Source organism: Lactuca virosa, chromosome 3 (genome assembly GCF_052849685.1).
Source record: "Lactuca virosa cultivar CGN04683 chromosome 3, Lactuca_virosa_CGN04683_v6, whole genome shotgun sequence".
In the NCBI taxonomy this organism is placed as follows: Eukaryota; Viridiplantae; Streptophyta; class Magnoliopsida; order Asterales; family Asteraceae; genus Lactuca; species Lactuca virosa.
Window position 1 is genome coordinate 208344910 of NC_136428.1, and position 72089 is coordinate 208416998.

A 72089-nucleotide genomic window follows, 5' to 3' on the forward strand; every position below is an offset into this window, starting at 1 on the left:
ACTCGTCAAGTAGGTGACTGAAATCCTGCATCCAAGACTAACTTCTACTCGACGAGTCTGGGGCTTCCAACTCGTCGAGTAGCTTTTTAAACATGAATAATTTGTAAATAAATACGCACGAGAGTCTGTGCATTATAATTCTCCCCCACTTGTCTTAGACTTCATCCTCGAAGTCTGCTGTGTCTGAAAACAAATCCAGGTAGTGCTCCCCCATCTCCTCCTCGGGCTCCCATGTCCACTCTGAACCCTTGTGGTGCTGCCAATGCACCTTCCCTAACTGAACAACCTTATTCGTCAAGGTTTTCGTCTTGTGATCCAGAATCGCCACCGACCTCTCGATGTAGTTCAGGATGTCGTCAACCTGAATATCCTCCAAGGGAAAAATCGCTAAATCATCCACTAAGCACTTCCGTAACTAGGAAACATGGAAAGTGATGTGGATCTGACTGAGCTCTACCGGTAGATCTAACCGATAAGCCACCCTGCCCACCCGGGCTATAACCCTGAAAGGACCAATGTACCTGGGGCCCAGTTTGCCCCGTTTCCGGAACCGGATGACACCTCTCCAAGGTGAAACCTTCAGGAGGACCATATCGCCCACCTGAAACTCTAAATCTGAACGCCGCTTGTCGGCGTAGCTTTTGTGCCGACTCTGAGCAGTCTGGAGCCTGCTCCGACCTGTTGGATCCTCTCTGTAGTCTTGAGTACTACCTCAGTACTCCCCATGACTCTCTGACCGACCTCGCCCCAACAGATTGGGGTCCTACACTTCCTCACGTAGAGCATCTCAAAGGGAGGTCGGTCTGATGGCGTGTTAACTGTTGTTATATGAAAATTCCGCTAACGGAAGATACGTATCCCAACTGCCACCGGAATCCAAAACACATGCGCGTAGCATGTCCTCAAGAGTTTGTATCGTCCTCTCGCTTTGTCCGTCTGTCTGAGGGTGGAAAGCGGTGTTGAAGTGGAGACGAGTACCCATCTCCTCGTGGAACCGCTTCCAAAATCTGGAAGTGAAACGGACATCCCAGTCTGACATCACCGAGACAGGTACTCCATGTCGTGCCACTATCTCACGTACGTATATCTCGGCCAGCTTCTCGGCCGATATGCTCTCCTGGATCGGGATAAAATGAGCGCTTTTGGTCAACCAATCCACGATGACCGATACCGAATCTACTCCACGTGCGGTCCTAGGAAGCTTGGTAATAAAATCCATGGTGATATCCTCCCATTTCCACATAGGAATGTCTAGCAGTTGCATCTTTCCGTGTGGTCTCTGGTGCTCAGCCTTGACCTTCCTGCAGGTCAAGCACCGCTCCACGTACCAAGCAACATCCCGCTTCATGCAGGGCCGCCAGTAGTCAGGGCGAAGATCCCGTTACATCTCCGTCGCCCCAGGATGGATGGAGAACCTCGACTTATGGTCCTCATCCATCAGAATCTGCCACACTCCACCCCAGTACGTAACCCAGACCCTCCCATATAGGGTCAACAACCCTCGGCTGTCATAATGAAACGAGGCCACCCGGCCTACAATCCGCTCGTACTTCTGGCGCTCTTCCTTCAGGCCCTCAACCTGTGCCTCTCTAATCTGCTCTAGCAGTGGAGTAATCACTGTCATCCTCAAACATATATCTCTAATCGGAGCCACCACCGCCTTGCGGCTCAGGGCGTCGGCCACCAAATTGGCCTTGCCCGAGTGGTAAAGGATCTCACAGTCATAATCCTTCACCACATCTAACCACCGACGCTGCCTCATGTTCAGATTCAGCTGATCCATGAGGTACCTCAAACTCTTGTGGTCCGTGTAAATGGTACAACGGACTCCGTAGAGGTAATGCCGTCAAATCTTGAGGGCGAAAACCACAGCCCCCATCTCTAAATCATGCGTCAGATAGTTAGCCTTGTGAGGCTTCAGCTGCCTCGACGCGTAAGCTATCACATGACCCCTCTGCATCAAAACTGCAGCCATGCCCGTAATCGATGCTTCATAATAAACTACGAAGTTATCAACTCCCTGGGGCAGAGTCAAAATCGGTGCCTCGCATAACTACTGTCTAAGAGTCTCGAAGGCTGCCTACTGCTCAGGCCCCCAGCGAAATGTCACCGACTTCTTGGTCAGTCGGGTCAAAGGAACAGCAATATTGGAGAAATACTGAATGAATCTCCGATAATAACCCGCTAGACCAATAAAACTCCGAATCTCAGTTGGAGACCTCGGAACCTCCCACTGCATCACAACTTCTATCTTGGTCGGATCAACCAGAATACCCTTCTGGTTGACGAGATGCCCAAGAAACTATACCTCGCGCAACCAAAACTCACACTTGGAGAACTTCGCAAAAAGTCTCTCCCTCCTCAGTGTCTCCAGCACCTCCCTCAGGTGCTCCTCATGCTGCTCCTAAGTCTTGGAATAAACCAAGATGTCATCGATGAAAACTATCACAGAACGATCCAGCATCAATCTGCACACGCGGTTCATGAGGTCCATGAATGTGGCTGGAGCATTGGTGAGCCCAAACGACATCACCACGAACTCATAGTGACCATAGCGAGTCCTAAAAGTTGTCTTCTACACATCCTCATCCCTGACTCACATCTGGTGATTCCCCGATCGCAGATCAATCTTGGAGAACCAAGATGCACCTTGTAGTTGGTCAAACAAATCATCGACCCTCGGGAGGGGATAACGGTTCTTTACTGTTACCTTATTTAGCTCCCGGTAGTCTATCCACATCCGATGCGAACCATCCTTATTATTCACAAAAAGGATCGGTGCTCCCCATGGAGAACTAATCGGCCTGATAAACCCCTTGTCTAGTAGCTCTTGCAGCTGCGTAGACAACTCCTGCATCTCCGGAGGAGCCAACCGATATGGTGCCTTGGCTATCGGATCCGCATCAGGGACTAAGTCGATCCTGAACTCAACCTGTCTCTCCGAAGCTATCCCAGGAAAATCCTCTGGGAGTACATCCGAGTACTCTCGCACGGCCGACACATCATCCACTGTCGCCTTACCCTTATACCGGGTATCCATCACATAAGCGACATAACCTGCGCAACCCTGCTGAAGGTAACGCCTCGCCCCCGCTGCTGAACATAAAACCAGTACGCGTTGTTGCCTCTCGCCCTAAATCACTAGCTCTCCCCCACTAGGAGTCCGAACCCTCACTAGCTGCTGCTCGCAGTTGATCACTGCCCCATTGGGGCTCAACCAATCCATACCCACTATAACCTTATTCCCTCGTAGGGGAATAGGAACCAGATCCACTAAAAACTGCTCATCAAATAACTGTAGTTTACAACCTCTGTGAACCCTCTCAACCCAAACGGTCCTGTCATCTCCTATCTCCACATCAATTGGGCAATCCAGCTCTCATGGGGCTCATACAAATTGCTTACTGAGCGCGAGCGACACAAAAGATTGGGTGGCACCTGAATCAAACAGTACCAATGCTGATATACCGTTCACTAAGAACGATCCTATAACAAACACAAAACATAAGAAATAATCAATACAAATAAAGATATAAGGAGAAGGTACATACCCGTAACGAAATCAGGAGCTGAACATGCCTCCTATGCTATCAACTGGAAGGCTCTGCTCTTCGCCACTGGTGCCTCTGCCCGGCCCTGACGATCGTCTGTGATCCTCAATGTAGTAGGGTCGGGTGCCACCACCTTCCCTGCTCCTGCCAAACATGGACACTGGGACCTCTTGTGGCCCCTCTGATTACACTAAAAGCAAATCAAATCAGATAATGTGGTGGTAGTGGTGGTAGAAGCAGCGGTACAATCCCTGCTCACATGTCCAGTTCGGCCGCACTTAAAGCAGCCCGAACTACCCGCCCTACAATTCCCCTCGTGCGACCTACCGCATTTGTCGCAGTGGCCTCAGCCCTGCTGGCCCTTCCCTTGGGAATCTCTCTTGGGCTTCTTGCCCGAACCCTCCACGCTAGACACAGACTCTGGCTTCCTCTTTCTCTCCATCTCTAAATCAATCTCTCTCACGAGCCCTAGCAATCATGTCCTCCAGCGTCTTGCAGCTGAAGCGGCTCACAAACTGGCCGATATCACTCCGCAACATCTCATGATATCAGGTCTTCTTCATCTCCTCGTCTGCCACATACTGCGGAACAAGAAGGGCCCTCTCCCTAAACTTGGCGGTGATCTCCACCACAGTCTCTGTCGTCTTCTCCAAATCCTGGAACTCCCTCGCTAACTGTTGCACCTCAATCACAGGTACAAATTCGGCCCTGAACCTAGCCGAAAAATCACTCCAGTTCATAGCATCTAGAACTGTATCATTCCCAATGGCTCGTCTGACCTCCTCCCACCAATCTCGTGCCCTGTCCTTCAGAAGACAGGATGAAAGTCGGACCTTGTCCCCCTCGGACATCTGCTGGTGCGGAATGCGTTGGCGACATCCGCCAACCATCTGATGGTTGCAATGGGGTCCCGAGCCCCATGGTAGTCCGGAGCTCCACAAGCCCTGAACTCACTGTAAGTCAGTGTGCGCGACCCCATCATGGTCGCCACCTCGGTGCGGAAAGCGCTCAGCGTCTCATCCAGAAGCTCCAAAATACCCTCCTTGACCGAACCAAAGATCACAGGAGTCTGGTCTAGAATGGTACGTGTAATCTCAAACGAGATGAACTCCCTCGTCTGCTCGTCAAGCTGCCCGGCTCCAGTGCCCGAGCCTGATCCTTCACCGGTGCCTGAAGTGCCAACTGGCCTAGTGCGTAGCGTCACCATACTGAAAATACACCATAACAAACATCAGTATATTCATCATATCTCGATGGATCTAACACACTACAAGTTTCCTGGATTCATCTCAGCCTTCCTTAATTCGAGTACGGATCCTCTGCTTTTAGTAGTACGGTCCCATACTACCTTCCACATCTATCCGTACTTTCCTCAAGAACTGCCTTGACTTCACCAAGTCCCTTCTACTACTACTGCTCTCTACTAATCTCATCCTAGGCTTGCCCTAGGGTAATCACCAACCCACTCTCCTCTATTAGCTGCGTAAGAAGTCACTTTTATCTTCCCATAACTAGCTCATGAATACTATTACATATCACTAAGACTAGATAATTATTTGAATGAGAGATCCTACCCTACAACGGTTGGACTCAAACAAGAGTTGTGCAATAGAGTAGACCTAACCCTCTGAAATTATTTAGTCCTCGCAATATGTAACTTAGCATATTCATTTACTAGTTAGTAAAAGATAACTAGAACTCCTAAAATCACAAAGCAAGCAACATTCGAGCATCAAGTAAACATAATCAAGCATATCTCTCTCAGGATATCACTGACTAATCTGTACTAGCATGCAGTTCATAAAGCTGAGATACACATAACAGGCACATAAGGCATCCATCCTAGATCCTTAGTCCTACACTAGCATGCAATTCTCATAAAATTGATACACATATATAGGCACATAAGGCATCCTTCTTATATCCTTAGTCCTAATCTAGCATGAAGTTCTCATAATCATATCATAACATAAACTCGTATGGGTAATTCGGAGTACTTACTTGAGCTCGGCTGATTGCATGCACCACACCCTTTTCTCTTTTCAAAAATCCTTTTTCTTCTTTTCAAAGTTCTTTTTATAAAATGATTTTCTTTTAAAAAATTTCATACCAAATCCTTATTTTGAGTTCAGACACACCCGAGAGTATGCCCGAATCCCTCAAACCAAGGCTCTGATACCAACTTGAAACATCCCAAAAATACAGACCAAAAATTTTGTTTTTAATTATTAATAAAACCATAGTTATCCAAAACACATGCTATAATATCTCAAACATCATATCAATGTATATCAAAATATCATAATATAAACATCCCAGGCTGAACAAATGGTGTGTGCACTGTAATCATCTCGAGCCCTTCCCCTTGCTACTGGAAGTACCTGAAACCAAAACTAAAAACTGTAAGCACGAAGCTTAGTGAGTCTCCCAAACTACCACATGCCATATACATAACATGAAACTAGGAGATACGGGCCCCGCCCACACTCATGGAGATACGGGTCCCACCCACACTCTGCTAACTGGGAGATACGGCCCTCACCCACACTCCGCTGACTCTGAGATACAGGCCCCGCCCACTCTGAGATATGGGCCCCACCCATACTCAGCTACTACGAGATACGAACCCCGCCCACACTCGGCTACTATGAGATATGGGCCCCACCCACACTCATCTGCTATGAGATACAGGTCCCACCCACACTCAGCTACTAAACATACATACAAGTATCACACAGACAACAAGTACAACTAATTCTATCAATCAGGTACATATCCATAATCAAACTAAGCTATGAGATACGAGCCCACCCACACTCAGCTAACCGGGAGATTCGGGCCTCTCCCACACTCAACTACCAACATAATCATAATGCGGGTTGGCCTTGGTGCCGTAGACCCGTTCCTACTAAAGGAAACTCACGTCGCAAGGCTGACTGCTGAAAACTCGAGTGAGGAATCTCTGAATGCTGCTCCGGTGACTCCCAAGCTATTAATTTCATAATAACACTTAATCAAAATCTTATAATCCTTCCTATGGTAAAATGACCATTTTACCCCTGTTCAAAGTCAACGCTTGGGTCAAAGTCAACCTTCTGGTTGACCTAACTTGTCGAGTTGCTCCATCAACTCGTCGACTCCTAGAACCTGAAATCACGATCTAACTCGTCGAGTCTCCCCCCCCCCCCGACTCATCGAGTTTCCAGGCTACTCACAATCGCGATCTACCGCTTTAACTCATCGAGTTCTACCTTAATCTAAAATGGGACCAACCAAATCAACTCGTTGAGTCCCTCTATGGACTCGCCGAGTTCCTCTGTCTGATTGAGCCATCTCAATGGATTAAGCTCCTACTCTTCAGATCTAAGCTCCAAACTTCACCTACCCATTGGGAATACACTTTTAAGGGTAAAGTTTCTAACTTTACCCGTTCTTAGTCCTTCTTAATGGGTTTAGCTCAAACCCTAACTCTCTAGAACATAGATCTTAGTCCACAAGCCATAATACCCTAAACCAAGGCACACTATACTAGATCTAGGCTTTGAACATCAGTTAGATATGTAAAGTTCCTAGCTTTCCTTCCAAGCATAGTCTCTTAGGGCTAAAAAGGTCATATAAATGCTTATAAGCTTGCATGGGGCTTCCATGGTCATAAAGTTTGTACCTTTATGCCATGGAACCCCTCCTAGATCCCAGATCTGAGTTATAAGTCACTTGGGACGTCCAAATCCCAAATACCAAGGTTTTTGCACCAAAACCCTCAAAAAATGGAAGTAAATAGATCTAAGGAACTAATAGCCAAGGTGGAAACTTGATTACTAGAAAATGTAGCAAATGGAGTGTAGCTTCTGGATCTACTCCTTCCCTCTTTAGCCCTCTATCTTCTTCCTCTTCCACAAGCTTCAAAGCACACCAAGATCACTCAAAATGACTCACACACTTAAAGAAAGCTCTAGGGTTTCGTGGATTAGGGTTTGGGACTAGGAGGTTGTAAATGAGGCCAAGGGTTGGGGATTAAGATGTTTAAATAGGGTGCAAAACCACGAAATTAGGGTTTCACTCTGACAGGCCTACTCGTCGAGTCGAGGGCTCTTGACTCGTCCAGTAGGTGGCTGAAATCCCGCGTCCAAGACTAACTTCTACTCGACGAGTCTGGGGCTTCCAACTCGCCGAGTAGCTTTTTAAACGTAAATGTTTGTTAATAAATGTGTACTAGAGTCCGGGCATTACACTAGGTTCTTTAATTAATAAAGTAAATTAGTGACAGATTATTTATATAATTAAATAATTATGGGTTAATCATATCATTAATTGATATGAAGTTTAGAAAGATAAAATTGGGAAATAGTAACATTTTAAAAGTTAAAGGACGAAAAGTGTCAAGTTGTCATAGTGAGTTGACCAAAGGGTTGACTCATTTGTTGTAAGGGACTAGAAAATTTATATAATTGATTAAGGAGGACTTATTATGTCAAAACATAAGTTAAAATCACAAATGTTGATGTTTGGGGAGTTTTGGTCAAAATGGGCAAACTTGAGGGACCAAATGTGAAAAAGTGAGAAATAAGATGCACCCATTCTTCCCTTATGGTGGAGGAACTATTTTGAGCTCCATAAACCCTCTCCAATGGTGATTTTCATCTTTCTTTGCTCCTAGGATTCGATCTCAAGTTTTCTTGGCTCAATTGATGTAAGTTGTGAAGAAATCAAGTTTTGCAATGTATAATTTGTCTCCCTTTCAACCTAGAAATCGAGTTTGTGAAATGGATAAAACTCCAATGTCAAAATTGATGAGATACAATGATTAGGTTTTGGTTTTCTAACCTCCCTTGAGTGGCTTCCATGGTTTTAATCTCAATCCAATCATCTTATTGATGAATTCGATGATTTTGGTAAAAAGCTCCATGAACCCTAGAAATCTAATTTGGGGATATTGCAATTGATGGTGAAATGGAATTTTATTCTATTACCTAGATGATATTTGATAGCAACAAATCCAATTGGAATGCTCGAATTCATCCATGATGGGAGAATCATGTATAAGCTTGAATGTAAATGGATTTGGGGACAAAATGATGAAAACAATGGAATCCTTTGTAGTTGAATAATTGATGAGTTAAGGAAGTTCATAATCATGAATTGATACTCTTAGGGTGATTTGAATTTAGAACTTAAAATGTTGTTTGATTCCTAGATTAAAATATGGAGTTATTAGCCATAAGGGCAAAATGGGAAAGTTGGAATGGAATTAGACATTCCATAACTCCATTATGGAATTAATAAGAGATTTGTGTGATGCTAAGAATTTAACAACACGCAACGATGTATTAGATGATTTGGTAATAAGTCATATTGGTTAAAGAATGTTCTTAATCAACTTGAGCTCTTAACCCTTTCATTTGAGTGTTTGTAAGCATTATGAACTTAGCATTTTGATAAAGGTCGTAATAATTAATTCATCATGAGGATATGGGTTAATTGAGTATTTGAGAAGTTTATAACATTTATTTAGTCCTTAATAGCTACTTGGTAAAGTTTGGTGGCCATTGGAAGTCTAGGGAACAAGTTACAAAGCTTTTAGCAAAATTCTGCACAAAATGATGACCTGTAGTTTTGACACAGGGCGTGTTATTTTGACGTGGGGGCATGTCATTCATGACACGTGGGTGTGTCCCTTTGATACGTGTTGTGTTAAAGGTTTTATTTAGTGTATTTTTTCATGGAAAACCTAGTAAACGGCCCCCAATTGCCCTCAAACTTTATATATAAGCTAATATGAAGTAAATAAGCTTATGGGGAATATTTGAATGTTAAAAATCTATGAGGGGAATTTTGGTCATTTTTAATGACTTATTTCCATCCATGTTACATAGGTGGTGATTAAGAGTGTTGCTCTAAGGAAATGAGCTAGAAGAGGACTAGCTAATCTACATTGGAGAGCTAGGTGAGTACGTGTTGGCATTTTCCCAATTTGGGGTACATGGCAAAATGATTTTATGATAAAGAAACAGTAATGTTTGATATATTAAATGCTTTGAAATGAAAGTGTCAAATGTTTTTGGAAATGATATTTTGAAAGAATGCCTTGAAGGCAAGAATGTTTTTGAAAGCAAAGAACATTTTGGAAGATCGAATGTTTAGAAAATGTGTTTGAAATGTTTAGAAATATATATGATTTACTTTTGAAATGAATTTTTGATACTAATGTATGAAATGTGTAAAGCATGGAAAGAAATGACAAGAAATGGAAAGTAAAGAAAAGAAATGGAAAGTAATGAAGAGAATTTGAAAGAATCAAAAAGTAATGAAATGAATATATTGCTCGAGCCATGATGTCCCTGTAACGGAATATAGAGGAATCGATTGGGGTGGCCCCTCCCCTTCACGAGATATATGTGCTAACGGAAATGATGCCTTGGTGGATTGATCTGTTCTTTCCACCTTTGTACATACTTGGGGGTATTGCTAGTCCATATGTATAAAAAAGGCAATGGTTCACTTCGGAATTAGCCCTTAATGAAAGAAGGAATGGAATGTGAAAAGAAATGACTTTTGAATTATGTTATGACTAATGAAATGTTTTTATATGGAATGGAGTGTGGAAAAATGTCTATTTGAAATATGTTTTACAAAGATGAAATGTTTTTGATATGGAACAGAATGTGAAAATGCCTACTTGAAATATGTTTTGCAAGTATGAAATGTTTTTGATGAAAATGTGATAAATGCTTTGGGTCACAAACCTGTATAGCTCATGAGACATTATTGTCTTACATATCTCTTTTTAATGCTATGTATCCGAGGTTGTACTTAAGGGTAAATGATGATAGACAGAAGTTAGAAGTTCAGAGATAGAGAATAGAGTGGAGCTTGTCAAGCTCCTTATTCATATTATTGATGTAATTCGTATTTGCTTGCTATGGTTGTATGATGCTTAATGGTAGCACCCAAATTTTTAACTGTAAATGTTTTTGTAGGACCGGTTTTATTAAATGTGGGTTAATACCCGAAATGATTTTATTACCATAGCTTTGAAAAACTTGAAGAAAAATTTGGTGTGTTACATGCTATGTAATGCACAGTTTCGAGTTCAGTTTTATGACAAACACAATTACATTCTCACAAAGAACCGATATAAATGTCTAATAACTTCAGGGGGAAATAGCAACATGTATCCACTGGACATTAATCTCATGATTGGAAAACTACAAGTATGGTTTCTATTAAAAGCTGTATCATAAGTAAGTTGGTTGTGGCGTCCTTATCTCGCCCATCTGAACTTCAAATCCGTCAACAATCTGTTACAGGGCAATCAGTTTGAGGAATGCCATTTCTAAAGTTCAACAACAAGACTCTCTATACTACATATGAGTATAGGAAGTTAAGTAAGAAGTTACATACATTCATCATCGAGACTACCATAAGAGAACCTCTTTAATTGCTACACATTAATCTTTGTGGCCCCTCTATCATGAGAATATATTTAGGAAAATATACATCTTAGTCATCATGGATGACCATACTCGCGTCACGTGGGTATTACTTTTTTGATAGAAATCTAACACTCCTCATGAGCTAATCAATTTCATTAAGGAAATTGAACTTCGGCTAAAACTGCCAATTCAAAGTATTCAGTGATAATGGGATTATGTTCACCAACACTTTTATTATGGCACTGCCTATATCGGTGCATTAAAATTTATTAAAAAGTATGTAACAATTCATTTTCTAGTATGTGGTGGAAAAGCTTGTGTATTTACTACCTTTCAAGTCTATCCATGTAGTGCTAGTTTGCATTTTTGTAACATATTTGTCTGTTTTGTTGGAATTTAATGTAACATTTATAACATAACACTTCGTTCTTTAGTTTTAAGAAAATGTTTGTTGATTGTCTATTCGTTATCTATCACAACAATAATTATTTATGAAGATAATAAATTTTCCAGTAATCAATTGATTAGGGAAAAACCAGCACATGTATTTTCACAAACAAAACAAATATTACAATGTAACTGAAACATTCTATAAATTCATAAGTAAAAATTTAATTTTCAAGTCAACCAAAATTATTCAATATTCATATCAAACCATCAAAAGTAAGACAATGTGAAAATAGTTATCAGAGTATAATCTCAAAATCATATAAATGTTGGACATGGGTGGATGTGTTGCGATCAGGCCGGACCCTTCCCTTTCGAACCGGAAGTACCTGAAACATAAACTTAAACCGTAAGCATAAAGCTTAGTGAGTTTCCCTAAATACCACATACCATACATCATACATACATATCATGCAAAAGCATGTAACATCCCAAAATTTAGAACCAAAAATTTTGTTTTTAATTTAGTAATTTAATAAACGATATTATGAAAACATCGACAATATCATCCCATATCATAATCAAACCAAAGTGTCAAAACCACAACGTTTCATAAGAAAATAATATCAGAGTACAAATCCCCAAGAATCTCTTAATATGGAAAAATCATAGTGTGATGCGCCGCGATCATGGCGACTCCTTTCCTATCGAAGAAGAAGTACCTGAAACCAAAATTGTAAACCGTAAGCACGAAGCTTAGTGAGTTCCCCTATCATACCACATACCATACAACCAATACATTGCCAAGCGTATCTGTCACACCCCAAAACCGAAACGGCGGAAACGTTATGGGGTGGAGGACGTCATGTTTAGTATCACAAGTCATGCATCATAGTAAGCAAAGTAATAAACAACCATTTCATTAGAAAGAGAGTGTTTACAAAGTATGTGATTCACATAACATAGAATACATAGCAAATAACAAAAAGACATGAAGCTATACTGATCCATCTTCTGAATCCCAGTGCGCGTACATGTCTACTAGTCTCCTGAGAATGCAAGTTATTTTGAAAGCGTAGTTCAGCATTTAAGCTGGTGAGTTCATAAGTTTTAGTGATGTAAGTGAGTAGTAAGAAAGTTTTAGAAAGTTGTAGAAAGTTGTAGTAAGTTCTATTTAGAAAAGTTTGCATGTTCCTCCAGGAAATCCTATATTTCCTGCTTTGATGAAAGATAAGTAAAAATAACTCTACAGTCCTTTCTATGAGTATTAATGAATACAAGTTATATAAAACTCAGAGTAAACAAACAATCGGTTGTGTGTATCTTCCCCAAGCCCACAACCAGACAAGGAACAGGAAATGAGGCGGAAGACACACATCCCATTGTTTATTAGATCATCGTTGTATATAACCCCGACATATTTGCTTGGTACTCACGGAGTTAACTGTAATAGTTCCTTTATATTTGATGAAAAGATTTCTTAAGAAAACCCTTATTTCTTTTAGTAAAAATGGTAACCACAGTAGTTCCTTCAATAATTACTTAGTTTATACTAGCTATATATAATCTAATATCGAATAGATAGTTAATTGTGTGAATCTGCCCTAAGCCCACAACCAAACAATGAACAGGGAATGAGGCGGAAAACACACATCCAACTACCTATCGGATATTAATTATATATAACCCTGATGTATAAACTAAGGTATTATAGAATTAACCACCTAAGGTCTTTTAAGTTATACTAGTTTAATAAAATGGATTAAACCCTTTACTGGTAAGTTTCTAGTTTTGTATACCAAAAGTTCTTATTCGAAAAGTATGATTTATACTAGAAAACGGTGCATTGAATTAGTGTCCTATGACCTGGCCCATACCTGGTACCCCTTATGATTACTTGGTGTATATGGAAACATATATATATCTAAAGATCGGATAGATAGTAGGCTGGGTGTATCTGCTCTAAGCCCACAACCAAACAAGGAACAGGAAATGAAGCGGAAAGCACACATCCTACTACCTGTCGGATCCGATTAATATATATCCCTGAATGCATACACTAAGGAATCATAAAGTTAGCATTATAATCCCCCTTCTACTGAATGTACTAGACTCGACTGTTCTGTGTGTCGATTGTAAAATGTAAGTTTTTCCTAGTTTATAACTATCTTGACTCGAAAAATAGTTTACATTAACTTTCAAGTGGAACTGTCACAAAATGAAAGTAATGGGAAATTATAAGTACACAGTTGTCTTTGAATTGACATCCTGCAGTACTGATTACCTTAAAATATGTTTATTTTATTAAGGTCATAACGTGATGAATAGAACCCATACTATACGCTCTCACTGTAAGAGATTTTGGGAACCAAACGCGACTTCCGCAAACCAGTTGCTAGGCCGTGTAAATTCACATTAAAGTTATTTGATCATGTATACCCAATATAACTATCACTCATTGCCTAGAACAATGAGTTAGTGATTCATTGGTATTATTAGATCTAGTAATGTTCCTATGCTATAGCATCTTAGTAAGTTCGTTCTGTTATAGTATCTTAGTATCTTCTCGTTATAGTATCTTAGTATTCTCTTGTTATAGTATCTTAGTATCTTCTAGTTATAGTATCTTGGTATCCTCTAGTATCTAGTATGAACTGAACCCCTAAACTATATCCCTTATAGTTTACTAGTATTTTACTTGAACTGCTACTGAAAAGACTCATTTTTCTACTAAGTTATGCTTGTACTTTAAAAACGGAGTTTTGTTAAACTATAAAGTAACATAACTTTAAAAGAGTTTTTGAAATGTTTTGATCACTTATAAATGACATAAGCAATCCTTTGAAAATGTTTATAATAAACAATTACACAATTATCATTGTGTTCAACTTGTATCCCCCCCCCCCCCTTAAAGGCATTTAAAACAGTTTAAAAGATTGATTACAGGGGTATGAACTCACCTTATGTGGGTGATTCAAACGAATATGTGCGTAAGGATGAGAAGTTCCACGTATGAAGTCCCGAGACTCAACGAGTCCTAAATGACATATAATGGCATAAATATAGTGCTTAGAAGCAACCAAATGCAAGGAAACACCTTAAGGGACTAGGAAACACTTTGACCAAGTGTTGGAATCACATGTGATTCATCTAAGGGGAGTGTACGGCCACTTAGAGGAGTGTGCATCCATGGGTGTGCGGCTAGGGAGTGTGCGGCCGCACCCTCATCAAGTGTTGAAGCTGGAAATGCACTTTGAAGGCCCTTTAGGGGTGTTTTGAGGGGTGTACGGCCACACCTGGGTGTGCAGCCGCACAAAACTTGTGTTCTTGAGTTCTGAGCACTTTTAAGGTGTTAAACTAGTGTTCTTAACAAGATCTAAGCATAGGGAAAGAGTACTTACGATCCGGAGGCTCAAAAAGGCTCAAAATCACCAAGAACAAGTGTGTTTTCTTGGTGTTCTTGGTGAAATGGATGAAGATTTGAAGATCTAGCCAAAAGATGATTTCCAATGGATGAAATCAAAGGATGTAACCAGGTTAAGAATATTAACAACAAATCAAGGGAAGAACACTTACAATCTTGAAGATCTAGGATGAAAATCGGATGATAGTTGAGCGAGAAATCGAGTTCTTGACTTAGGAGTGTGAAAAGAGATAAAGGAAAGCTAAGTCCTACCTATATACACGAGAGTGTGCTGCCAGGAGAGGGGTGTGTGGCCATACACCCAAGTGTACGGCCGTACACTCCTCATGTTGGAGTGTAAGGCCTGATTTCGGTGTTAGAAGTGTACACGACCCAATCCTATACTCAATGCTTGAATGTACTGAGCTTTGAACCTTTAAACGGACTCTAAACAAGGCTAAATGATAGCAGAAACGAGTCTGACACTCAGTTGAGTTGAATGGCTGAACTGATAAGGCAAAAATTTCCGGGTTGTCACAGTATCTGGGTGGTGGCCTCCCCTTCGGTCTGTTTCAACCGGATATTGTCGAGAATATCTGGGTGTTGGCCTCCCTTTCGGTCTATTTCAACCGGATACTGATGAGCATATAAGGGTGTTGGCCTCCCCTTATGTCTATTTTAACTGGATACTGCCGAGCATATATGGGTGATGGCCTCCCCTTCGGTTTATTTCAACCGAATATTGGGTTTATCTCACCCCCTCCCACTACCACATAATAACATAGCAAATAAGCACATAAATCATAACAGATTGTGGCATACCAGACAATTATCACAAAGACAATCATCTCTACTATAAACAACTACTAGTGGACCGGCATTGGTGCCCTCGACCCACTCATACAGGGAAGGTAACTCACCTCGATCCGCTGCAATCTGATAACACTCGGCTGCCGAACCGGAAATCCCACACTGACAACAAATAAATCCCAATTAATAGTTATACCATAACCCATTAACTGCAACCTCAACTCATAAGTCCCGACTCCTAGGTTCAAAGACCATTTTACCCTTTCCTTAATGGGTCCAACCCAAACTTGGCCCAAGGCCCACTATTGGCCCAACAACACAACTCGAGGCCCAAAACTTAAGTCCCTAGGGTTGGCCTCTTTACCAACCTCCATTGCCCTAAAACCCTAAATTTCGACCCTTAGCCTCCATTGTTGTGTCTTTGAGCTCTTGAGAAGAAGTTGGTGCTAATTTTTCTCATTTTGAAGAGATTGAAGAAGATTGAAGGTGCATTGCTTAGTGTGAATCTTAGAGATCCATAATCATCACTCATTTTGCAAGTCTTTTGAGGTATCAATTTCATACATTGACTTCTCCTTGCTTAGATATCTTCATGTTCTGGTTTTATGCTTCATTGTCCCCTTTTGGTTGGTCTTGATGGGTTAAGGTCGTTTTAGAAGCTAAATCTTATAGATCTGGATGTTTGGAGGGTTCATTATGCTTAAAGGTGAAAACTTTATGGGTTTTATGGTCTCATGCATGCATTAAGTCATCTATTAAGTCCTTTTGAGCTTTAAGAGCTTCATTAAGCAATGCATGCACGTAAAATTAGCAACTTTACGTGATAAATCAACCCAAGGAAGTCAGATCTAAGTTTTGGAGTAAAGTCTTTATGGATTAAGAGCTGGAAATGAAAGTTGGCTGAATGAGGAAGTACGTGTTGGGTTTTGAGCATTCTAACACTCCTAAGTGTACATGCAATCCTAAATACCTTGGATCTATGTTTTCTCTATTATACATGCAAATATGAACATTCCAAGGTATTACCCTAACTAGCATACAATCTTTTGATACTTTGGTAATAAACTAGATAGAAATACATACCTTGTTGATGTAGCTTGACTCCATGAAGCTCGAGAGCCTAGTGCCCCAAGTGTGACACCTCAAATGGTTCACACAACATCACCAACACATGGAATAACCATGAGAAGAAGACACTTCATGCTCAAATCGGCTAGCCCTCATATATGTATCACAAGTGCCAATTTCTTGAGCTAAAGGGGTCCTTATATAGTGTGCACATTACGTTTACACCATGTAACCCATGACTTTACCAATTCCTTATGCTCCATGGGTTTTAATCTCCATGGAGTATCCATGGATCACCACATGGCTTAAACCCAACATAAGGAATCATGGATCATAAGCCCACATATATAAGAATGAATGATTTACACAATCAATCCCCATATATTTAATTAGTCTCTTTTGATCACTAAATTAAGTCCAAATTAATTCTTGATCAATACTAATTAAATAACATGATTTCATATTAATATATTAGAACTTATAATATATTAATATGTCACAAATGTCCCCTTCTCACAAACGGTATATCCAAATGTTCCGATGCCATGCAACCCAAATGGACCATGCCGAATCGGGTCAAGTACATACCAAATATAGTTATGGACTTAGACACTAATCCAACAGTACGTTGGGTGTATAAGTGGGTACGCTTGGCGTACAATCCCTAAGGCGAGTACGCTGCACGTACGAGCTGAGGTTGGGCCTTGGAATCTTGGGTTTTCGGTTTGGGTCATATTTTGGGCTTAGATGATTAGGGCTTTGTTAGGCCATCAAAATTCAAGTGTTTTGGGCTAAGAATATTTTTTGGACCTTGGATTAAGGTCCATGAAAGGGATTTGGGCCCGTTTTGGAAAATTGGGACGTGATTGGGCCTTGTATGATTATTTTGGTAATTGAGCCTTTTGGATTGTATATTGGGCTTTAGTCTTAGACCAAACTAGGTAAGGGGTAAAATGGTCTTATTACCCTAATTTTGGACTGATGGTTATGGATTGGAATCCAACTATTAATTGGATGTTATTTGGTATTGATAGCTCGGGGATTTGTCGGACCAGTAGCCAGATATGTATTCGTGTGATTCAACAGTTCGAGGTGAGTTTCCTCACCATGTTTAGCGGGTCGAAGACACCAATGTCGGCCCATGATCTGTTATATTAGAATACACGATGTCTGTGTGACACTTGTATGTGTATGTGCTTGTATGCTTACCGGGCGGGGCCTGATGGTTATTCTGTATGCTATTACATGTTATGCTTATATGAATTGTATGTGGGTGGGGCTCGTTATGCGAGTTTGGACGGAGCCTGTTATACTCATTGGGTGGGGCCCGTTATGCGAGTTTGGGCGGGGCATGTTTCAAAAATAACATTTTTAATGCTAGTTTTTATACCAGTAATAAAAAATCAGATATTTAATAGATAATCGAACGTTTAACGTATAAGTCTAACTAATTTTTATTTGAACATGTTTCAAAAATAACATTTAAGGATCTAAATTATAATTTATTAACCAAAATAGATTATCATCTATCTAAAAAAGGTTGTAACGTATTATTAGTAGTAAATGAATTTATAAATTCAAATTCCCACAAATTAATAGACAATCTTTTCCATTTATTATCATATTTATTATATTTAATATTTTTTTATATATAAATATTAGTAATATGTGGCAAATTAATTTATGAAAATTGAAAAAAAAAACCATAAATTAACATATAGATATTATTTGTTTAGAAAATACCATAAAATGATATGCTTCAAAACTATATGTGGAAAAAAAAAGTCTTTATTTATTAGAGTTGATTGTTATTTTGAAAAAAATGCTCTAAATTTGATTTTTTTTTTCTAGACCTTAGATTACTAGTTGACTTAACAGGAAAGAGGAAAGACATAACAAGGAGAGGAAGATGTGGAGGAGATAGGTACAGTGTAATGTTGATAATTCAATATTAATTTAAACTACAAATAAGTAAAAAAATAAGTTATTAAATATATTAAATATAATAATAAAAAAGTAGCTTATATGGGTTTGAGACAAACTACGCAAAAATTAAAACTATCAAAAATGTTTGAAAACGCACATGTGATTTTTTGTAAAACATATAGACCATGTAGATAATTTAATATAACAATAATGTTAATAACTTACATGCACTTATTTGGAAAAATTCTCTTGTAATACTATTTGCATCATTTCTCGTATAATTAAACAAAATATTAATCATATCCTTAAATATTCATTCTTCTATAATAATAAAATCAGTTAAAACATATTTGATACAAATGAGTAAACTGGTCGTGAAAATATCTATCCAAGTATCCATACATAATTCTCAAACAAGTTAGCCGTGACTAGAAAAATCAATTTATAAACATTGAAGACAATTCTAAAACGTTTAAAGACTAATAATAACTAAGTCAATATCACAATAATCGTAGAATAGTTATAAACACATTTAATTATTAACTAGAAAAAGATCATGGTCTTCGCCTCGGGTTAGATAAATTGTGAAGCACGTAGACATTTTCTGTAAACTATGGAGACAATTTTTTTTAATTAGTTTTGTACATAGGGGTCAAACCTGCCAAAATACAAAAACGGTATACATATGGTATGTTTTTGAAAAAAAAAATCACATGAACCTTTTCTATAAATTAAAAAATTGCAGGGAGTAAATCTACCAAATTTTACAACTTTGTTGTAGGGACTAAATCTATAATAATGTGTAACCTTTGTTGCAGGGACTAAATATGTCAAAAGGTTATTGTAGTGACTAAATCTGTTAAAATGGAAAACCTTTGTTGTAGGGACCAAAATTGCCAACGTTTAAAACTTATGTGACCAAAGTTGTGTAGGGACTGAATATGCCAAAAGGTTGTTGTAGGGACTAAATCTATTAAAATGGAAAACCTTTGTTGTAGGGACCAAAATTGCCAACCTTTAAAACTTGCGTGTCTATAGTTGTGTAGGGACTAAATCTGTTAAAAAAGAAACCTGTTGTAGGGACCAAAATTGCCAATCTTTAAAACTTGTGTGGCCAAAGTTAAGATTTACAAAGTTTACTATTGTTAAACTCAACGAACTTTAATATATCTATATGGACAAAACTGCACGAATGGTCCCTGTGGTTAGCTGAAAATTGTCACTTTGGTCCAAAAATGTTTGTACTAGCACCAGAGGTCCAAACTTTTTATTTTGTTGCGAGTTTGGTCTGATTTTGTTTGAACTTTTTTATAAAGACGATTTTGCCCCTGATTATTTAATATTTTAATTTTCTTTTTTTACAACAATTAAAAAGAATTAAAAATAAAAGAAAAAAGAAAATACTCTCTCTCTCTCTCTCTCCCATAAACCAATACAATCAACACATATCCTTGTTCTTCCATTCTGCATTCGTTCCCAGCCAAGAACACAAGAGAAATACAACCACTCTTTGTTATTGTTTCATCTTCTTTACATATCCTTGTTCTTCCCTTCTGCATTCGTTCCCAACAAATGAGAAATACAACCACTCTTTCTTATTGTTTCATCTTCTTTCCATGGCAATTTCAAGCAACCAAAACACAAACCTAAACCTAGTGATTTACACCCCATCAATTCTGTCAAGCAAAACAAACATACAGCCATCGATTTCCTGTAAAAGATTAACCTCACTCATCCATTCCATTTATCCATTTCAGTCAAGAATCAATCAACAAACACTCATCTTAACCTAAATCTATTGACTAAACCCCATGGATTTACAGTCGAAGTAAAAAAGAAGAGTGATGAAAGGAAACCTGTGATTGTCGAGGAAACAACAACGCCGAACACCCCCCTCCCCTATCGCACTTGCCCTTCTTCCCGTCGAGCTCCACTACCAAACACACCACCTGCGCTGATGCTGCTGCTCTCCTACCCATCCCGTTCCCTCACCTGTTTCATGGTCTTCGGCCCCATCGATCTCCGGAAACAAAGCTTTCGCAGGAAATCGACCCTCACTACTGCCCTACCCATCCCGTTCCCTCATCTGTTTCATGGCCGACGATCTCCCTCGTCACTATTAATCGACCCAGGAGCATCGGGATTAGCCGCCTGCGAGCCTTCTTCCCTTCCCCTCACGAATCGCCATCCACCGTCGAACCACACCCCTCAATCGAAATGTTACTTAAGATTTCTTACGATTCTTCATTTTCTCCGGTCCCGTCATGCGCCGGAGGCGCTTCATCTTCTTCACGATCGGTCATCAATCGGAGGCTAATGTTTTATTTCATTCACAATCGGTCATCACGATCGCTTCATCTTCTTCACCACCGCCATTGAGGAAAACTTGATTCTCATATCTGCAACGAGTGGAACTTCGGTTCCTGGAGCAGTAAGCTTGAAGATCGAATGATCGATCGTTCTTTCCTACTTTTCTTGGGTTTCTTAAATTTGGGGTTGGGGGTATTAGGAGCTCACAGGGACATTAACGTGTTTGTACAGATCTATGGTGCTTTCCTACGAGAGAGAGAGAGAGAGAGAGAGAGAGAGAGAGTATTTTCTTTTTTCTTTTATTTTTAATACTTTTTAATTGTTGTAATAAAAGAAAATTAAAATAATAAATAATCATGGGCAAAATCGTCTTTATAAAAAAGTTCAAATAAAATCGGACCAAACTTGCAACAAAATGAAAATGTTGGACCTCTGGTGCTAGTCCAAATATTTTTGGACCAAAGTGGTAAATTTCAGCTAACCACAAAACCATTCGTGCAGTTTTGTCATCTATATATCTATATATAATATGTCACCTTGCATAGGATTAGCCGACGTGACTCGTGGGTAAGTAAAACATGGCTATATAGGCCCAGTAATGAAACAGCCCAACGGCAATCAACGTGAGGTCTAACGCTCTAAGGCCTAAGCGAGGACAAGTGGCGAAGTGGTGATGATAAGAGTTATTTGTTCTGTAATTTAATTATTTATGTAAAACTAATAATAATATAAGAAGATAATAAAATAAAATTAAAGATAAAACGATGAGTATATTAATTATATTACATGGTTTTTATGGAGGTTTTTTTAATATAGTTAGACGAAAGGATTCAAGGGTTCAAGTCCCGTGGTGGACATAGGTGGAATTAGGTGTTAATTTAGGAGTAGATTATAATATTTGTATTTGCCGGTTAAAAAAAAAAAAAGTTAGACGAAAGGATCATCAGTGTTGTTTGCCAATTTCTTTTGAAACTTTAATTGTAAGTGTGAATTCGAGCATGCAATGCCTAAGGGACCGTTCTAAACAAAATGCTTAAGATGATTAGAGAAAACAGTAAATTTGGTCTTGTTGTTTGTGAATTTCTTTGGTTATTGTCTATTTGGTTTAATAATTACAAATTTTATCTTTTTCAATAGATTTCTGTGGTTTAGTCCCTCCCAAAAATAAAATGACTAACTTGTCTGATATTATTTTATACTTTTTTCTATTTAATTTGATTTTGTATCAAATAAAAAATGATAGGACTCAAGAAACTGTAGAAAATGGTCGCACAATTGACTCACCTAGTTGTTATGATTGTTGCTTCTTTCTTCCTCAAAACAATATAAAAACACCATTGCTACACCTAGAAACGAGCACCCCTCAAGATGACGATTACCAATGTTTGACCTTTTGGTAACCGAAGTTCTTAATGCCTGCACATATGACATAACCTATTGTTTCCATCAATGACGATTGTATTTGAATTCTTGGTTGTGGCAAGACTTTCAGATCATCGATTTATTTTTCTTTGAACAACAAATCATCGATTTCTTATGATTTGATAATGCGTGGTTGTAATGGAAACAATGAACTTTGGTCGTTCTTTCCAACAATTTGCATTTTGATTTTCATCCTCCAATTCATTATTATTGTCCTCAAAATCTACAGAAACCTATGCTAACCAATGTTACAAAACAAGTTCATGCCATTTTTTTCTAGATAGACGAAGGATTGAGTTGGATTATTGTCCTAGATTGATGGATTTCTTTATAATCGTATGAGAGAGAGAGAGAGAGAGAGAGAGATATTTTTAGTTTTTAGTAAAAAGAAAAAAATAAATAAGAACAAGTTAATTCTTGATCAATACTAATTAAATAACATGATTTCATATTAATATATTAGAACTTATAATATATTAATATGTCACAAATGTCCCCTTCTCACAAACGGTATATCCAAATGTTCCGATGCCATGCAACCCAAATGGACCATGCCGAATCGGGTCAAGTACATACCAAATATAGTTATGGACTTAGACACTAATCCAACAGTACGTTGGGTGTATAAGTGGGTACGCTTGGCGTACAATCCCTAAGGCGAGTACGCTGCACGTACGAGCTGAGGTTGGGCCTTGGAATCTTGGGTTTTCGGTTTGGGTCATATTTTGGGCTTAGATGATTAGGGCTTTGTTAGGCCATCAAAATTCAAGTGTTTTGGGCTAAGAATATTTTTTGGACCTTGGATTAAGGTCCATGAAAGGGATTTGGGCCCGTTTTGGAAAATTGGGACGTGATTGGGCCTTGTATGATTATTTTGGTAATTGAGCCTTTTGGATTGTATATTGGGCTTTAGTCTTAGACCAAACTAGGTAAGGGGTAAAATGGTCTTATTACCCTAATTTTGGACTGATGGTTATGGATTGGAATCCAACTATTAATTGGATGTTATTTGGTATTGATAGCTCGGGGATTTGTCGGACCAGTAGCCAGATATGTATTCGTGTGATTCAACAGTTCGAGGTGAGTTTCCTCACCATGTTTAGCGGGTCGAAGACACCAATGTCGGCCCATGATCTGTTATATTAGAATACACGATGTCTGTGTGACACTTGTATGTGTATGTGCTTGTATGCTTACCGGGCGGGGCCTGATGGTTATTCTGTATGCTATTACATGTTATGCTTATATGAATTGTATGTGGGTGGGGCTCGTTATGCGAGTTTGGACGGAGCCTGTTATACTCATTGGGTGGGGCCCGTTATGCGAGTTTGGGCGGGGCATGTTTCAAAAATAACATTTTTAATGCTAGTTTTTATACCAGTAATAAAAAATCAGATATTTAATAGATAATCGAACGTTTAACGTATAAGTCTAACTAATTTTTATTTGAACATGTTTCAAAAATAACATTTAAGGATCTAAATTATAATTTATTAACCAAAATAGATTATCATCTATCTAAAAAAGGTTGTAACATATTATTAGTAGTAAATGAATTTATAAATTCAAATTCCCACAAATTAATAGACAATCTTTTCCATTTATTATCATATTTATTATATTTAATATTTTTTTATATATAAATATTAGTAATATGTGGCAAATTAATTTATGAAAATTGAAAAAAAAAACCATAAATTAACATATAGATATTATTTGTTTAGAAAATACCATAAAATGATATGCTTCAAAACTATATGTGGAAAAAAAAAGTCTTTATTTATTAGAGTTGATTGTTATTTTGAAAAAAATGCTCTAAATTTGATTTTTTTTTTCTAGACCTTAGATTACTAGTTGACTTAACAGGAAAGAGGAAAGACATAACAAGGAGAGGAAGATGTGGAGGAGATAGGTACAGTGTAATGTTGATAATTCAATATTAATTTAAACTACAAATAAGTAAAAAAATAAGTTATTAAATATATTAAATATAATAATAAAAAAGTAGCTTATATGGGTTTGAGACAAACTACGCAAAAATTAAAACTATCAAAAATGTTTGAAAACGCACATGTGATTTTTTGTAAAACATATAGACCATGTAGATAATTTAATATAACAATAATGTTAATAACTTACATGCACTTATTTGGAAAAATTCTCTTGTAATACTATTTGCATCATTTCTCGTATAATTAAACAAAATATTAATCATATCCTTAAATATTCATTCTTCTATAATAATAAAATCAGTTAAAACATATTTGATACAAATGAGTAAACTGGTCGTGAAAATATCTATCCAAGTATCCATACATAATTCTCAAACAAGTTAGCCGTGACTAGAAAAATCAATTTATAAACATTGAAGACAATTCTAAAACGTTTAAAGACTAATAATAACTAAGTCAATATCACAATAATCGTAGAATAGTTATAAACACATTTAATTATTAACTAGAAAAAGATCATGGTCTTCGCCTCGGGTTAGATAAATTGTGAAGCACGTAGACATTTTCTGTAAACTATGGAGACAATTTTTTTTAATTAGTTTTGTACATAGGGGTCAAACCTGCCAAAATACAAAAACGGTATACATATGGTATGTTTTTGAAAAAAAAAATCACATGAACCTTTTCTATAAATTAAAAAATTGCAGGGAGTAAATCTACCAAATTTTACAACTTTGTTGTAGGGACTAAATCTATAATAATGTGTAACCTTTGTTGCAGGGACTAAATATGTCAAAAGGTTATTGTAGTGACTAAATCTGTTAAAATGGAAAACCTTTGTTGTAGGGACCAAAATTGCCAACGTTTAAAACTTATGTGACCAAAGTTGTGTAGGGACTGAATATGCCAAAAGGTTGTTGTAGGGACTAAATCTATTAAAATGGAAAACCTTTGTTGTAGGGACCAAAATTGCCAACCTTTAAAACTTACGTGTCTATAGTTGTGTAGGGACTAAATCTGTTAAAAAAGAAACCTGTTGTAGGGACCAAAATTGCCAATCTTTAAAACTTGTGTGGCCAAAGTTAAGATTTACAAAGGTTACTATTGTTAAACTCAACGAACTTTAATATATCTATATGGACAAAACTGCACGAATGGTCCCTGTAGTTAGCTGAAAATTGTCACTTTGGTCCAAAAATGTTTGTACTAGCACCAGAGGTCCAAACTTTTTATTTTGTTGCGAGTTTGGTCTGATTTTGTTTGAACTTTTTTATAAAGACGATTTTGCCCCTGATTATTTAATATTTTAATTTTCTTTTTTTACAACAATTAAAAAGAATTAAAAATAAAAGAAAAAAGAAAATACTCTCTCTCTCTCTCTCTCCCATAAACCAATACAATCAACACATATCCTTGTTCTTCCATTCTGCATTCGTTCCCAGCCAAGAACACAAGAGAAATACAACCACTCTTTGTTATTGTTTCATCTTCTTTACATATCCTTGTTCTTCCCTTCTGCATTCGTTCCCAACAAATGAGAAATACAACCACTCTTTCTTATTGTTTCATCTTCTTTCCATGGCAATTTCAAGCAACCAAAACACAAACCTAAACCTAGTGATTTACACCCCATCAATTCTGTCAAGCAAAACAAACATACAGCCATCGATTTCCTGTAAAAGATTAACCTCACTCATCCATTCCATTTATCCATTTCAGTCAAGAATCAATCAACAAACACTCATCTTAACCTAAATCTATTGACTAAACCCCATGGATTTACAGTCGAAGTAAAAAAGAAGAGTGATGAAAGGAAACCTGTGATTGTCGAGGAAACAACAACGCCGAACACCCCCCTCCCCTATCGCACTTGCCCTTCTTCCCGTCGAGCTCCACTACCAAACACACCACCTGCGCTGATGCTGCTGCTCTCCTACCCATCCCGTTCCCTCACCTGTTTCATGGTCTTCGGCCCCATCGATCTCCGGAAACAAAGCTTTCGCAGGAAATCGACCCTCACTACTGCCCTACCCATCCCGTTCCCTCATCTGTTTCATGGTCGACGACCACGTTATACCCACCGACGATCTCCCTCGTCACTATTAATCGACCCAGGAGCATCGGGATTAGCCGCCTGCGAGCCTTCTTCCCTTCCCCTCACGAATCGCCATCCACCGTCGAACCACACCCCTCAATCGAAATGTTACTTAAGATTTCTTACAATTCTTCATTTTCTCCGGTCCCGTCATGCGCCGGAGGCGCTTCATCTTCTTCACGATCGGTCATCAATCGGAGGCTAATGTTTTATTTCATTCACAATCGGTCATCACGATCGCTTCATCTTCTTCACCACCGCCATTGAGGAAAACTTGATTCTCATATCTGCAACGAATGGAACTTCGGTTCCTGGAGCAGTAAGCTTGAAGATCGAATGATCGATCGTTCTTTCCTACTTTTCTTGGGTTTCTTAAATTTGGGGTTGGGGGTATTAGGAGCTCACAGGGACATTAACGTGTTTGTACAGATCTATGGTGCTTTCCTACGAGAGAGAGAGAGAGAGAGAGAGAGAGTATTTTCTTTTTTCTTTTATTTTTAATACTTTTTAATTGTTGTAATAAAAGAAAAATAAAATAATAAATAATCATGGGCAAAATCGTCTTTATAAAAAAGTTCAAATAAAATCGGACCAAACTTGCAACAAAATGAAAATGTTGGACCTCTGGTGCTAGTCCAAATATTTTTGGACCAAAGTGGCAAATTTCAGCTAACCACAAAACCATTCGTGCAGTTTTGTCATCTATATATCTATATAACTATATAATATGTCACCTTGCATAGGATTAGCCGACGTGACTCGTGGGTAAGTAAAACATGGCTATATAGGCCCAGTAATGAAACAGCCCAACGGCAATCAACGTGAGGTCTAACGCTCTAAGGCCTAAGCGAGGACAAGTGGCGAAGTGGTGATGATAAGAGTTATTTGTTCTGTAATTTAATTATTTATGTAAAACTAATAATAATATAAGAAGATAATAAAATAAAATTAAAGATAAAACGATGAGTATATTAATTATATTACATGGTTTTTATGGAGGTTTTTTTAATATAGTTAGACGAAAGGATTCAAGGGTTCAAGTCCCGTGGTGGACATAGGTGGAATTAGGTGTTAATTTAGGAGTAGATTATAATATTTGTATTTGCCGGTTAAAAAAAAAAAAAAGTTAGACGAAAGGATCATCAGTGTTGTTTGCCAATTTCTTTTGAAACTTTAATTGTAAGTGTGAATTCGAGCATGCAATGCCTAAGGGACCGTTCTAAACAAAATGCTTAAGATGATTAGAGAAAACAGTAAATTTGGTCTTGTTGTTTGTGAATTTCTTTGGTTATTGTCTATTTGGTTTAATAATTACAAATTTTATCTTTTTCAATAGATTTCCTTGTGGTTTAGTCCCTCCCAAAAATAAAATGACTAACTTGTCTGATATTATTTTATACTTTTTTCTATTTAATTTGATTTTGTATCAAATAAAAAATGATAGGACTCAAGAAACTGTAGAAAATGGTCGCACAATTGACTCACCTAGTTGTTATGATTGTTGCTTCTTTCTTCCTCAAAACAATATAAAAACACCATTGCTACACCTAGAAACGAGCACCCCTCAAGATGACGATTACCAATGTTTGATCTTTTGGTAACCGAAGTTCTTAATGCCTCCACATATGACATAACCTATTGTTTCCATCAATGACGATTGTATTTGAATTCTTGGTTGTGGCAAGACTTTCAGATCATCGATTTATTTTTCTTTGAACAACAAATCATCGATTTCTTATGATTTGATAATGCGTGGTTGTAATGGAAACAATGAACTTTGCTCGTTCTTTCCAACAATTTGCATTTTGATTTTCATCCTCCAATTCATTATTATTGTCCTCAAAATCTACAGAAACCTATGCTAACCAATGTTACAAAACAAGTTCATGCCATTTTTTTTCTAGATAGACGAAGGATTGAGTTGGACTATTGTCCTAGATTGATGGATTTCTTTATAATCGTATGAGAGAGAGAGAGAGAGAGAGAGAGAGAGAGAGATATATATTTTTAGTTTTTAGTAAAAAGAAAAAATAAATAAGAACAAGTTAATCATTTCAATTTAGAGATAGACCAAAACCATAAAGAAATTGATTAAAATGATGAAATTTGAAAATTCAAAAACACAAGGACTGGAAGCAAAATAATTGGCAAAGCATGGGGACCAAATTTACAGTTTTCTCAAATGATTAAATACGTCCATTTTGAATCCCGTAAAACCCCTACAAAATCCCGCCTCCCTCTCATCATTTTTAAAAAACAACATTCCGTTTTTTCTCTCCACAGGAGCGTTAATAACACCGATCCCCTTCATCGTCGTTCTCTAGAAACTTCAGTGTCAATTCAGAGTCATCAGCAATGGCGACAAACATCGGAATGATGGACGCTGCTTATTTCGTAGGCCGATCGGAGATCTTATCGTGGATCAACTCAACTCTCCGACTCAATCTCTCCAAAGTCGAGGAGGTACGTTTTCTTCAATGTTTAAACCCTAAATTGCATGTGTTTTTCAATTGTTGATTGTTCTGACGACGTAACGATCGAAATTGGATTTACTTGGATTAATTATGACTATAACAGTTACTGTTTGTATACAATTCGATTTTAGTGAACGATTTTAATGGATCTGATTCGATATAGGCATGTTCGGGTGCTGTTCATTGTCAGCTAATGGATGTCGCGCATCCTGGTACTGTTCCGATGCACAAAGTCAATTTCGATGCCAAAACTGAATACGACATGATTCAGAATTACAAGGTTCTTCAAGATGTTTTCAACAAACTCAAGATCACCAAGGTTATCTCAATATCTCCTACTTTAGTTATTGCATTCTGATTACAATCGGAGTTGTTACTTGACACTTTATAGTTTTTTTGCTCATTCAATTCGAATACGATCAGATTTCAATTTGTAGTCGATTGTACTTGCTAAATTTCAAAAACAGTACTCGATTATTTTGCCACAACAATCAATTTTAAGTGATTTTGATATTTTTCAACTGTTATTATCATATTGATGAACTTTAGCAAGTATAATCGCTGATTTTGAAAGAGAATACACATCCGATTGTTAGAATTACCCATTCATCTAATCTGATATGTGTAATACTATAATTTCAGCACATCGAAGTGAGCAAACTGGTGAAAGGAAGACCACTGGATAACCTCGAATTCATGCAATGGATGAAACGATACTGCGATTCAGTCAGCGGAGGCGCTAATCAAAAGTAAACCGATCTCCTCTCTCTTCTCTCTCCTTTCCATATCAATTTTTTCAACTTTTACACAAATCTCCTGTATTCAATTCATGACTTCACCTTTTTCTATATGATCTTCATCTACATTTACGTTTCAGTTACAATCCTGAAGAGAGAAGAGAAGCTTGCAAAGGCGGGAAAGACGTCAGCAAAAAACCTACTCGGAGTTCCACTTCCACCGGTGCACCACCTAAATCTCATAACTCTCGAAGAGTTGACACACCGACTCCCAACTCAACACTCCTTCCTCCTGTCAAGAACACAACCATCGACACATCCGCATACGAGAAACAGGTACACAAATCTTCAACACAAATCCCCAAAATGAAAAACAAACCCTAACTTCATCATCATCATCATCATCAATTCGTCATTACACAGATCACTGAACTGAAACTAACAATGGATAGCCTCGAGAAAGAGAGAGATTTCTACTTCGGGAAGCTCAGAGACATTGAAATCCTCTGCCGGATTTCGACCATGTCAAATATACCAGTGATTCTTCTTCTTCTTCTTCTACTTCTTCTTCTCCAGACTTATTTTATTTTTGAATTTTCAGAAGCAGATAATTTAGATTTGTTTTCTCACAGGGTATTGAAGCTATAAAGAGGATACTATATGCTGCTGAAGATGATGCTTCGATAGTTGAAGAAGCTCAAGCTATGCTTCTGAATAATGAAAATAAAGAACAAGAAGAAGAAGAGTCGAAGTCTGATTCACAGAAGAGGAAATCGATTGTGAACGCTGAAGTTGATGCGGCGGCGAACACGGCGTTGTCTCCCAGGCTAAAGGTTTCCGACGGTTCCGATGTGCATTCTAGTGGATCACCTCTCTTGATCTCCTGGTGAAGAGGTATATTTGAGTATTGTCAAATTTGGACGTAAAGAATTGGTATTTGCAAGTTTAGTCCTTTGGGTTTTTGATGGGGATATATATACATAATACGTATGGTACAAAAGATGTTTTTTTTCGTAAACATTTGAAATTTTATTTTTTGGTGAACGTTTCAAGTTCATCTATTCTAAATGTTACGTGTTCTTTCACCATTTTATGTGTTTTTTTGTTGTTGTTCTGGGTTTATTTTAGACTTTAGAGGTACACAAATATAAAAATGCTTTGCATAATTAGGTTTTTTATAACCACTTATAAACCTGGTCCAAATCGAACAAGCACTTTACGATGTAAGCGGCTATTAAACGGCTAAATACAAGAAAAATAGTTGATTAAGTTTATTCAATTATACACTTGTATTTATATTTGTTTTGTTATTAAGGTGTTGTAATTTGATAATATGTCAAATTAGTTGAAAAGTTAGTTTGTGCATGACATTATACTTTGAAAAAAAAAAGAACCCTATAAAATTATAATAGTCAGAATTGTTTAAAATTCGATAATGATACTATAATTAAATAGAATTTTCAAAGTGAAGTATTTGTAATAGAAAAAATTAAAAGTGACATTCGATAATGAGATTTACATTGTTAGTATCCATGGATTGCTGGAATTAGCATGGTGAGAAGAACGTCCAAATGTTTGTGGTTTCGGTTTCTCGAATGGTTGGTGTTTATGGTTTCATTTTGTTTCAAAATTGATTTGAAATTACTCTTTTACCCTTAATTTGATTTTTTATTAAGTTATATTTCTTTTTTTCTGATTTTAAAATAATCTAATCAATCTCATCTTAACCATAAAGCCCACCACCTTCTTCTTCTTTCTCTCTAAAGAATTAACCATTGTCGCCATCACCACTTTTAGCTCCACCATCATCTTCAGTCATTGCCTTCATGGATGATTCTCTGAGTTTTCTCCAAGTGAAAGAGAAAGCGGGGGGAGAAGAGAGATTTGAGATAAGAATGAGGTTAAGGAAGACGTTTTGATAATTGTCCTTACCATGTTAGTTCGGACAAATCGTAAGGACCAATCATGTAATTTTGTCTAGTATTTATTATACAAACAAATAAATAAAAATTAAAAACACATTACTATTCTTGCATCTAACAATTTATAGCAAATGTCAAACAAATTAAGATTACCTAAAAGTATATTATTAAAAAATATTGGATCTTAATGCATCACGATCACGCCAAATGAATTAGACTATGTTTGGCGTACTAGCTGAAAAGCTAGCTGTCAAATAAAAAGCTAGCTGATAGCTGAAAAACTAGTTGATAAAAAATAACGTTTGGTAAAACTAGCTGAAATATATAAAATTACATAAAAGGACATGTAAGAATATGTGTTTCTATAATTAATTAAGGGGTGTATTCGGAAAATTTTAAAAAAACTCTTAAAAAGCTAGTCTAAGTAGTTTTTCAAAAAGCTAGCTTATAAGCTACTTTTTGACTTACCAAACACGACAACATAAAAAACTCGAAAAATAAGCTAGCTGTGGCGCGCCAAACATAGCCTTAGTAAATAGTACTCACCCCCATACACTTTAAGACCAATTTGATCACACAAACCTATAACTAACCAATTACAAAAGGTTTCTATCTACGAATTACTTAGATTTTTTTGAAGGTTATGAAAATTTAAATCCCGAAAATAAGATCCAGGAAAATTAAATGTGGTTTAACTTTTCTCCAAATTTTCAAAAATTATTTATATTTTTAGTTAATTAATTTTGGGATTTGGATTATCAGAAACAAAATGAAAGAGTAGCACAAACAAATAGAAATGATCAAAGCGTGGCAGTAGAGAGGTTCAACACCAACTTCATAAGGAGGGTATTTCAAAAAATTAGCAAAATTCATCCATACCCAATTCCTTTTTTCAAGATTGTCATTTAGTGTCTTTTATTTGTATATAATTGGTTTATCTTGTTTAGTTTAGGATCAAATATAGGTATATTTATGCAATGAATATATTTTCAATGCTTCTTTATTTATATTACTATTAGTTTGAAATTTCAGAATTAGAGTTCATGTCAAGTTTCATCGTTCATGGTTTGTTTGGAAGAAACCGATTACTTTTTTATTAACAAAAGTCCAAAATAAGAATATTAAAAGACAACAGAATAATAGTTTTATGGGCTTCACATATCTTTTGTGTATGATTTCAAAAATAACCCTGGTAGTGAGTTTTGTCGATAATAAAAGTAATAGTTTATTTTTTGTTAATTATATTGAACAAAGAGGGAGATAATATGAATCTTATACGTATCATATGAGGGAAAAAAAAAAGGATAATTATAGCCATAGGCATCATCTATAAATAAACGAAAAGTGATATAAAATTGGATAATAGACTATGAAGAACTAAGACCATGGAATTGGAATTGTTTTTTTCCTTTGAAAAATGAAACTCAAAGTCTAAAAAACAATTGAAACAAAATTTATTCCATTTCCTTTTTGTTCACTCTTTCACCACATCTAATTCCCATTGGAATCATATTCTTACTTCTTTATTCTCTTGATAAGACCTTTAACCCTTTTACTCTCACATCACATTGATCGATTAAATATCAAGCATTCTAAACATACTTTAATCATTTGATTCGAAGAAAACCTAGTTATATATCTTACATTTGATCAAGATCTCTTAAAGTAAATGACAGCAAAAACTTGAACTTCCTTCGGGGTTATTACTCTTTTATATCTATTAGTTTCTTGGCTATACCCATTCAAAATGGGCATGGCGATATCACGATATATAAGGATGTTGTTTGCAAAGAAGGAAATGAGGATTCTTATGGTAGGACTCGATGCTGCAGGGAAAACCACCATTCTTTACAAACTTAAACTCGGAGAGATTGTTACTACCATTCCAACTATTGGTAGATCTACTTCATATGCTTTTAACTTAGTGTTATTTACTTGAACAAGAGCGTATGTTTATCTAGTGAAATGGAAATAGGTTTCAATGTGGAAACCGTGGAGTACAAGGATGTTAGCTTTACGGTATGGGATGTAGGTGGACAAGACAAGGTACTCAAAGCAGCAAATGTGTTTTAAATTATCAATACATAAATTAAGGTTGTGTTTGGCTCCCTAGCTGAAAAACTAGTTTTTAGCTTAACAATAAGCATGTCAAGTAGCTTATAAAAAAACAGTTTATAAACTACAATAAGCTATTAAGTGCAACAAATAATTATCTATCATTTTTTACAAGGCTTTTTGGAGCCAAAATGATAGTAAGGTCTTCTATGTTTTGTCAAATTCCATAAAAACAACTATAGTTTTGTTTTTTGTTTAACAAAAAAAAAATCTAGTTTAACCGTAAGAGTTTTTTTTTCAACGATAAGGTTGTCTTTATAGTGAATTACAAAAAATCAGTAGAAATTTTTTTTCTTGTTATAGTTGTTTTTCTTTTAAATAAAAGTTTTCAAAGTTAAATCATAAAAATAAAAAATAAAAACAAGTGGTTATAGAGGACAAATTCCAAACTATACTAATTTTTATAGAATTCAAAGTCTTAGTAGTTTACAAGAACAATTAAGTTGGTGGTTTCCAAACTACAATATCTAATGGAATTTGGGCTTATTTTTCTACATATTTGCAAAATTAACGTTAAGTCCACGGATTTTAAATGGAGAGAGGTGACCATTATAGAAGAATTCACTAACTAGTTGAATTCCTATATCTAGTCCATACTCTTAAAAATAGTACTATAGTGATTATCTTTTATATCATATAAAGATCCGACCCTTGTGGAGGCACTACTTTCAAAACACGCAAGGGCTTATATTTGTGGTCGATAGCAATGATCGAGATCGAGTTACAGAAGCTAGAGATGAGCTTCACCGCATGCTCAATGAGGTACTATATAATTATGTTGTGTTTGTTACATTTGATTCGACAGTAAATAACTATATTGTACAATCTTTCTGGCATTATTTTCGATGACAAAGATGAGGACGACAAGCATCTCCTTTGTACAAAATGAGCACTCAACAACGAGCTCTTTCTTTTTAACCTTTTTGGGTGAGATAAAAATTATAAATTTTGTCTCATGACATCAATCTGAGTTGGTCATCCAATACATGTCAAACACAGTTAAAAAAAATGTTTAGTCATAACCTGTCAAAGCCTATCGTGAAGGCTTTATCAACAATTATTTTTTTCATATTTAAAACATTTTTTTTGGAAAGGATGCTCTTCGTGAAGCTACAATACTTGTGTTTGCCAATAAACAAGATCTTCCGAATGCTATGAGGGTTTCTGAACTTACTGAAAAACTTGGTCTTCATTCACTACGCCATCGTCGTTGGTAAATTACAATTTTGTCCCTCTCTTCATCTTTATTTCAAACTTCTCTATTAGTTTTGAAAATGTTTACCCTTTAATGTTGATAAAACTTTGTTAATGAACGTTTTATAATAGGTATATGCAAAGTACATGTGCAACATCTGGTGAAGGACTCTATGAAGGCCTTGATTGGCTCTCTAGCAACATTTCTACTAAGGCAAGTTAATATGAAGACCTCTATCATTATAAATGGTTGACTTGGTCTAATAAAAACTTAGTTAAAAATGATTTCATCATACATCTCCACACATATCTTATAAACACATAACATATAACCTTTTTAGGTGTGAAATTTATTTTATAATATATATTTTAGATATTGCCCCAACACTTTCATCTTTCACAAAAGTTGCCATTTATCTCTTGTGGATAAATAGTAAGAACCATATATTAAACTTGGGCTATAAATGTTTTATAGTAATCAACTATAACTATCTAAAATGTTCAATTTGGTTGCTCATTTTTTATAAGTGTCCCTTAACTTTAGTTTTAGTTTTAATATTATAAAACTAATAAAACTAAAAAATTCCGATAAACCCAATTTTGGTCACCTGACATGAAATACATCAAAATGGAATTGACCTAAATTCGAAACATATAAATATATAAAACTAACATAAAATTGTCAGATTTGATGTTTTGTGTAGAGATAAAATGACAAGTTACCCAAACTAATAAATGTGATTTTGCTTGTAGGGGTAAGTCATCAATGCAATGCGAAACTCAACGAATCTCTCATCTGCCCCTTCCCATAAAGTTACTTACCTACTCATATTCTTCAATAATTATGTAATTTCATATATTTGTATTACGAGTGTACCCTTTGCATCAAAACTTGTACTTCATACCGTACTGGATTTTAAACTTTATAAATTCCAAAAAGAAAATATAATGATGAATAGTATTTGTACAAATAGTCAACAACACACATCAACAGTCTAATACAATTGTATTATCGTGCCCACACATAGGGAAAGTACAACTGTTGGAGAGTCAAACAACACCATAGTATAGAGTTCTCTTATGTTGTACCTACAACTGTATTATACTTGGACCTTTATTACTTGGATCGTATTCGTAATTTATTTGTATATTCGAATAAATAAAAAATTGTAGGGGGCAAGTTGTATTATGGGTTGTTTGATAGTCTATAACATAATCAAATTTGATTGAGTCAACGTTTGATTCAGTCGGTATGGGTTATGTCTAGATACGAGTCAGATACTATAAGATCAAATCAGAAATTTTTAATTATGGTATCAAACAATCCACGTCTAACTAATTTAGCAAATCCACTTACCAAACCCAAGTGAGAAATGTATTCACATAAAGCATCTCCAATAATGACTTATTTTATAACTTATTAGTTATTACTATTTTTTTTTTAATTAATTACTTATTGTCATTGGAACACATGTTTTTTTTATGGGTGCTATTATATGTACTCCCTCACTCACATAAATCGTCATATCTTAGAGGGTATACAAACACTATTACACTCACATGGAGGTACACAAAGCAATTGAGGGTACGTATAGAATTTCCATTTTTTTGTTGACTGTTCAATATATATTAAATGGTAAATATATTTATATGTTTCGTATATTTAATCTCTCATACTTAAGTCATATTTCATTTTACCCTCTCAAATATATTTTAATTTTAAGTATTTTTATTTATTTACTAATTAATTCTTTCTATTAAATATTTAATGACATTTCATTTATGAAATATAAAAACATTTCATATATAAATAAAATATAAATTTATAACGATTGTGTAACTTTTCCAATCTTTTTTTTATGACTTTGACGTAATAACTTTTTCGTATTAATATTTCCAAACAATTTGTTGTAATATATTTCTTTTAAAACAATATATTTTAATATTTCTAAACTTTTAAAATATATTGTGTTTGAAAAAGAACTAATCAAATAAAGGGTTTTTTATAAAACAATTTAGACAGATATAAACAAATTAGTTAATTTAAAAAGACATATTGAAAAAGGTGAAAAGAGGTTAACCTTACAAGAATTATTTAAATAGAGATTAAAATTAGAAATATTATGATAATTAATATGAGAAAAACTTAAAGTCATAATATATATATATATATATATATATATATATATATATATATATATATATATATATATATATATATTAAGATTAGAAATAAAGTTGTTGGATACCAATAATTTCCATAATCATGATTCAATGATCTTTAACTTTTTGATTTGAAATGTTACATTCACACTATCTCATTTTTTGTTCTTATTTTTTAAAACTTTCTATAATATACATCCCATGTAAAAATATCTTTAAAATTATTGATAATTATTGTTATTAGTACAAGAGACATTATTATTGCCACTATATTTAATGACAAACCAACCATGAAAGGTAACAACACAAGCAACCAACCCCACAAAATCAAGAAAGCATCCTCTTATACTCGAGATCCATTTATACATATCCGAAACTATAATTTATGATCACATGATTAATGCAATTTAATTGATATACAATAAATTATGTAAGGTGATATCTTGATTATCTTTACATATTTTTTATTTATCCATACCTTCATTTTAATTAGATATAAAAACATAACGAAAAGTATAAAATCAAAATCATAAATGGAAAAGATCACCTCCCATAAACTATTCCTAAAATTCAAGAAAGCTTCCTCTTAAAAATATATAATTAGCATTTATAAACAAATAATAATTAATAAAAAGTAAAAATAATATTAATAATTACATAAAAGTAAACAAGTAATCATAACTTAATTATTAATATTGTTTTTTAAATAAAAAGTAACCATTAGGGTTGTCTATTTAATCAATCTCATCCAAAAAGCCCAACATAGTATGTGTAAAAAAATAAAACTTAATGCAAAAATACTTATTTTTTTCTAACGTTTTCTATTGAATTGTTCTTTATGTATTAAGTAATAAATAAACAAATAACGTTATATGTTTATAGCTTATTGGGTTAAGTCATATTTCAACAAGTTCATTGAGTCAACAACAAACAATTTGATCAAGAAAACAACAATCCAAAAATCTTGATAAATTAAATTTTTTTTAGATCTACTTCAACAAAGTCAAATCTAGCAAGAAAAAAGTCAACATAACAAGAATGAAGGTCCTATCAGCAAAACTTATTGATTAGTGTTGCAGAGTTACACCTTAAACAACATACTTCGGCAAATAAATATTCAAAACAAGGGTTTGTGAAATTACCATAATACCCTCAAAGTTCAATGAGCTTCACACGACATGCTGGCGCCAGTCTCATTTGTTGTTCCTGAACTCGATTCTTCTTGAAAACAGGTTCTGGTGAAGATGAAACAGATGATGAAATTGCCCATGAATCATTAGAGCTCTCTCTGCTGAAATAGGAATCAATTACACCATTTGGACTTTCAGGGGTAAAATGGTACTTTCGCTTCTGAGTTAGACCTTGAGTTTCTGATACTTCCAGGATGAAATTAGAACACTCCTCTATCTTTTCCTGTCATAATTACATTGTCTAATTATCTCATCATGATTATGATTCTTGAAATCGGAATAATTACTTATCTAAACTAGTTGTTTAAACAAAATAAAAAGAGGAAATAATAATGAAAAGAACAAACCTCGTTAATTTCAAGAAAACCTTTGAATCGTTCTTGATAATCTAGTGAGTTGTCAGGATCAACTTCTTTGAACACAAGAAACATTATAGCAGTGGACATTACAGATGGAAGATAAACCAGAGACCTTGAATCTGCATTTTATGTTAATATCAATTATCGCGTATTTGATTTGAATTAAATCAAAACAATTCTTTGATTCATTACAATATGATTGAGTTTATGAAGGGGTTTTAGAAGGTTACCATTGACGACAGCAAGAGCAAATCTTTCGCATCTGTTCATGAACTCTGAATGAAGATGATGAGTGATTAAACCAAGCCTCCTCATTGTGTAATCGAAGATTGCAAGTGGGGTTACTGGATTCATCTTCCATTGAAGAGACGAAAGCACTAAAAGCTCCATTTTCATTATAGTCTTGGATTCGAATACGTATTTTGATCCTTCGACCTAAACAGAAACAACCCACAAAAGAAAGAGATGTGTTAATAACAAAATGGTACATTGGCATTTTCACAAACAGTTGGAGTGCATTCGTATAGATTAGATGTGATGGATATGGATATGGATATGGATACGTACTTGGAGGTCCAAGAGAAGAGGGGTATGGATTTCTTCAACTTTAGAAGCTAGAGAAAGACAAGCGACTGCAGCTAACTGATTCATCCATGGCTTATCTTTCTGGAAAGAATCGCTCAACAGGAATCTATCGAAGTAATTAACAGCCAAAATGGTTGTCATAGCAACAAATCCGTAATGGGTACTAACCCTAATCATCCAATCGACAGATTCTTTCCTTAAACCTAGTAAAACCCTATCACTGAACAAATCCCCTTCTTCTGAAACAAGATTTTTCTCTTTAGACAAAAGAGAAGCAAGCTCGTCTTCTTCCCACAACAGATCATGTTCAAAATGGGTAAAAAGATGAGCTTTTTGTTTCACGATTTGAATTTGTTGTTCAAATAAACCAAACCCAAACCCACATCCAAAATCCAAATCGTTTTCTTGCTCATCACATAAAAGACAATCATCGAAAGAAAATGCAGGGTTTTCAGAACACACATTCTCGTTTTTCATCTTCTTGTGGTAAGTAGATGTAAGAAGCTCCAATTCATTATCTTAAAGAAAAGAAATAGACGAATGTGAGGTTTTCTAACATGTCTTTTGCTGTTTCTCTCTCTAGACTACACACCTTTTAATCTCTGCACTTCTAGAGAGAGAGAGAGAGAGAGAGAGAGAGCCCCCAAAATAAACAAGCAAAGGAAGGAGATTTTATCTGTAACCCTTTCACGCCTCTCTTTCTTTCATTTCTTCCTGGCTCTTGCTTTCTATAAACTTTAACTTTAAATTTTGAGTTACACAAATAGTACCTATGGATTAAAATAGTCTGCGTATTTGGTCCTAAAACTCTTTTTTCTTTTTCATTTGGACCATTATTTTCGTTTCCAATTAGGTTTATAAATATGGCTTTTGATCTTGCCAAGGAACTTGTTTTTGTTCTAAAATTTGGTTTCTTGAAAAATGATGTATGCATTTCTTCATATTTTTGTATGTTCTTTCTAGTTTCTGTTTACTTGTTCTAAGGAAAAGGTTGAAGCCGGTTTAGATGTTCTCCATAGGTGTTGTTCTGATAAATAGATTTCAATGTAGTGGTGATGAAGGCGAGATGTGAGAGAGAGAGAGAGAGAGAGTTTACAGATTTGGGCAACGACGACAGTGTATTTTTTGTTTGATGACATCAGTGTGGTTAGTGGTAGTGGTGGTCAATGGCCGAAGGTGGTGGTGGCGACGATAGTGGTTGATGGGTAGGGTGGTGTCGATGGGGAGAGAGAACTAAAAGATAGGAAGGGGAGGGATAAGGGATGGGTGGGCTCATCTAGCATTTATAAATATATAAATTATATAAATAATTAATAGAAATTGAAAATAAAGTAAAAAGAAATTGGACAAGGGTATATTGTTCTTTTTAACTCCATCATGGACCAAGCCCACACAAAATCCAAACTATAAGGATGGTATGAATAAAAAAAAGTTAGATACTAAATAAATATAATACTCTCAATTATAGGGATCATTCTTGTATATTACTCTTAAATTATTTTATTGGTGACTCTCGAAAATATGGAATGTAACGGCAACATTCGATCGTATATACGGGAAAGTGGTGTGCAGCTTTTTCTACATTTATGTCCTTATTCTCTTTGTTTTTTACCAGTTTAAGCCCTTCAACTTTAAACTTCGTACAAGACGTGGTCCTTTGTAAATTGTAATAGTTTTTGTTTTTCAAGTTGATTGTTACTATTAAGATTCAAAAGGTAATAATGCTTTCATACTTAACCACAAGAAAGAGTAATTTTACACACAATATTTGTAAATGATAAATTTGGTCTTTATCGTCGTATGTATGACTCGATTATGATGTGTAAATGGATCTTATGTAATAGCTTTTTAGATAGGATTTAAAAAACTAATATTTAAATGGTATTGTGTAATATTTTTATGTATATAATAAATATTTAGATCCTCTAGATGTGGCAAAATTAATGTATGACAGAAATCATGTAACTTTGGCACGGTTCAAACTGGGTTGGGTTGGTGTAATAATCTTTGGGTTTAATTTTTTATCTTTAATTTTATTTTAATTTTATTTTCATAAGTAACCCGTGTTTTAAATATGAATAAAATATGTATTACTATAATAATAGTCTAAGTTTAAAAATAATAATTCAAGATGTTTTATATATTAAAAACACATTTGTCTATCGTCGTATATCCATTCATCCAGATTTATTTATTCATAAATACATCAAACTTGTCTCCACTAATAAAAATATATAATAACATATCTTTATCGTAATTTTTAAGTTCATATTAATGTGATGAATACAAAGTTATTCAATATATTCATTAGTTCTTTGCCCCCAAATGTAATTTTTGTCAAAGCACATACAATATAAACAAAACCATGTTAATTTTTCAAAAAGATTATATAAAATTGTCAATTGATGTTTATATATGTCAATTGTGATTATATTTGAGTTCCATGATGTAGTCCAATAAGCTTTTTATCACTTATATACAATGTCAAATGTGATTATATTTAACGAGGGACTTGGAACCGAGTAGTCCATGTGGTTTATATGTAATGTTCTTTATAAAGTAGGGAAAATTTGTAAAAACATTGAAGATTAAGCCCGAATTGTAAACAAGAAAAACTAAGGGTCAAGAAGGAGAAATTTATGCTATACAGTACTGTAGAGACATGTATGTAAAAAAGCGAGAGCGATGTATGTACTATCCGTATATTTCAAGTATGATTTACTAGTAGTGTATTACACGCGCTTGACGTGGCAGGCTATCAGCCCTGAGATTCCCCGGAAGGGATGGGATATTGCGAGGTGAGATACACGCGCCACAAACGAGATGATGAGTTTAGTGGTTGAAGTAGGTGTTTTAAAAGACTTTTGACTGTTTTTGTCTTCTACTAGGACCAGGGAGAAGGATGTGGTACTCCGAGATTTGGTTTTTCATAGTTGTTATATTTTAAATAGCTTACCTATTATTTATTGGGTTATTTACATAATAAAAAAACACAAATTCAGCTAATTTTTGTGAGAGCGTATCAATAGAAGTTTTTGGGAGTATTTTTAATGATAAAAAGGTTTTAAGTTTTAAAAAAAGCAATTGGATGAATTTTTTTCGAAACAACGTCCATTAATGAATCTTGTTAATTAATAAGTTTTATGGAGGCTTTTCACAAATTAATATCATTTTATTTATTTATTTATTATATATAACTATATAATATATAATTGTTATTGTAGGATCATAAAAAGGGAAAAAATGACTTATTAAAGTAATTAACTTCTCGGTATGTTTAAGTCTGGGTAACTATGTGAGAATCTTTGCTAAGGTGAGAATTTGTAAAGTCTTTTATGTTGGTGATGTCAGGATTACATGATATCAAAAGGCATTGTGAATTTTTTTTTCCTATTATGAAGACTTTAAACTGAAAAAAAGTTAGTCATTTGCAATAAATTGGAAACAGCCCAAATTTTATAAAGCACCCCAAATAACGAGAATCAAAAGGGGGCAGAAGAACAAAAACAATACAATTAAATAGAAATACAAATTAAAGAGAGAGGAATGGGGAAATAGACCAGTCTTACCACATACCACAATTGTCACTACCTCTACAGTTCACTCATAAAAATACAAGGGAGTTAATGTTCTCCACTATTCGAGAAGGCACACTAAACAGTATCTTAAAGATTCGATCGTTCCTAGCTTTCCAAAGGCACCATACGAGACCATAACATATAGCTGTGAGCCTCTCTTTCTTCTTGACATTCCTTCCCCAAGTTGCAGCAAATTGAATCAGATCTCTAACCGTCTCAAGTTGAGGACTATTTATGTTGCACCATTGGAAAATTAAGTTCCTCACCTCAGTCGCGTAAGGGCACTTAATCAGAAGGTGGTCACAACTTTCTTCTCCGCTAATACACGGGCTACAATAAGTAGAACTTAGCATCATACCCCATCGACTGAGTTCTATGACAGATGGAATCTTCCCCATGTTGGCTCTCCAAATAAAAGTAGACACCTTTATCATAACAAGTTTCCCCCAACTAATTCTCAGTTCAGTTGCATTTATGTTTGTTTTGTTTTCAAATTTTCTTCTCAATAGGTCCACAATGTAATCCCCATCAGGTGCAAGAACACACTGAATTAGGTCTGTTCCAGTACTAATATGCGTATTAGCAATGTCACACATTAGAATATTGTATTCTACTGCCAAGCCAGCCCTACTTGGGCATACATACCAACTACCTGTGTATCCATTATCACTGATTCGCTCAGACACCGAACACGAAATTTCCATTGGTAGCACACTTACGAAGTCGTTAAATTGGCATGCAATGATTAAATGGTATGAGGAATCTTTAAAATGTCTGTAAGAATTTCACGCTCTATGAAATTAAACGAAGTGCCTCTGTCCTATTTAAGTTAAAATAAAAAAAATCATTATCTTTCAACATACATTAGATCACAACTCTGAAAGATCTTTTATGCTCAAGGATCATTATGAAATTATATTTGCTAATAACATATTATCATATAGGGTCACACCATATAACAAATAAATAATAATTGATTATTTATTAAGTAATATGATTATTAATAAATTAAAGCATCATTTGTTATTAATTGGGGAATTATTGTTTTATGAAAATGATAATTATAAAGATCATAACTAGTTACATTTAAACACATAGTATGTTTTAAATGTTACTCACAACATCTTGGACTTGTAATGGACCATTTGATTATGTTGTGTGCAAGATTAATAAAATATGAGGTGGATTCCACTCACATTTCCTTCCCTCTCCATGAACCGTCCAAATTACAAGAGACATGGTCTCTTGTTTCTTTGAATGTTACATTCAAGCCATAAACATAACAAATGAAAGTATGGTCTTTCATTTCAGTGTAAGAATACTTAAGGGAGAGAGGAGACTTTTTCTATCTAGTTTTTCTCTTTTTTTGGTGAAAGTCGAGAGCACTTTTGTTTCCCTCTCCTCTTCTCGTTTGTATTTTGTTGCTTGGATTTGAGCATTGATCTTGTTCTGCTTTGAAGTCTTATTTGACATTTGACTTAGAGGCTTAAGAACATCATCATACAAGTGAAGAACTAGCATTCCTGAGTGACTTGGAGACTTGTTTGGGTGGATACATATAGAGAGCTCCTAGCTTGGATCGTTTCCTTCTCCATCAACTACCAAGCCTCCCCTTAAGGAACCAAATGACATCAAAGGTTGTTATTCTTTTAACCCCTCTATGGTTGTTGTTTTTCTTTCCAACTCTTGCAAGATGATCCTTGGTGGGAATAAATTAGTTATGTTGTTCAAAGTTTTTAGTTTTCCGTTTGCTAAAATCTTGAGTTTTTTAAACTAATTTTGAATAAAAGCCCAACAAGTGGTATCAGAGCCATCTTGCAATCTTGGTTAGAATTTATGATTATTAGGATAATCTTGGTTTTTGGAAAATATGGATAAATTTGTTTTTGTCAAAAGCAAGTCCATACACATTTTCTTTGACAACTTTATAAATGTTATTTTATGTGACAAAAGTTTACATGCATATTTTATCATTAAAGTTGTCTTATAAAAACAAAGGTTGTTTTATATGCTAAATGTATTTTGGAGTGCATAAAAAAGCCATTGACCTTATTGTGTAGTTGCTTGTGATGATTAATGAAAATGGTTGTAATATTCTTTTATTCATAATGGTGTGTAATAATAAATAACTAGGTTTCATCTTTGTTATTTTTATGTAATAGATTAGTTTTAGACTAAATTTATTTTATATAAAATGTAACAAGATGCAGATGATGACCTCTTTGAAGATCCATGGAGTACCCATGGTTTTATAAGCTTTTTATAAAAGTTCATAACTTTTATAAAAGCCTTATAAAAATTGCAACAAAGTAGATTGTCATTGCAAGTGGGAGCTTGAAGTCATCATGAAGAACAACGTGAAGATTTTGGTCCATTTAGTCACTTAGGAAAGGATTTGACTCTTTGATGTTGGCTCATAAAAGTGTCATTGGATCTTGGCTTGCTTTGCACTAAATTTGCATGTTTGTGTTATTTATAAGTTGATTATTATGTTTGTTTGATAAATTAGTTTTTCACGTGCTTAAATAATTTTTGAAACAAAGTAAACATCACACAGAGTTTGGTTTTCAAAATTTATAATGTGAACATAAGATGTAACAAGTTATTGTTTTAAAATAAAACTGGTTTTATAAAAATGTTACTAACGGCAAATTTTGAAATTCTAAATTATAAATCTAAAAATTGTGATTTTAAAACTTATACAAAGTCCATTGTCTAAATGATAAAAGGAAGTTTTATTAAAAGATATAAATGTTCTATAACGCTCAAAGTCCAAACTTAATACTAGATATTAACTTTAAAATTGAACTGCGTTAAATTATATAAAACTAGTTTTTATTTGGAACCTTCAAAAGTGATTTTTTGAAAATTGGTACCATGACTTATTATATGCATGTAATAACCATGATATCACATGTTTTAAAATGGAATAATAAAACATATAAATCCCTTTTCAAAAGGCGAGTCTATGTCATCCAACTTTAGAAACATTTACACACAATTTGTATAATACTTGTGGGATAAAGAATACCTAACCATTTGTATTATCTTTTGGTGACCAAAGTGTATTCATGATTTCTATAACCAAGTTATAGGCCAATTATACAAGTTTCTCTAATTGGATGACTTGATCGGAAAACTCTTGTGATAAAGGTCACCTAAGAAAGAGAAATCCAAGGCATAGATAGGACCAAACATGTTAATCAACAAATGGATTGTTAAGGGTCTCATACATTTAGGACTTACAATTGGTGTAATTAATAAAAGCTATTTAGCTTGTTAAAATCAAGTGGATGAGATAAAGGATGCCCAACCATTTATTTGATTTGTAACTTGGATCCTAAGATTTAATAAATTAATGTTTTTGGAAACAAAAGAGTATTAATTTTAAATAATTAAATACTAAATAAAACTTTGTTAAAATTTTATAAATGGCCCCATCAGTGGCTATAACACACCACCACCAAATGAACATTCGATCTGTACTCAACAAAGAAAAAATAGGCCATTTGCAACTTCTTGGATTGGCACATGAATTTAAGAATCATTTTGAAACAATAAAAGAAAGATAATGTTCTTAAAAGTCCAATTCCCGATGAACCAACTCCTACTCCAAAGGCTGCTTATGATGCATGGCTTAAGCATCTGGATGACTTTATTGATGTGTCATGCCTAATGCTTGCTACCATGATTACAGATCTTCAGCGGGATCTGGAACTTTTTACTACGTTTGACATGATTAAACATCTCAAGCAGATGTTTGGTAAGCAATCTAGAACCGAGATATTTGAAACTGTCAGATCTCTACATGGCTGCAAAATGGAAAAAAATCAGACCTTACTTGATATGGTTCGATCTATGATGAGCAGAAGTAGTCTCATTTTATCATTTTGGAGGTATGTCTTACTCATTGCAACCCGCATTTTGAATATGGAACCAACTAAAAAGGTGGACAAGACACCTTATGAGATGTGGTATGGAAAAGCTCCATCCTTATCTTATCTAAAAGTTTGGGGTTGTAAAGCTTATGTTAGACAAGAGACTTCAAGCAAACTTGAACCTAGGTTTACCAAATGCATATTTGTAGGTTACCCTAAAGATTGTTTATGTTATTACTTCTACATCCCAAGTGAGAATAAGATAGTTATTTTACGAAAAGTTGAATTCTTAAAAAAGCAAATTTCTAATGGATGAAGCAAGTAGGAGGCACTTGGAGCTTGAAGAAGTTTAAGAACCACAACCTGATGCAACTCAAGTTGACACTAGTATTGAACAAGAGGTTGTTGAAAATGAAGAGATTGTTGTTCTTCAATATACTAAAACACAAGGCGTTCGCAAATACGGTAGGACTCATCAGGAACCTGAGAGATATGGATTTCTCATTGATGAGTGCTTCATGATGATGAGCCCGTCATCTATCGATATGCAATGGCGGATCCAAAATCTGACAAATGGCTTGATGCCATGAACGCAGAGATGCAATCCATGAGAGAAAACCAAGTTTGGGACTTAGTTGAACCTCCTCCAAATTGTAAGACTATTGGGAGTAAGTGAGTCTTCAAGAAGACTACCGGCATGGATGGCAATTTACACACATTCAAAACAAGACTTGTAGAAAAAGGATTCACTCAAACCCAAGGAGTTAGTTATGATGAAACCTTTTCACCACTCACTATGATTAAATCTATTAGGATATTATTTTCCATAGCCGTATATGATGACTATGAGATATGGTAAATGGATGTCAAAACCGCTTTTCTAAATGGACACTTGAAAGGAGATGTATATATGGTTCAACCTGAAAGTTTTTTTGATCTAAAGCATCCTGATAGAGTGTGTAAACTCAAGAGATGCATTTATGGGTTAAGATAAGCATCTCCAAATTGGAATCATCGTTTGGATGATGAAATCACAAAGTATGGTTTTATAAAAAGCGAGGATGAATCTTGTGTTTACATGAAAACTAGTGGGAGCTCCGTGAGCTTCCTGGTCCTATATGTGGATGACATACTCATCATCGGAAATCACATTCTGACTTTACGAGGTGTAAAGTATTGGCTTGGAAAGTGTTTTTCAATGAAGGATCTAGGTGAGGCTCAATACATTCTTGGAATTAAAATCTACAGAGATAGAACAAAACGATTAATAGGTTTAAGCCAAAGTACATGCATTGACAAAGTCTTGAAGCAGTTCAAGATGGAAAACTCCAATAGAGGATATGTACCAATGGGACATGACACAATACTAAGTTCATCTCAATGTCCTGGCACAAAGGCTGAGCTAAAGAATATGAAAGATATTGCATATGATTCGACAGTTGGTTACATCATGTATGCTATGAATTGGACTAGACCTAATCTTCCTTTTGCTATGAGCATGACAAGTAAGTATCAACAAAATCTTGGAGAAAGTCATTGGATGGCTGTGATGACCATCCTGAAATACTTACGAAGAATTAAGGATATGTTCCTCATATATGGAGATGTGAATGAAGACTTAAGTGTAGGGTTCTACATTGATGCTTCCTTCACAACAGATCAAGATGATTGTAAGTCACAATCAAGGTATGTTTTTATCATCAATGGGGGTGCAACGTCTTGGAAAAGTTCCAAGCAAAGTGTTGTAGCACAGTCCTCTACAGAGTCAGGATCCCTAAGAATTTTTCTGTGACAATGAGGGTGCTATTGCTTTGGCCAAAGAACCCATATCACATAAGAAGACCAAGCACATTAACTGAAGGTTCAACTACATTCGTGATGAAGTTGGAAGTGGTGAAATCATTATTCACAAGGTACACACAGATCATAATTTGGCGGACCCTTTCACGAAACCCCTTCCTCTAGCCAAGTTTAAAGGTCATGCTTAAGGAATAGTACTTCACTATTATAGTGATTGGATTTGATCTTTGTATTAGTATTACTACTATAAGTATGTAAGACATCAACTAATGTGATGACTTTTATATATATGTAATATGATCTTTCTCATTAATTACTTGTTTGAGTTCTATATGAACATGTTTAATCCTTGAGTAAATTTATTCACTCTAAAACCCATAGTCGGTTATTATTGTGGGAACAATAATGAAGTAAGACTAATATGAATTGGATTGGTTGACAAAGCGTTGTAACCAGGTTCATAGATACTTGCTAGAGAACAAGTATTGGATTGACCCGTTCAAGATCACTTCATGGATCGTTGTCATTAATGATACTTGATAAAGGTAACATCTTTGGATCCTTAACACTTGAGATACATATTTGGGACTTGAGTGTGGGGAATGTTATGTTTTAATGTAGTCAAATGTTGTTCTTTAATCAGGCATTCTATAAAGGCTATTATTAGGTATGATGTGAACCATGCAAGAGGCATATGTAGTCAAGATGAGATTTTTTCCTCTTATTCGTTGAGAGTTAGACATCTAAGACCTTATCTAAAGTTGAACACTTAAATGAGATTGACTGTGATCTGTATCTCATGTTCAACATGATGTTTGTAACAAATGGATAACTGATTAATTATATGACACATCCGTTGTAGCTTTGAGATTTTGGAGAATTGGATGTTGATGAATGGAACTTCGTCGTGTATTATTGGGGGCCTTGAAATATTATTAGACGTTCACCACTGTCTAATATCATTTCCTAATGAAACTTATGCAAGTGGGATATTGAAAGATCTTTTATTCTCAAGGATCATTATGAAATGATATTTGCTAATAAGATATGATCCTATAGGGTCACACCATATAACAAGTAAACACTAATTAAATATTTATTAAGTAATATGATTATTAATAAATTAAATCATCATTTGTAATTAATTGGGGAATTATTGTTTTATGAAAATGATAATTATAAAGAACATAACTAGTTACATTTAAACACATAATATGTTTTAGATGTAACTCACAAAATCTTGGACTTGTAATGGACCATTTCATTATGTTGTGTATAGTATAAGATTAATAAAAGATGAGGTGATTCTACTCACCATTCATTCCCTCTCCATGAACCATCCAAAGTACAAGAGACATGATCTCTTGCTTCTTGGACTTCACTTCTTACACTTACATGTTTATTACTAGCCTTAAACATAATAAATGAAAGTATGGTCTTTTATTTGAGTGTAAGAAAACTTAAGGGAGAGAGGAAACTTTTTCTAGCTAGTTTTTCTCTTTTTTTGGTGAAAGTCGAGAGCACTTTTTATCCCCTCTCATCTTCTCTTTTGCATATTGTTGCTTAGATTTGAGCCTTGATCTTGTTCTCCTTTGAATTCTTATTTGACATAAGTCTTAAAGGCTTAAGAACATCATCATACAAGTGAAGAAATATCAATCCTTAGCGGCTTGGAGACTTGTTTGGGTAGATACATATAGAGAGCTCCTAGCTTGGATCTTTGCCTTCTCGATCAACTACCAAGCCTCCCATTGAGTAACCAAAGAACATCAACGGTTGTTATTTTTCTAATCCCTCTATGGTTTTTGTTTTTCTTTCTAACTCTTGCAAGATGATCATTGGTGGGAATAAATTAGTTATGCTGTTCAAAGTTTTAAGTCTTCCGTTTGCTAAAATCTTGAGTTTTTGAAATTAATTATAAATAAAATCCCAACAAACTCCACAAATCACATTGAATAATATGACTAAAAACAAATATAAATGGTACGAATATAATATTTTTATTTGTTGTGTTTATAGGAATCTATAAATGTAGTGAATTCTCGTTGTTTGAGTATATTTTGACATTCCAACCCGTGAAAGATGAAATTTTGCATGTAGAACTGGCATGGAATAAAAAATACTAGTCTTTACATGCGAAAAGGGATTTTGAATGTGAATATTGGTATTCCGTAGGTAGCACCTACGAAATTCAGTTCTTCGTTGGTACATTTGGTATTTTTGCAGATTATGTCAACGAAAACACTAGTGATTATTTGTGAGATTTTTGTAGATGAGAACTAAAAAAATCTATCCTTTTGAATCACTATAACTAATTAAATTCATCATTTATTTGTATTGTAATATGTCGACATAGGTATTAGTGGGTAGATAAATGCAAAGCAACCGATGGTGAAGTTTGTAGCATTGTAGATCATTAGTAGATGCATGTCGGTAATTATCTGATACCATAACTTTCAAATAGTGGCTAGATGTACCTCCTGCGTCATGGGACCTATTACTTTTTCATGGATTGATGCTTCATGAGGTCCTTCCTTATGAATTTATTAAACAAGAATGTATGTTGTTTTCTATTTCAAGGTACAAGTTGTCGTTTGGGCAGCTCGAGTTTTGTATGGTCATTAGATTCTTATTTTTGACATGTTTTAAACTTAAAAAAAGAGTTGAAGCTCATTCGATTGGCGTTCTGACAATGTGTATTACCTAATAGTTCGTAATCTATATTGATATTAGATGATATGTAGTATATAATATTTAACGAGGCTTTGCATCACATATCCGACGAGGATGAGGTGATAGCCTACTTGCTTCATATTCTATGTTATGGATTTCTTAGACGTCAGAAAAATGACAAAATTACACATCAATGGATTTCAATCATCGAGGATATAAAGGACTAGAACATGTATGCCAATTCTAATTTATTTGTCTATTTTAATAAATAAATTTTAATAGTAATAATAAATTAGTAAATCCTAACCTAAACGATGCCCCACTCTTGTTTTTTTAACGACATAAATTTATTACAACAAGATAGCAAGAAACTAACAATAAAAATACAAAACATAAAGTCTGTAATGGATTGCTAAACCACAAGACTCAGTTTGTCGAGACCTTCGAATTCCTATGGAAAACCAATCAAATGAAAATAAAACAACGTAATCTACAATAATATCTTTCCGAAAAGGCTTTGTCCGAAAAACTTTAGCATTCTGGTACGTCCAAATGACCATAAAGGATCCATCTAAATTGACTCGATTATAGATCTCCTCAATCAAACATAAGCAATGGAGTCAACCCACTCGATCAACTCTAAAGCCGCATGGGACTCAGGAATTTGAATACCAAGCCACCGAGCTGTTGCCATCAGGAATTTGTTTTGTAACAACGAAGACATACTTGGGATTAAAGGGAAGGTATTGTGGAGCTAAAAGCAGGAAAATTGGATCGAGTGAACTGAAGTCAAAGAAGTCTTGAAATTGGAGTACCATGACGCGGTGATCACCAACCACGCCGTGATGAATGGAAATTTCCCGATCAATTAGTGACTTGGCGGATACGCGATTTTAATGAAGACCACAACGTGGTGCCTGTTGGCCACGGTGTGGTAAGCTAAATCCGGGTTTTATAAATAGATCGATTCCTATCTCAACCCTAACTTATGCTAGAGGCTATTGTCGACTTTTGGAGACCGAAAACATTCTTTGTAGGTTCTAGAACACAAAGATCGATTGAAGGCTTGATTTTGAAGAGATCTAAAGGAAACATTACTATTAATCACTTAATTACTTTGTTTTGATCATGCTTAGAAAAGTAGAGTTCATTTTTATATGTTTTTTTTACAATAGTTATGGACTAAAAACCCTAACTTTCATTTAGAGTAGATGATCTTGCATACTATGTGTTGATTAAGTGGATTTGGATTCTTACTAGTTGCTTATTTATTATGCTTGCTTATTAAAAAACCTTTTTATATTAATAATAATTTCTTTTCTGTTTATGGATGAGTTTAATTGAGATTGTATGATCTATCTATCGTAGATGGCGTGAATCTTATGATATTGTGAGTAACATTATTATAAGACTAGTGTTTTGACCAAAAACCTAGTATTAAATAGAAAAGTTGGTAAATTGTTATATGAGTTAATATATGAAGAACAATCATGTATTGATGTGATGTTTATAACCATTTATGTCAATCAACATTATAAGTCTTGCATAATTCGAATTAAATACTAGTTTTCTTGTTTAATTGTCCAACTGATCACTAAATGATTGAACTTGTTTAGCTAAAGGATTAGTCTATTGATCATATGTATAATCAATATAGGAATCGGTAAGCAACAAAATAATAATCCATTACACTTTCCACGAAATCACCCATAGGAACAAGTGAATCGAATCTAAGTGAAAGTCTCTTTAAATTCTTGGTTAAAAATCGTTTCTTTGTTTTCTTCTTTAGTTTTAAATTGCTTCTTTGCTAATTTGATTCTTTGATAAGTAGTGTTTAAGTTTCACGACTTGAAAAACTAGAAACCCCCCTCTTTCATTAATTGTTAAAATTAGTTAACATCTAGTAGTATTTTAACTGTTATTACCATTCCCTGTGTTCGATACCCTGCTTACCTGAACTATCATGCCATTCGATTAGGTACACTGCTTATCGTGTATTAGTTAGTCTAGATTAGTTGGTTTTTTACTTAGTACATAAAATTCATATAAAGTTTTTTGGCGCCGTTGTCGGGGAACAACTTAATTTTAGTTAATTTTTATCTATTATTTGTTTTCAATCCTCGTGTGAGATTTATTTCATATAAAGTTTGAATTTTTATGTTAATTTTTTTTGTTTTAAGTTTTCTGTTTATTACGTTACCACGACATGGCAGTTTATCACCGCGCCTTGATGGACGTCCTGACAGTTTTCGTTTTAATTATTTTTGTTCTTTTTATGCGTTTGTTTTCTATTTTGTTGCAATTAGTTTATGATTCGAACATCTTCATACTCTACAGTACCTGGTGTTGAAGATCCCGAATCTATTCTTCGCAAAAGCAACAAGGAATGAAGAAAAGAAAAAGACGATCCCAAAGAAGAAGTCAAACCAAACGAAGTAGAGAACGAGTACGTAACTGATTCGGAATCTGAAAAAGAACTTAAACCCGAAGACGAGATGGCAGATATCACACGGATGACTATGGAAGCATACAAGAAACAAGTGCTTAACGGTCAAGGGCCAGGAGTTGCTCCACCACAAATCCCAGCTGAAGCCATCTTTGAGCTCAAGGGCCACATTCTAGGGATGCTCAAGGACATTCCAATTTCCGGAAAGGATCATGAAGACGCGTTTAGGCACATCGATGAAGTCAAGGACATTGCAAATTACTTCAATATTCCAAATGTCTCGCGAGAAGCAGTGTTACTCAGAATGCTCCCAGTAACCTTCACGGGAGATGCAAAAATATGGCTAAAGTCCCTTGCATCTGGAGCAATTACAACTTGGACGAATCTACGTGAAGCTTTAACTGAGCAATTTATCCCACCATCAAAAATATCCAAGCTCGAAAAGAAGATATCAAACTTCCAAAAAAACGATAGTTAGTCTTTGTTTGAAGCTTGTGAGAGGTACAAAGGCCTACTAAGGAATTGCCCCCAACACGATCGAAATGTGCAACAAGAAGTATCTATCTTCAATGATGGGGTGAATATTACAACAAGACAAATCCTTGACTCTCAAGGACCAATGACAAAAAAAGAACTGACTACTATTAAGGAGTTGATTGAAGAACTTGCAAAACATTCGCGCGGATATCATAACCCACAAGAAGATGTTACAAGAGGAAGAGGAAATTTGGATGGAGGCAATGAAAACATGGCGGCGGTTATGGAAAAATTAGAATCAATGGACCGGAGGATGACCAAGATGAATCAATCCATCCATGCAATTTGGGTTGGATGTGACAATTGTGGCGGACCGCACCTAACTAAGGAATGCGACCTTGATGAGAACGGGAATCAGAAGGTTCAAGCTTGCTATTCTAGTGGGGATAGGTGCGATGAAAATTGGAAGAAACACACGAAGGAGTGGCTACCCTATGATGAGTATCAAAAGGTCAAGGAAGAAAAGTATAGGCAATAAGGTCGCGAGTTTTACCAAAAGGAGCAACCGGCTCCCGAAAAGAAGAATGACTTTGAAGCCATGCTTGTCGATTCGCAATCGCATCGGAGAAGATACACGACAATATTGATGCTTCCATTCGAAACCAACAAGCCTCCATCCAAAATATTAAGCAACAAATTGGTCAACTCTCGAAGCAATCCAATGAACGTTTACCGGGCACACTTCCGAGCAACACGAAACAAAATCCGAAGGCGCACGTCAAGGCCATCACAATAAGGAGTGGCAAAATTATTACTCCTTTGACTCCTATTTCTAACAATAATTCAGATGTTGTGCAGGAACCAAAAAATAAAACTCAAGAGAAGGCCACTGAACCACAACCACGGCGTGGTGAAGATCCAGCCACGACGTGGCCGATTGTTAAAGACAATAAAACTCCTCCGGTCAAGACATATTAACCACTACTACCATTCCTGACCCGAGCCAAGCAAGGCAAGCAAGTCAAAGATTACAAGAAGTTCCTGGAGCATATAAAGGCCCTTCAGATCAACATTCCATTCATCGAAGCAGTGGCCCAAATGCCAAAATATGCTAAATTTTTTAAGGATCTTCTCACGAATAGAAAGAAGATGGAAGAGGCAGCGAATGTGATCTTGAACGAGAATTGCTCAACCGTTATGCTAAATAAGTTAACTAAGAAGATGGGGGGGTCCGTGAAGCTTGACACTCCCATTCCAATTAGGTAATTTGGCCACAAGCTACGCTTTAGTCGATTCGGGAGCTAATGTCAATCCCATTCCTTACTCGTTTTTCAAGAAATTAAATCTTCTAGAGCCAAGGCCAATTCACATGGAAATTCACCTTGCCAACAAGACGACGAATTTTCCAAGAGGTATATGTGAGGACTTATTGGTTAAAATTGACAAGTTTGTTTTACCTGTAAATTTTGTTGTTTTAGATATAGAAGAAGACAACCAAGTTCTGATCATTCTTGGAAGGCCTTTCCTAAGCACCGCACAGGCCGTGGTAGGTAGATGACCACGTCGTGGCGACTGATCAGAAATCGAAAGTCGAATTGCAGATCTTGCACGGACATCTGGAATACGTCTTTTTGGAGGAAAATAAGTAGAAGCCTGTTATTATAGCAACTGATCTTGATCCCGAAGAGAAGAAACGTTTGGTTGAAGTATTAAGAAAATGCAAAAACGCCATCGCTTAGAAGATTACCGACATAAAAGGAATTAGCCCTTCATATTGCTTCCATAAAATCAACCTGGAAGAAGGGGCCAAACCAGTGGTACAACCGCAAAGATGATTAAATCCAAACATGCAAGAAGTGGTTAAGAAAGAAGTGGTGAAATGGATTGATGCCAGAATCATATATTCCATCTACGATAGTCCATGGGTTAGCCCAATTCATGTGGTACTGAAAAAGGGTGGCATGATGGTGGTAGTGAAAGAAAATGACAAGCTTATTTCGACACGAAGGGTAACCGGTTAGCGAGTGTGCATCGATTATCGAAAGTTAAACGATGCCACTTGCAAAGACTATTTTCCCTCACCTTTTATCGATCAAATGCTCGTTATCTTTATTACTGTTTTTAGATGATTTTTCAGGGTATTTTCAGATTCCCATCGACCCACGAGACCAAGAGAAGATGACATTTACATGTCCAAATGGGACCTTTGCCTATCGTCGGATGACATTTAGACTATGCAATGCACCAGCCACTTTTCAAAGATGCATGACCGCCATCTTCCACAACATGCTGGAAAAGTTCATGGAAGTTTTCATGGACGATTTTTCTGTTTTTGGTTCATCTCTTAATGATTGTTTGGATAACCTTGACTTAATGTTTGATAGGTGTGATAAGACCAATTTAGTCTTGAATTGGGAAAAGTGTCATTTTATGGTGAAAGAAGGAATAGTTTTAGGTCACAAGGTTTCCAAAGCGGGGATTGAGGTGGATCCTGCAAAGATCGACATCATTGCTACATTACTGCTCCCAACTAACATGAAAGGGATGCAGAGTTTTTTAGGTTACGTGGGATTTTACCGTCGTTTTATAAAGGATTTTTTAAGAATCGCATGACCATTGACCCAATTGCTTTTAAAAGACGTTGATTTTAATTTTATTACGCAAGTAAAACCCTTAACCCGACCCAAGAAAGTTACACGACTACAAGGAAAAAATTGTTGGTCGTAGTTTATGCTTTTGAAAAATTCTGTCCCTATCTGATTTTGTCCAAAACAATTGTTTTCACTGACCATTCCGCTCTTAAATATTTGTTTAATAAGCCGGATGTGAAGCCAATATTGATTCGATGGGTGCTTTTACTTAAGAATTTGACATCGAGATCAAGGACAAAAATGGAACGGAAAATGTGGCGGCTGATCATCTCTCAAGATTAGAGAATCCAAAGCTTGAAGAATTGAAAGAAGGCGAGATTGATGATAACTTCCCCGAAGAGTATTTGATGGTGATAACGGGTGAAGATTCATGGTATGCGGATATTGTCAACTACCTTGAAAGCAAGTATCTACCCAAAGGTTTATCTCACCAACAAAATAATAAGCTTTTCTCGAAATCAATTACTATTTATGGGATGAACCTTATCTATTCAGAAGTTGTGTGGATGAGATTATAAGACGTTGCGTATTCGGGGGTGAAGCAAGAGACATTCTCCAACATTGTCATAGTGGGCCAACTGGAGGACATCATGGGGCCCAATATACGACAAAGAAGGTGTTTGACGTGGGATTTTATTGCCACACGATCTTCAAAGACGCTACCACTTTTGTCAAGGAGTGCGACTCTTGTCAACGTTCGGGTAACATTTCTTCTCTCAATTAGATGCCCAAACTAGCATTCAAGTACATGAAGTTTTTAACATTTGGGGTATCGATTTCATGGGTCCATTTACACCTTCTCTAGGTAACAGGTATATTTTAGTTGCGGTAAATTACGTGTCAAAGTAGGCGGAAGCGCAAGCTTTACCCACTAATGACGCACATGTAGTTGTAAAATTTATAAAAAATTGTTTTCTCGATTTGGTTTGCCAATAGCATTAATAAGTGATTGGGAATCCACTTTTCAAATGAACAACTTGTAAAGGTGTTACAAAAATATGGTGTACACCATAGGTTTGCAACACCTTATCACCCTCAAACAAGTGGGCAAACCGAAGTCACTAATAGGGCTTTAAAAAGATTTAAAAGATCGGTTGGTTCTAATAAAAAGGAATTGTCGGAAAAACTCGATGACGCATTGTGGGAATTTTGAACCGCTTTTAAAACCCCGATTGGTACTACGCCTTATAGGATAGGTTTTGGTAAAAATTGTTATTTACCGATTTAAATTGAACACAAGGCTTATTGGACTTTGAAGACATGTAATTTTGAACTTCTAGAATTGCGTACTAATCGTTTGATGCATTTGAATGCCTTGGATGAGTTGAGGAATGAATCCTACACTAATTCATTAATTTACAAGGACAAAACAAAAAGATGGCATGATTCTAGGTTGCGAGGAAACAAAAATTTTGAAGCGGAACAAAAGGTTCTTCTTTTCAATTCAAGAATGAATCTTTTTCCCGAGAAATTGAAGACACGATGATATGGACCATTCGTGGTGAAAGAATTGTTTCTGCATGGAGCAATTGGGTTGATCAAAGATGATGGCATGGCGATTAAGGTCAATGGGCATCGGGTCAAAAGATATGAAGAAGGGATACCAAGCGAGGAGAAAGAATGGGAGAACGTGATCTTAGGAGCAGCCGCCACAACGTAGGCCTGAAAGGAGTCCAACTCAAGACTCCTAAAAAAGAAGCGCTTACGGGAGGCAACTCGGGATTTGAGTTTGTATTTTCTTTCCTTTTTCTTTTAAATTTTTCTGTTTTAGTTTGTATTTTAAAAAGGATTTTCACTATTTATTTATTGTCAATGATTGTTGCTGTGAGGGCAAGCAAGGCACAAGTGTGGGGTGTGGTATTTTTAATTAAAAAAATATATATTTGAAAGAATTTAAAAAATGCATTGTACACCACCAAGATGTGGATAAGTTGTTCCTACGGCGTGGTGGCTGAAACAGTCCTGATAATCACGAGAATTCAAAACACTACGACGGGGTGACTATTTGCCGCGACGTGGTGAAGGCTTTTACGCAGTAAGTTCTATTTAACCCTAAAAGCCAATAGTTGAAAACATTTTTCACCAAACACACCCAACACGTCGTTGCTTTCTCTCCACGACATCCTTCTCCAAAAAGCTCTGATTTTCAGTGTTTTTATCCACAAAAGGTACAATCTTTCTACTCCTAATTGGTTAATTAGTGTTATAATGTTGATTTTGAGCCTCAATTAAGTTGTTGGATTGATTTTTAATGCTTTCTCAAGAACTAGGGCTCCGATTTTGAGTCAATTTAGGGTTGTTTTTACTCGATTTTGACATGAAACTTATGCCTAATAGTGTTTTTATTTGGCCTAAACAAAACCATTGTGCTTAGTTTGTGTTTAATCGGTCAAATCTCTTCCATTTGAAAACCCCCATCGCCGACCTATTCGTTGGCCACGTCGTGGTGACACTTAACCATGGCGTGGTGAGTGTTCAATTAGCAAAAAATTTTGATTTTTGGTTCATATCTGATTTGTTGTTTTGGTTTGGGTTGTTTGTATTGTTTGTTTTTGAAGAAAATGAGAGAAAGAAGGCAAGGAAACCCATGTGAACCTCAAGAATTTACGTGGTATAATTTCCCCGCAGTTGTTAAGCCCGTGATTTTGGTTGAATGGAGAAACAAATTAGCTTAGATGCAGGTTAGAGAGGTTTATGTTCCAAATGCTTTGGATTGGGATTGGTTGCAAAAAGTAGGACTTGTAGAAGCACTTGACCCACTTTTAATTAAGGAGTTTGTTTGGGACGACGCTAGGATCATATGCATGGGATGGAGGCGACTATTCATAATTTAAGAACCGGTCTTTAAGGAATTGTGTGTGGAATTCCTCACTACAGTTCGGTTTAGAAAAAGGGACGACATCCATGATATGGGAAATCTTACTTTTTTCTTGGGAGGAGAAATGAGAGAATGTAGTATGGCTGAGTTAGCGTGGCGATTGGATCTTTATGACCAATCTAAGGTTATGACAAAGGGCTTCGACATATTTCTTGATCATTGCCATAAAACTTTTCTGGACGGTATCAGTGATGCTAATTGGTGGTACACCATTGCAAATGGGGTATATATTCTGGGAACCACTCAAGAGGGTGACATTCGGTCACCTATCCATCGACTTATCCACTGCTTCATTACCTTCTCCATCAACCAAATAAAGGAAGGGGATAAAGTTCCGAGCCTCGATGTGTTTGTTCTATGGAGCATTATTACACCAGACTTCTTTTGCAATCCCCCACATTGTGTGGCTGATTTTTTAGCATCTCGGGAAGGAAAGGTCAGGAAAGGAGCACCACTTGGTGGAGGAATGCTTATCACGAAATTGGCCCGATCATATGGTGTTTTTGAGAAGCGGGATGCTAGCTTTTTGACCTTGGAGAATACCCGCCCTTTTAACCAACTTCTATTTAAGAGGGCACAAGTAGTACATGAAAATGGGGGTGGTAACTACTCGATACCACAAGATGATCCAGTGGATGCTCCTGAGGTTAGATGAGTTAGGGGGAGGTCGTATGATATGCGGGAAGAGCCACCAATTATTCTCGAGGAGGACAAGCTACCCATGGATGCCTATAATATTTCGATGAGGAGGTATCAAGATAATTTGGGATGAGGTATGAACTATATGGTGATGCGTATGGATCTTATGATGCAACATATGGCGATTTATCGACCAGCTGGGTATCTGTAAGTCCCCAAATAATGAACCAACTAGTGATCAAACAATATTAATGAATCAAATCAGATTGAATCAAGAAGAAGAAGCAATATCGATCAAATGCACACGATTGTATATTAATTGAAATCGTCAGGTACAAATAATCTAACACACAGTAATGACCGAAAACAGCTAAACCAAAACTGGTCATCTAAGTCTCCTATTTATAGGGAACACAAACAGCAACCTAGTTTACAACCGAAAACGCCATAGGACCGAAAACGGGAAGTTTTCGGTCCACCCCACCGAAAACTCAAAACAAGCCTTAAAGAAAACAAGAAATGCCTATAAAACATATATGCCTAGAACAAACCAACAAATTATGTCCTAACAGTATCCCACTTCATACACTTACATCCCGACTTGGGACGAGTTGTGGGCGGAGCGTCGAGGAGGTGTCGGTGGCAGCAGAGCTGGAGACGGAAACGAGGAGGAGTGATTATCCTTTATTTTAATTTTTATTTTCTGTTTTGTGTGGTTTGAATACAATTTATTTTTATGTTTGGTTGTGTTAAGATTTAAAGTAATTCAGGACTTAAGTAAATTAGGATTTGGGTAATTTTAATTTGTGTGATTGTTTTCCTTGTTTATTACTTGTTTGTTTTTGGATTTCACAGAAGCATAGTGAGTTGATGAGAGGATGCATTAAATGATTTCCGAGAGAATGAGACAAAAGCTTAAGTGAAGGGTGAAATTCGTAAATTGAAAGAAAAGTATTTTGAGTGACGATGATGATTAGTTAATCATACTAACTGGAAAAGAAGAGTTTACAGTAGAATAGAGGGACGTACAACTTTTGTATTACCTTTTCTTGGCCGAAAATCGCACTGGACAGAAGAACTATTAATCTGGGAAAAATGCAACCACGGCGTGGTCAGAATATACCACGGCGTGGTCATGAAGATATTCATGATCTGAGTACAATTTATAGTAGACCACGACGTGGTGACACTTAACCACACGTGGTGACGCTCAACTTCACCACTTTTTTGTTTCTCGTTTCACACTATTTGAAGTCCGTATTTCTTGGTGTATTGAAGTCCATTCCAGTAGTAGTCCATGGTACTATTTTCCAGCTATCTCACGAGATGTCAACTACACAAGATTCAAGTTCAACCTCGCCACTTCTATCCCAAGGGAGTCTATTCCAATTTCTTTCTTTACTTTTATGTTCTTTCATTGTTAAAGCATGCATTGAGGACATTGCATGAATTAAGTGTGGGGTAGGGGTTAAACATAGGAATAACAAGCATTCTGAAACGAAAAACATAATATATAAAAAAATACTATGAAAAATTACTAGGATTAAAATTTTTAGAGATACTTGAAACAATGGTCTAAAAATTGAATCTAGTTAAAAATTGTTGTATTGTTGTGTTGAGACCTAGGTCACTAGTGTTGTGTGGGATGATCTGATGCGAGTCTCAATGTTTATTTGAGCCAACATATGTTCTAGTGTATTTGTGGCTTCCCTGTCCTAGTGAAATCATGGGAAAAAACATGAACTTGCTTAGTTTGAGGGACATAATACGCTTAGCATCGTGTACCTGAAATGTATTAAGGAGAGTTTAAGTAGTCATTGCACTCTAGACTAATACCTCTAACCAATAAGGGTTGAAGATTAAGTTCTCTTGCTTAAGCATATATTTTTCTTAGGTTTTTAGTTTTGTGTGAAAAAAGTGAGTTGAAAAAAAAAGATAAATGTTGAGTGAACAAAGGTTATAAAGTTTTAAGAAAGCAAAGATCACTATTGAGTATTTTATTTTGTTGTAATTTTTCTTTCTAGGTTATTTTTTTATATGTATGCTTCGGGGCTTAATCAAAAATTACCTTGAGGTTAAGAAAGATTTCTGACGATATATTCAGAGGGATGCTTAAAATAAATGTTGTTCAAAATAAGTGGGGGAGTGTTTGTGAGGATCGTAAGTATTTAGGATTGGGGAAGTTCTTAGGTAATTTAGATATAAATACATGCATTTTCGTCTTAATGTAATGGATGGGCTTAAAATGGATTGTTCGGTGTGATGTTGGTGACTAGGGTTTTGATGTGATGATATGATAATAAAATCAATTTTGCTTGGGGGCAAGAAAAAGTCAAGTGTGGGGTATTTTGATATGTGCATATTTAGTTATATATTCCACGCATTACCTTAATACTTTTTGCTACATTTATTCTAATTATAGAACAAAAGGTACTTAATTTGTTTAAAATCTGTTTTGTAGCAACGAAGACATGCTCGTGATTAAAAGGAAGCTATTGCGGAGATGGAAGCAGGAAAATTAGATCGAGTCAACTAAAGTCAAAGAAGTCTTGAAACTGGAGTACCACAACGTGGTGATCGCCAACCACGCCGTGGTGAATGGAAATTTCCCGATCAATTAGTGACATGGCGTAAACGCGATTTTAATGAAGACCTCGATGTGGTGCCCGTTGGCCATGACGTGGTAAGCTGATTTCAGTTTTTATAAATAGACTAATTCCTCCCTCAACCCTAACTTATGTTGGAAGCTATTGTCGACTTTTGGAAGCCAGAAACATTCCTTGGAGGTTCTGGAATGCAGAGATCGATAGAAGTCTTGATTTTGAAGAGATCTAAAGGAAACATTACTCTTAATAACTTAATTACTTTATTTTGATCATGTTTAACAAAGTAGATTTCATTTTTATGTGTTTGTTTATAATAGTTATGGGCTAAAAACCCTAACTTTCGTTAAGAGTATATGATCTTGCATACTATGTGTTAATTAAGTGGATTTGGATTCTTACTAGTTGCTTATTTATTATGCTCGCTTATTAAAGAACCTTTTTATATTAATAATAAGTTATTTTTTGTTTATGGCTGAGTTTAATTGAGATTTTATGATCTTTCTATCTTAGTTGGCTTGAATATTATGATATTGTGAATAACATTGTAACAAGACTACTGTTTTGACCAAAGACCTAAGATTAAATAGCAAAGTTGGTAAATTGATGTATGAGTTAATATATGAAGAACAATAATGTATTAAATTGATGTTTATAACCGTTTATGTCAATCAACATTACAAGTTTTGCATAATTCAAATTAAATACTAGTTTGCTTTTTTAATTCTCCAACAGATCACTAAATGATTGAACTTATTTAGGTAAAGGATTAGTCTATTGATCATAATTCTAATCAATCTAGGAATCGGTAAGTAACAAAATAATAATCCATTGCAATTTCCACAAAATCAACCATAGGAACAAGTGAATCGAATCTAAGCGAAAGCCTCTTTAAATTCTTGGTTAAAAATCGTTTCTTGGTTTTCTTCTTTAGTTTTAAATTGCTTCTTCGCTAGTTTGCTTTTTTGATAAGTAGTGTTTAAGTTTCTAGACTTGCAAAACTAGAAAAACCCCCGTCTTTCATTAATTGTTAAAATTAGTTAACATATAGTAGTATTTTAACTGTTATTACCGTTCCCTGTGTTCAATACCCTTCTTACTTTAACTATCATGCTATTCGATTAGGTACACTGCTTATCGCTTATTAGTTAGTATAGATTAGTTGGTTTATTACTTAGTACATAAAATACGTATCAACTACCAATCCATGAGACACTAGTATGAAACCCGCCAGACCCACCATGACAAGATTTAACAAGTTGGTACCATAAAGAATATGGATCAAAAAGAAACCCCCATTTCCATTTATAGAGAAAAGCAATGTTAAAAGCTGAGAAACTACTAACCCCGACCCTCCTTTCGATTTAGAGTTAAGTACAACATCCTACTTAATCCAACTAATCTTTCTCTCCAACACATCTGTGCCCAAAAAAACCGAGAGTGAATTAGTTATAGATAGTTTGTTAATACAAACCATATTTAGAGGTTTAAAAATAGAACGATAGTAAATTAAGAAACTATTTATAACTGATTCATCAAGGTAGGACAACTACCAGAACACAATATTTTTAACTTCCAATGAAACAGACGTTTTGAATTTATCAATCAAGACCATCCACCCTTATATGGAAAAGAAATTTCTTGACACCCAGTTAACTCTGATAAAGCTTTTAAAGCATGCATATTGACCCCCACACCCATCGAATTCGACTTTTGTAAATTGATACGCCAACCCGAAACCAAAAAAATCCACTAGAGAATCTGAACTAGGTTAATAACATTCATATCCTTATTCCTATCCAAAATCCCCCGCTTTTTCTTATTCGACCAGGTTATTTGCCTCAATCAATGATTCCATAATCATTTCTTATATGACAAGTTTGCTTATGTTAGTTTTTGAAATACATTTAAAACGTGATACATAAGTGTTAGTTTTTGAAATACATATCTCTTGTTGGAACCATATATGGCTGAAGATAAGAGCACTGTCAGCCTTTATTTTACGAGGGTTCCAACTATAAAGGTTACCCACAAATTTTATCATGAATCAATGTGGAGGAATTTTTGGGATTTACTATATGGTTGGGACGAGATACATAAGGGTTGGTTATCATAATGGTTTGAGTTGGATACATATTCAAAGTTTTAACTTATCGTATTGTTATAAATATTTCATATCATCTTATAATAGAACATATGAGGTTGTAGATTCGACTGTTGATGGATAGGTGGCTAGAAGATCAAAATTAGATGGTTATGCCAATAATATTTTTCTTTTAATCCAAGGAGGATGAGGAATGGTCGAATTATTCGTCCATGGGTACTTCTGTGCCTAATATTTCACATGCATTTTGATATGGAGTGAGAAAAAACCGAAGCGAAATCCAGAAAATAAAAATATGAAAAATCGAACCAAACCAAACGATTTTGGCTTTCAGAAACCGAAGTTTTGCGGGTGGGTTTGGTTTTATATGAAAAAACCAAATTGAACCAATTAAGTAATATATATATATATATATATATATATATATATATGAAACACCTCTCATACAGGCTAGTAGAAATGTGGTTATATTTTTAAAATAATTTACTTGTTTGAAAACATTATTGCAGAATTTGGTCCCAAAAATTAAATATAGTTTTAAATTCAAGTTAAATACGAGAGTGTTCAATATAATTTCATCACAAAAGTATAAGATAAACCATGCATAAATGTAATGACCCGAGTTTTTCTCATCTAATATCTAGGGATTATAAGAGTTTTCAAAACAAATGCGGAATTCTAACTCATTAAAACACTTAACATTCAAGGGTATATTCGAATTTACAATAAAAACATAAACATAAATTAAAGAAACAAGGTATGCTAAAAATAAAAATACTTCTAGTCCAAGTCCTTGTGCTCCTACCTCCTCTCGTACAGTGGCTACTACCTGCACCTGCAACACATGAAAGAATCTACAACATCAGACCATAGGTCTGATGAGTTATACTTTAATATGTTTTAATGTATTCATACTCTAGGAATCTTTTATTTATTTCATTACTCTTACTCACTTAATCTCTTTCCTCTTGTTCTACTCTATCTATACCTCTTCTTATTCCATTCTTTCTCACCTCATATTCCATTCTCATCCTATGACACACTTACTTCTCTCTCTTCGTTCCATATCTTCTTTCTTTCTGCTTTTCTATTCTTATTTAGACCAACCGGTCCATTCATACATGATCGCTTCACCTGTCATATAGGGGACAACATAACTCTAACTTACCAGTGTACAACCTTCCGGACTAAGTCCCCTCATTTTGATTCCACATGAATCCTTTGATTATTTCTCTTTTCTTGAACCCCTCACGGATTACGATGATCCCTCACAGATCCTCTACACTTAATCTTTCACGAATTAATTCAAGTTTCTCTAAAGAAATTTATTATCTTATTCCACTCATGGAACCTTTCTCAAACTTATCTAACCACTCAACATCTTATTCCCGCTGGAATCATCTATCTACATTCCCAAAGGAATCATCAACTCATTCCTGAAGGATCTGTCTATCTTTATTCTCGAAGGAATCATAATCTCATCCACATAATCTTTCATGTCAATGCTATGGTCTCACCATAGTCTTACACATCACATGTCTCATCTCAATCTATCTCTTTGTCTCCTCAAAAGACCTTCCATTACCACTCAAGTACTTAACTCATAAGTACTTAATCTAAATATTTATCTACTAATATATATGTATTTAGCACCATACCTTCAATCTCTAGTCATACATTATTACTCTATCTCCATCTCATATATGTTAGTTATCTAACGCTATACCATCAATAGTTAACCACACATACATACTCTATCTTAACCACACATTCATACTCTATCTTTAACCACACAACTATACTCAATCTTCAACTACACATACATAATCTATTTACAACTATAAATATACGCTCATTTACATGATTATAAACATATATAATCATAATCTATCTCCATCTAACATCTTATAGGTATTCAACATAATACCTTCTAGATCTAATCATACCTTTCACATTCTATCTACATCTTATATATATTGGGTATTTAACATAATACCACTAACATTTAACCATACATACATATTCATTCATAAGATTATAATACATATAATCATACTCTATCTTCATCTATTAATCTGTAGGTATTTAACATAATACATTTATCATCTAAACATGCATACATCATCATTTACTAGATTACAATTCACGTAATCACATTCTATATTCACCTGCTATCTTATGGGTATTTGACACAATACCATAGGCATATAAACATTCATAGATAATAACATAAACATACATAAACATGCATACATAATCTAGTGAGAGCGAGTGAATTATAACTCAATTGATGCATCTTGATCCTTTTTCTTTGATGATGATCTATTCATACAACATATAAAGTTTATTAAAACTTGTCTTAGCCTATTAAGAGCTTATCTACTCTCTATTTCAAAATGACCACTTAATTTATCATAATTCTAACATCTCATTTTCTATTTCTAAATGTATTCCACCCAATGAGATACTACCTAATTCATTACACTCTAATCTATTGCATCAAGTCACCACTCTCATTATTTACGGTTTCAAACCCTAACTTCACATATATGGATTTCACCATGGAAATTACATACAAAGCTCCTAAATACTCTCAATAACATACTAATTGATTTATAATCCTAATAACTCAAACAATCTAACCAATCTAGAAATCTCACCAATAAGGCTCAAAGCTTAATAAAATGGATAAATCTTTATCTTAATGGAGAGGGGATGATTATCCTTATTAGGCTCCATATATAAGCTTCTCTTGGCATGATTTTGGCATCACAATCGCCTTCTCTAAGCTCCCAAACGATTCCCAAAAGAAAATGATCGGAATGAGCTCTTAACATGTTTAAATTTGTTTCCTGACTGCGTAATCACGCCGTGGTGGATTTATGACCACGTCGTGGTGATAGTGTCCAGCATATCGTGATAGCCTTTTTCACCACGCCATGGTGGCTGTATGACAACAACCTCCTTAGTTGATTCCATTCCAGCTCCGGGACATTTTCTTCCAATCTTCATACATTCATATCTTCTTCATCTTAAACCCGTTTTCTATGATCTTTATATTCACGCGAAGGTGGGGATGAGTGTTACAACTCCATTAAATCACTTCTTATCGAGTTAATGCGGTTCTTAAACTATTAAGTCACAAACTTGGCCCAAAAATCTTAAAATGTCCCATTTTACCCTTTTGGCCAAAATGCATATTCCCATGCATTTCTTTTCTTAAAACCACTTCCCTAATATCATCTAAGTGACTTAAACTTATCTTGGCTAATTTCATGAACTCACAACTTCATAAACTTATAAAATTCTTATTAATAACCAAATTTCCCCTTTGGTCAATATTTGACTCAAATTCAAATCTCTATAAATTTTGGGTTTTTACAATAAACATAACCTACTAAATATGCAGGAATGCTAACCCAATTCCTCTGTGAGTATATGTCAAAATAATGACGTTAGGTTTGGGGAGCCTAGTGAGTAATTTTGAAATTAGACAGTTGAATAGAATTGGGTAATGACATTAACCCAATTCCTTAGTCTCAATTCCCACAAGCAATTTAAAAACATTTTCTATAGTAAGTATAATTGAGTTAAAGTTTAGATAGTGTTTATTCAAAATTAACTATGAAAATATACATACATATAAATCCAACCCAAGTTTCTACTCTTAATAAGCCATCACATTCTAAGGGCCAAATGGTCTAAGACTCTTCTAGGATTGATGCTACCCGCTAACCAATCTGTTGACATTGACTTAATATGCGAACCAGTTTATGACCACAAAGGTCATATAAAAGGAATAACTCCTTTAGATGAAGTCTAGATAACCATGTGACCATTACCAAAACTCTTATAAAATGGAGTTAGCAATTCTACCCCTAAGCGTATAGCATATAGTCTAGGAAATTGTATCCTTCCGACTAAGGGGTTGTTTGGCAGGATCTGAATTTTTAAGATCTGGATTTTTAAGAGGTCTGAATTTCTAAGAGGGTCTGAAATTTTATGATCTGAATGTTTAACATGTTGTTTGGTTGCGCCCTCTGAATTTCTGTGCTGAATTATAAAAATGACCATTTTGTCATTCTATTTTATTTTTTATTGAATTAAAGTGTCTGTTTATAAAATAACCTAACAAGTTTTTTAAAAATAATTATAAAAAAAATATAAACATCATATAAAATCCAAATTTGGCATAAATTAAAATTAAACACAAATCCAAATCAAACATAAATATTTTTAAATCCAAAAAATCATACTGACGACAAACAAATGCATGTTTTAGCAACAATTTAAGCAATGCAGAGGTACATTTTCAGCAATAATTAAGCAATACAAATGCACATATTCAGCAAAAGTTTCAACAAAACAAATGCACAATTCAACAAAACAAATGCATATTTCATGATGACATCAAGAACATATCTGATTTCAGTATAACATCAAGCATATATCTGATTTCAGCATCAACATCTCAGGATAACATCAACAACAAATCTGATTTCAACCAACCAAAACATAAAAAGAATCTGATTTGAACATAAAAATCGACCAAATCATACCACATCTGAAAAAACCCAACCAAAATAGCCCTAATATGTTGAATTCGATTTTCAGATGAAGAAGAAAAGAAAAATCTGATACTCGATTGTAAAGGGGAGGCACCATCGATTTTCAGACCAAACAATTCATAAAACAGTAAAATTATCAATTTTAGGGGGAAAGAAGGAAGAAACTCACATGGAACGTCGGAGACGGAGGCGGAAACATCGTTCGAGGAGGTGGCGACGACGTTGGGGTGTGGCGGCGTCGTTGCAGGCGACGTCGTCAGAGAACCTGGTGAAGGGAAGAACCTCACACATGGACTAAAGAGGAAGAGGGTGCGCTGGTTTGGTGAAGGTGACGTCATTTGCAACCATCACCGGCGTAGCTTGTGGAGCCGGGGATGGCGCAGCTGGTGGAGGTGGCGACATTGTTGCATATCGGAGAGAGGTAGATGGATTGTTTGAAGATCGGAGAGGGAGGAGAAATGGGGTATTGTCTCGATGAGTAGAAAAAAAAAAGAAGTGGCTCCATGTTTGGTATGTAGGGCATAAATGTCTTTCATTTAATCCAGATACGCCTTCAAATCTGAATTTTTAAGAGCCTACTTAAAAATTAAGAGCCTTTTTTTTTCATATGCTACCAAACACCCAATATCTTAAAAATTAAGAGCCCTCCTCTTATTTTTTCAATTAAGAGGTAAACAAACAGGGCCTAAGGGTACATCCCTTCAAACCAAGACACTTGATCCTTTGTCCTTTAAGGAATTTAATCAGTTGTCACGAAAACTCTCAAATCCCATCCTATATACAATACACATTAAGGATGCTCAAACCATTTTTCCAAGCCAAGTAACTTTGTATATTTCATACTCAACATTTCAAATATAGTGATAATGGACATGTAATATGGATATGTACTCACCTTAGCTAAATTTTATAATCCCCAAATCTTTAAGGTTTAATCCACATTCACATCTTCAAGCGATGCTGACATAGCATGATATTTCTCATTAACCAGACTAGGTTGATGTGTGTGGTGAATAGGGATGATGAATATGGGTTTTGTTCAATCAAACATGTTTCATTTTCAAATCAAAATCCCTATTTTTTTTCCTTCAATATAGTGTTTTTATGTGAGTATGGGTAAGATGTTAATAAGATTTACAAAGCTACCACTGTAACGCCCAGATCCCTGGTATGCATTAAATATTTATTTACTCATTTTTACAAGGCAACTCGACGAGTTGGTAGCCCCAAACTCGTCGAGTAGAGATCGAGAGGGACGCGGGTTTTGATGTCTACTCGCCGAGTTGGGAAGCCCCGAATCGACGAGTAGGACTTCCAGAATGAAACCCTAATTTTAAGGGTTTGTCCCCCTATTTAAAGAACATAACACCCCTTGTGGCCTCCCTCATCGTCCTCCATTGTCCAGAAAACCCTAATCAGTGAGCTTGAGCTTTGTGTGAGTGTGTGAACCATTTTTGAGTGTTTTAGTGTGATTTGAAGCTTGTGAGAAGCAGAAGAAGAAGCTAAAGGACTCCAAGAGAAGGTTGTAGATCCAGGAGCAACATCACTTTTCCTTCACTTTCTGGTAATCAAGTTTATACCTTGGCCATTTGTTTTCTAGATCTTCTTATGGGGTAGTTTAGGGCTTTTTGGAGTGCATTTTGGAACCATTCACGGATGCAAGCGTGATTATGTGTGACAACAGCAGATCTAGAGTCTTTGAGGGACTCCATGGCATAAAGGTGCCAACTTTATGGCCATGGGAGTCCCATGCACCTTATGAGCCACCTTTTTGGACCTTGTGAAATAAAAACCCCATGTATGCACGTAAAGTTGGAAACTTTACGTGACATAAGGACCTTAGGGGTCCAGATCTATGTTTTGGAGGAAATGAACCCAACTGAAATCGACTAAATAGATTAAGATCATAGGGGACTCGACGAGTTGTTCATGCAACTCGGTGAGTCGGGTCGTGGTCCCCAAACTCTTCTGTTAATAAGTGAACTCGTTGAATCTAGGAGATGACTCAGTGAGCTGGACATAGTTTTGGACTTGGGGTTTGAAGAACTCGACGAGTCCAAGGAGGGACTGGACGAGTTGAGTCGGGGTGTCCCGATTTTATGACAGACAGAACTCGACGAGTTTGTGAAGGGACTCGCCGAGTTGACCCGGTTGACCATGAGTATGAGTAGTACAGGAACTCGCCGATTTGGGAGATAACTCAACGAGTTGGGTTGACTGGGAGTCGACCTTGACCTTGACTTTGACCCAAGCGTTGAATTTGACCAGGGGTAAAATGGTCATTTTACCCTAGGAAGGATTATCGGATTTTGATTAAGTGTTATTATGAAATTGATAGCCGGGGAGTCGCCAGAGCTGCAATCAGAGATTCTTCACTTGATTTTTCAGCAGTCAGCCTTACGAGGTGAGTTTCATTCAGTAGGAACGGGTCTACGACATCAAGGTCGGCCTGTATATGTGATATAATAGTAGCTGAGTGTGGGCAGGGACCGAATCTCCTAGACAGCGGAGTGTGGGCGGGGCCCGAATCTCCTAGACAGAGGAGTGTGGGCGGGGCCCGAATCTCCATGAGAGTGGGCAGGGCCCGAATCTCCATGAGAGTGGGCGGGGCCCGTATCTATTAGTTTTTGGGTTATAAGCAATGCATCATTCCTATGGTGTATATGCAACCCTAATTGCTTTGATCTAGGTTTTCTAC

At 35.6% G+C, this 72089-nt stretch overlaps 4 protein-coding genes and 1 non-coding gene across 7 annotated transcripts; 2 read left to right on the forward strand and 3 right to left on the reverse strand.

The window, feature by feature from the left end:
• Nucleotides 1-28616: 28616 nt before the first annotated feature.
• LOC145162814 (microtubule-associated protein RP/EB family member 1C-like) lies at nucleotides 28617-30656 on the forward strand. The gene is made up of 6 exons (XM_079081843.1): nucleotides 28617-28820; nucleotides 28995-29150; nucleotides 29474-29580; nucleotides 29709-29904; nucleotides 29992-30105; nucleotides 30201-30656. The coding sequence occupies exons 1-6, from the start codon at nucleotides 28713-28715 to the stop codon at nucleotides 30456-30458; spliced, it is 939 nt and encodes a 312-aa protein (XP_078937969.1). The 5' UTR covers nucleotides 28617-28712; the 3' UTR covers nucleotides 30459-30656.
• Nucleotides 30657-33110: 2454 nt separating this feature from the next.
• On the forward strand, nucleotides 33111-35755 carry LOC145166936 (ADP-ribosylation factor 1-like). 3 transcript variants are annotated; one of them, XM_079085989.1, is made up of 6 exons: nucleotides 33122-33385; nucleotides 33466-33536; nucleotides 34248-34367; nucleotides 34700-34818; nucleotides 34932-35013; nucleotides 35553-35755. In XM_079085989.1, the coding sequence occupies exons 1-6, from the start codon at nucleotides 33238-33240 to the stop codon at nucleotides 35556-35558; spliced, it is 546 nt and encodes a 181-aa protein (XP_078942115.1). In that variant the 5' UTR covers nucleotides 33122-33237; the 3' UTR covers nucleotides 35559-35755. The 3 variants fall into 3 exon arrangements, with proteins under 3 accessions (XP_078942116.1, XP_078942114.1, XP_078942115.1); XM_079085988.1 differs by lacking the exon at nucleotides 35553-35755 and having other exon boundaries at nucleotides 33119-33385; nucleotides 34932-35022; XM_079085990.1 differs by lacking the exons at nucleotides 34700-34818; nucleotides 34932-35013; nucleotides 35553-35755 and adding an exon at nucleotides 34460-34652 and having other exon boundaries at nucleotides 33111-33385.
• Nucleotides 35756-37896: 2141 nt separating this feature from the next.
• Nucleotides 37897-39791, reverse strand: CYCD3;2 (CYCLIN D3;2). Its single transcript, XM_079085991.1, has 4 exons — nucleotides 39079-39791; nucleotides 38742-38946; nucleotides 38500-38630; nucleotides 37897-38375 (listed from the first exon to the last, which is right to left on the reverse strand). Exons 1-4 carry the CDS (start codon nucleotides 39571-39573, stop codon nucleotides 38115-38117), a joined length of 1092 nt encoding a protein of 363 aa, XP_078942117.1. The 5' UTR covers nucleotides 39574-39791; the 3' UTR covers nucleotides 37897-38114.
• Nucleotides 39792-42700: 2909 nt separating this feature from the next.
• On the reverse strand, nucleotides 42701-43378 carry LOC145164370 (uncharacterized). Its single transcript, XM_079083093.1, has one exon. It carries the CDS (start codon nucleotides 43376-43378, stop codon nucleotides 42701-42703), a length of 678 nt encoding a protein of 225 aa, XP_078939219.1.
• Nucleotides 43379-53904: 10526 nt separating this feature from the next.
• Nucleotides 53905-54011, reverse strand: LOC145168094 (small nucleolar RNA R71). Its single transcript, XR_013741683.1, has one exon. It is a non-coding gene; the product is annotated as a small nucleolar RNA R71 (small nucleolar RNA).
• Nucleotides 54012-72089: the final 18078 nt, after the last annotated feature.

Coding starts and splice junctions, on each gene's coding strand:
- LOC145162814 (XM_079081843.1), top strand. CDS start 28,713: ATGGCGACAAACATCGGAATGATGGACGCTGCTTATTTCGTAGGCCGA. Junction 29,581..29,708: donor AGCGGAGGCGCTAATCAAAA/GTAAACCGATCT, acceptor TTTACGTTTCAG/TTACAATCCTGAAGAGAGAA. Junction 29,905..29,991: donor CATCCGCATACGAGAAACAG/GTACACAAATCT, acceptor GTCATTACACAG/ATCACTGAACTGAAACTAAC.
- LOC145166936 (XM_079085988.1), top strand. CDS start 33,238: ATGGGCATGGCGATATCACGATATATAAGGATGTTGTTTGCAAAGAAG. Junction 33,537..34,247: donor ATGTAGGTGGACAAGACAAG/GTACTCAAAGCA, acceptor TATCATATAAAG/ATCCGACCCTTGTGGAGGCA. Junction 34,368..34,699: donor TTCACCGCATGCTCAATGAG/GTACTATATAAT, acceptor TTTTTTGGAAAG/GATGCTCTTCGTGAAGCTAC.
- LOC145164370 (XM_079083093.1), bottom strand. CDS start 43,378: ATGGAAATTTCGTGTTCGGTGTCTGAGCGAATCAGTGATAATGGATAC.